This window comes from Erythranthe guttata, chromosome 5, assembly GCF_056151865.1.
Source record: "Erythranthe guttata isolate IM_541 chromosome 5, IM_541, whole genome shotgun sequence".
Lineage (NCBI taxonomy): Eukaryota > Viridiplantae > Streptophyta > Magnoliopsida > Lamiales > Phrymaceae > Erythranthe > Erythranthe guttata.
The window spans coordinates 4,166,597-4,237,575 of NC_142537.1; the positions used below are offsets into that span (position 1 = coordinate 4,166,597).

The 70,979-nt window shown below is 34.0% G+C and overlaps 8 protein-coding genes across 9 annotated transcripts; 6 read left to right on the top strand and 2 right to left on the bottom strand.

Moving 5' to 3' along the window:
• The first annotated feature begins 4,568 nt into the window (after positions 1–4,568).
• On the top strand, positions 4,569–14,180 carry LOC105962336 (uncharacterized). Of its 2 annotated transcripts, XM_088818662.1 has the most exons (23): positions 4,588–5,008; positions 7,237–7,491; positions 7,612–7,736; positions 7,860–7,904; positions 8,394–8,475; positions 8,561–8,629; positions 8,728–8,898; positions 8,987–9,052; positions 9,740–9,808; positions 9,904–9,975; positions 10,123–10,175; positions 10,346–10,627; positions 11,467–11,600; positions 11,698–11,792; positions 11,863–11,901; positions 11,992–12,051; positions 12,402–12,503; positions 12,626–12,677; positions 12,765–12,820; positions 13,059–13,123; positions 13,257–13,308; positions 13,452–13,571; positions 13,662–14,180. In XM_088818662.1, the coding sequence occupies exons 1-22, from the start codon at positions 4,844–4,846 to the stop codon at positions 13,512–13,514; spliced, it is 2,172 nt and encodes a 723-aa protein (XP_088674788.1). In that variant the 5' UTR covers positions 4,588–4,843; the 3' UTR covers positions 13,515–13,571; positions 13,662–14,180. The 2 variants fall into 2 exon arrangements, with proteins under 2 accessions (XP_088674790.1, XP_088674788.1); XM_088818664.1 differs by lacking the exon at positions 11,863–11,901 and having other exon boundaries at positions 4,569–5,008.
• A 635-nt stretch (positions 14,181–14,815) lies between these two features.
• Positions 14,816–16,954, top strand: LOC105963625 (zinc finger matrin-type protein). Its single transcript, XM_012988043.2, has 6 exons — positions 14,816–15,115; positions 15,237–15,443; positions 15,563–15,642; positions 16,064–16,139; positions 16,230–16,334; positions 16,443–16,954. Exons 1-6 carry the CDS (start codon positions 14,996–14,998, stop codon positions 16,581–16,583), a joined length of 729 nt encoding a protein of 242 aa, XP_012843497.2. The 5' UTR covers positions 14,816–14,995; the 3' UTR covers positions 16,584–16,954.
• Positions 16,955–17,200: 246 nt separating this feature from the next.
• LOC105963626 (uncharacterized) lies at positions 17,201–18,862 on the top strand. Its single transcript, XM_012988044.2, has one exon. The coding sequence runs from the start codon at positions 17,737–17,739 to the stop codon at positions 18,802–18,804; it is 1,068 nt and encodes a 355-aa protein (XP_012843498.2). The 5' UTR covers positions 17,201–17,736; the 3' UTR covers positions 18,805–18,862.
• Positions 18,863–22,710: 3,848 nt separating this feature from the next.
• On the top strand, positions 22,711–23,703 carry ENODL8 (early nodulin-like protein 8). The gene is made up of 2 exons (XM_012986645.2): positions 22,711–23,075; positions 23,166–23,703. The coding sequence occupies exons 1-2, from the start codon at positions 22,874–22,876 to the stop codon at positions 23,546–23,548; spliced, it is 585 nt and encodes a 194-aa protein (XP_012842099.2). The 5' UTR covers positions 22,711–22,873; the 3' UTR covers positions 23,549–23,703.
• Positions 23,704–30,895: 7,192 nt separating this feature from the next.
• Positions 30,896–35,746, bottom strand: LOC105949829 (oligopeptide transporter 7). The gene is made up of 7 exons (XM_088818661.1): positions 35,406–35,746; positions 34,834–35,330; positions 34,039–34,136; positions 32,940–33,509; positions 32,493–32,748; positions 32,182–32,364; positions 30,896–31,724 (listed from the first exon to the last, which is right to left on the bottom strand). The coding sequence occupies exons 1-7, from the start codon at positions 35,443–35,445 to the stop codon at positions 31,116–31,118; spliced, it is 2,253 nt and encodes a 750-aa protein (XP_088674787.1). The 5' UTR covers positions 35,446–35,746; the 3' UTR covers positions 30,896–31,115.
• Positions 35,747–40,966: 5,220 nt separating this feature from the next.
• Positions 40,967–42,320, top strand: LOC105962338 (protein LEAD-SENSITIVE 1). The gene is made up of 2 exons (XM_088818665.1): positions 40,967–41,061; positions 41,564–42,320. Exons 1-2 carry the CDS (start codon positions 40,968–40,970, stop codon positions 42,187–42,189), a joined length of 720 nt encoding a protein of 239 aa, XP_088674791.1. The 5' UTR covers position 40,967; the 3' UTR covers positions 42,190–42,320.
• A 230-nt stretch (positions 42,321–42,550) lies between these two features.
• LOC105962356 (transcription factor bHLH157) lies at positions 42,551–46,820 on the bottom strand. Its single transcript, XM_012986654.2, has 9 exons — positions 46,185–46,820; positions 45,603–45,692; positions 45,278–45,386; positions 45,120–45,164; positions 44,939–44,998; positions 43,730–44,818; positions 43,439–43,648; positions 43,219–43,353; positions 42,551–43,124 (listed from the first exon to the last, which is right to left on the bottom strand). Exons 1-9 carry the CDS (start codon positions 46,292–46,294, stop codon positions 42,927–42,929), a joined length of 2,046 nt encoding a protein of 681 aa, XP_012842108.2. The 5' UTR covers positions 46,295–46,820; the 3' UTR covers positions 42,551–42,926.
• Positions 46,821–60,714: 13,894 nt separating this feature from the next.
• Positions 60,715–63,420, top strand: LOC105962339 (uncharacterized). The gene is made up of 2 exons (XM_088818666.1): positions 60,715–62,830; positions 62,933–63,420. Exons 1-2 carry the CDS (start codon positions 60,754–60,756, stop codon positions 63,295–63,297), a joined length of 2,442 nt encoding a protein of 813 aa, XP_088674792.1. The 5' UTR covers positions 60,715–60,753; the 3' UTR covers positions 63,298–63,420.
• Positions 63,421–70,979: the final 7,559 nt, after the last annotated feature.

The following is a 70,979-nucleotide window of genomic DNA, read 5'->3' on the forward strand; positions in this document are numbered from 1 at the left end:
TCGGTAAATAACCGAATTACATAAATTTTACGTAAAAATATTTAAAAGGAGGGGGGTTGGCTGTCATTACCTAAACAAAAGGGTTTTTTCGTAATTTGACCATACATCAGGGGGCTGGCCGTAATTTGCCCAAGAAAATAATATTGCGTCGATTTTTTTAATGTTGGATGATATTCTTCGTTTCGTATAATTTACTAACCAAGATCAAAATAAATAAAAGCAAAAATCTACTTCATAATCGAGTGGATTCGAAACTATTGATGTTACGTGCAACATTATGATAAAATACAAGTTATAACACAAATTCAAATGAAATTTCAATGTGTTGAGCTAAATTGTGATTTATCTAAACACTTACCCACTCATTTAAGCAGTGTTCTGAAATTCGAACCGGACGACCAATTAAACCGTGAACTATTATCTTGTCCTATTTGGTTTGACCGGTTAAACTTGTTAACCACAAATTTTTGTATTCTGCAAAATATAAATAAAAGACATAAAAAATAGGGAACAAATAATTTATTTATCAAAACAAAAGTGGATTACAGTCTTCGTGAATTCCCCTTATTGTTCTCTCATATTCTAAAATTGATTCAAGACCTTCAAAACTTTTTCTTGAATCGAATAAGTATAAACACCTCTATTCAAATATGTTATGAATTCGCGGCAGATCCAATTAGATAATCTGTAAAATAAGAATTTATTAATTATTTAAGGATTAATCCATTTGTAAAGTCTAAATATGCTATGGACTTAGATTAATCCATTTGTAAAGCCTAAATACGCTATGGACTTAGATTGGAGAGCCAATTAATAACATATTTATTTTGCCATTAATTGATGATTTTTTACCAAAATTTCGTTGTCAACCTAACCGTAATATCGGAACCCGACAAAATTGTTATTTTTTTTTTAATAAATATAAACAAATATAATGGCCAAAACGACGTATTTTTACTGCCTAGTTGAAAAAAACATTATGTCAGTTTTTTTTTTTTTTTTAAATTGGAAGATATGTTATTTTTTTATTATAATTTCAATAATATTCGAAATGATTCAGTAGTATGATATGTTGTGTGTAAAAGTAAAATAAGTTTGATTTACATTTTAATTGGAAATGAGTAATGAATTAATGTGTGAAAGAAAATATGCCTTATTTACTTAAAATTATGTATGAATAATTATAAAATAAAAAATGAAAAATGAAAAATGAAAAATCAACTGGACCCCGATTGAACTGGTTCAACTGTGATCCAGTAGCTTGTCCGAGTCAATATCTGGTTCGATTTGCAAAACATTTCATTTTAGTGGTATGTGAACTATATCGACATTAAAATATGATCTTACTTGAATTTTAAATTAAAATTTTGGATTTATCTTTTATATGATACTAAAGAATCTCATTTGTAACTTTGAATCTTACTTTTGTTCTTAATGCTGGCGAAGCCAAGGGGAAACGATGAAGGGGGGCAGCCACCCCCACAAAAGAATTGAATTTTTCTTTGTATTATTTATTTGGAATATTTTGTTAAATGGTTTTTGGCCCCCCAACAAAAATTGTAAATATATGTCTTAGTTCCTCCATTTTCTTTTTCTTCTCGAAATCTTATCTAAATTATGCTATCATTTTTTTGTTTACTTAATATTACATTAATAAAATGGTTAAAATTTATATATTTTAAATTTATCAATTAGTATTAACTTATTTTTAACTTTATTTATTGATTTCTCTTAAAAAAATCGGGGTGATCCCCCAAAGCTCCGAATGGTAAGTGCAATATATTATTATAACGATTAGAATTAATTAGATTATTTTTGCATGCGAGATACTTTATTTTATTGTTACTCGCTCAAAATATTTATAAATATAATCAATTTTAAATTGGGGCGTGCTAAACCCCACACTAAATTTTACTAAATCCCACATATAAATAAAAAAAAAACTCTCTACTCATATTCTCTCTAAGATAATTTTATCTAAGTCACTCAAAAATTCATTAATTTTCACGTGAATAATAATAAAAAAGGAGTTCAATTTTATTTAATATTTATTCAATTTCATTAAGCCTTTTTAATTATTCAAATTCATATCAATTCTATTTTTTTCCTCAAATTCCAACTTTATTTTAGTTTGAACACATGAAGTTGTTCTCAAATTCGAACTTGAAGTGCTAGGAACGTTTTTGGTGTGTGATTTTGTGAAAAAATTAAGGGAAAAGAAGAAAGGGTGAAAAAGGAAAATACAAGATTTTAAAGAGAATTTTTTTAAGTTGTGTGTAGGATTTAGTAAATTTAGTGTGAGATTTAACATTTCAGTTTTAAATTATATACATTTAATTAATTCACTCACGTCGACAAATATAGGCAAATTAGTACAAATATCGGAATATAACATAGATCTTGCTCAAGCCAAATTCGGCTTGTTTAGAGATTTGAAATTATAAATTATGATATCCATGTATGAACTCGCACGATCGAAATATATATGATACGATTATTATTTACTTTTTTTCATTAAATTTTATGAATATTTATCAATTTTTGCTATTTATTGTGAACACCTAAAAAAATACTGGAGCACTAGCCCGACCCTCAAAATTTAACTCGCCACACAACTATGTAGTCCCTCGCTACAATCTCCTGTCAATCGTCGAAAATCTCGCTACACAACTATGTAGTCCTAGGTTGTCCCTCGCTACAATCTCCTGTCAATCGTCGAAAATCTCGTATTTTGTATATATATATATATTTGTTATTTTTCTAGTCTCCTAGAAATATTTTAGCTTATATTTCCGACCCCATTAAACAAAGCCCTAGCTATGGTTCCTACAATTAAAATATCAATTAATACTATCCAAAAAATAAAAACAAGGAATAAAATCTTATTATTCATATATATTGTTAATAATAATACAACAGAAAACTTTAATGGTTAACGTAGTATTTATTTAGCTAATATAGGCAAAAACAAAAGCCATTGGGAGTAACTACAAGATGCCAATTCCTTTATTTAATAATTAATTAATAACGAAAACGTCATACAGGGCATTATTAGTAAGAAGAAATTCACATAATAACTTAATAAGCACCAAAAAATCGACGAATATTCCCATATTAATCAATTGCACGTGGCGTAGGCCCCAGCCGTTCTTATCATATGTCATCCACGTGGCATCATCCCCTACACCCAGCCCTTTTAGCGTTAGAAAGTTAGGATTCCCTGTATCCATTTTCCGTGCAACTGGCTTGTGAAAGTAGTACCTCGTGATTTTTTATTGCCTTGCGCTAGGGGTGAAAGTTAGAATGTAAATTTCAATTTTTGCCGGTTCCAATCTGAAAAGTTTCGATTTTGGAACAAAAATTTTCATTTTATTTCCGTAAGTTCCGATTTTTAAAAATTTCCGATTTTTGGATTGGAATTGAAATTATATAAAATAAAATTGGAATTTTCAATTTTCAACCCTATTTAATTTCCGAAAATTTTCATTTTTTTCCGGGAAATACACCTATAAATAATATATATTATATATTAATATTACTTATTACTAAAATAAATTAAAAATATTTAATTATATTTGTACCTTACAGGCCAAATACTTTCATTTGATCTATTTGTACTTATGGGTCATGCCCACCTGCAAAAACTTGGTTTCTTATGTTTGTTATTTGGATTATACAAAAAAATATACACTTTTATCAAAGTGGGTGTCCTTATTTTTGTAAAATTATGGAAAAAGGCTTAATTTCATTTTGCACCCTTGAAATGCACTATTTTGGCAGTTTGCACCATCGAATCTTTTTTATGGCACTTTGCACCCTCAAAACACGTTTAATCAATCAAAACGCATCTCGCTCTATTTGCCGGTCATATTTTCCGGTGTTAACTAATTTTATGATTGTCAATAGGGGTACATTTACACTTTGCACCCCAAAGAAAAAGTCGATGAAGAGACAAAAGTATCCCTGTTAACAATTAGAAAATTAGTCAACATCGGAAAATATGACCGGAAAATAGAGCGGGGTGCAATTTGAACAATCAAATGTGTTTTGAGGATGCAAAGTGCTATAAATTGTTTTCAGGGGAGCAAAGTGCCAAAATGGTGAATTTCGGGGGTGCAAAGTGGAATTAAGCCAAAAAATTAAAAAATTTCCGCTAAGTTTTGAAAGTTTAAATTTGTATTATTTCCGAAATTCGAAATTTTCGAGAGTATTGGAATTGGAATAAGATTTTAGACTCCAAAATTTTTGGAATTAGATTGGAATTAATCTTGTACTTTCGAAAACAAACTAGATTTTCCGAACAGACTAGTTCCGATCGGCTTCATCCGACTTTCACCCATACATTGCATTGCGCAAGCCGCAAAGTAGAGGTCGGCGTAAAGTGCACCATGTGATGAAATGGGTTGCATGAAATCAGATACATGGCAGTTGTAGACAATAATTTCCTCCTATCATCTCTCTTGCAGTCAACGGATAGATAGTTTCCATTTCACAATATTCCGCAAAAATAAAACTAACCAAATATATATATATATAAATAAAAAAAATAAAATAAAAAATTAAAAAATAAAATGGAGTCGAAAAAACAAATAAAAAATCTAAAATATATCGCTATAATTCAGAGTATTGTTTCAGAGAGAGAGAGAGAGAGGAAAAGTGAAGAACTTCAGAAGACTTCAACAGAGTCCATATCTGTAGACTCTCACTCTCTGCAAGTAATTCAGTTAACAACGAAGACGGAAGCAAGGAGAATTTTGAGATAGGGCTTGGTGTTTCATTTTGTTTGGGGGGGAGAAAATCGAAGTGGCGAGGATTTCAGATTGATGTTTCCGTCAAAGGCTTGATGAAGAAAATGGGGAAGAATTACTCGGCGAATTCGGACGATTACAAGCTATTGGAAGAGGTAGGGTACGGTGCCAGCGCAACTGTTTACAGAGCGATCTACTTGCCTTCCAATGAAGTCGTGGCGGTCAAGTGCTTGGATCTCGATCGGTGCAACAGCAATCTGGTGTGTTTAATTTTTGCACTTGCTCCGTGTTTTTGTTTGCGATTTTAGTGTTTGTTTGTTTGTTTGATTGATTCAGCTTCTGTTTTGAGTTTAATTTCACCTTTGCTTTTTTTTTTTTTTTTGATTGAGGTGGTGTTTTGATCTAGTTGGAGTGTGTTTCTTATAGTTCTTCTTTGAATGTTGATGGTTCCTCTTTTTATTTGCAATTTGAGATCTTGGAGTTTGGAGGAATCATTGTGAAATTAATCAAGGGAAAGTTGGATAGTGTTTGGAGGGTAAATCTTTGAAATTTCAAAGCCTTTGGATTGGTTTTAAGATGGTGATTTTCTACAGACTGTTGAATTGCTCTATATTGATTTCTTTATTATTGTAGTTTGTTCTGGATTTGCCTTCTGTTTGCGCCTAAATCAGGTTTGAAGTTCATTTATCTGTTCATAGTCAACATAATGTTGGCGAAGCCGTAACTTGTAGTGCGCTCGGAATAGTTATATCATGCATGCAAGTGGCACGGGCTGTATATTGAGATCCGAACTAAAATACGCTAGCAGCAGTTACCAACTGTTTTAGTTTAATTTCCATTATTTGTGTGTTTTTTTTTTAATTTGAAGAGTACCATTTTAGGGAGTTAAGTTAGTGATGATATGAATATGCAAAGTTCTCAAGAAGGCTGCTTGATAAAGAATGCTTTTGCGACCATAAGTTGGAGCTTCTTAATGAGTGATTACTGTTAACGAAAATGTTGAATGCAACAAAAATTTGGAGTAATTGATTCCTTCAAAATTATATCTTTTTGCGACCTTGATGAGTAATTGATCCTAAGATCATAAGTTATGCCACAGCAATTAATTTAGTGCTGTTTGTTCACCCAACGGACAACCTAAACTGCTTTTTGTGCTATTATTTGTTCAAATCTGAGCTCTAATTGTCTCGTTTCAATATAATGCTTGGTGTGATGGTAAATAGTAGAATCACAGATTGCATTTCTCTTGGATATACTAAACATCTTAAAGACTAAATGACTAGCACTTGTGTTTCGTTTTCTTTTTTATACTAAATTGCAATTAACTATGTAAAATAGATTTGCGGCTGGTATAAGTTTATTGTCACTTGAATTGAGAGGAAGGTGCAAAAAAAATTTGAACAAGATTTACGTCAAATGAAGATAGGGGCAGAATGAGATAGATGAGGTTGTAAGAAGTTCGAAAACATCGGCAGTACGTCAGTTTCTAAACATTTAATCTCTTAGATCATGAAGTGTTGACATATTCTGCTGAAAATATAAAAGGTTTACAGAGAAGTCGCTAGCTGCATGATTCTCAGTTTACTATAAGCCATACATTTTGCATATGATAGACCTTAACCAATCTGATCATTGAATCTGAAGAATCTTCGATTAGTAGAGGGATATCCTGATTTAGTATATAATATTAATATTTATGACACTCCCCAAAAACATAACCTACGCAAATACATAACTTTCATCTCTGCACCTCTGATTAGTTGTCTGGATTCTTACCATTTATGAAGTATTTTAACTTTCTAAAATCTGATAATGTATGAATTCACCTGCAAACTTTTGAATGTCTAAATCTTCAGTTGGACATCTGCCACTTGCCTTACTCGTATATTCTCAGTAGTTAGGCATGGTTGACCTTAGGTAATTATATAAGACCTTTTATTATATATTACATATTGTTATCATTAGCTCCTTATGAGTTTCATTACATAATTTGAATCTACTACCAGCAAAGCACTAGAGGTAACTATGATTTATCCTTATTATCTCGGTTGCTCATAAATCATATCAGAAAAGTCACATTTGCATCAGGAAGTTCTTTTATATCATTGGTCTGCGAGATTGCAGTGACTCTAAAACTTCCATGTTCATCAACTTGCACTATTTGGAATATCATAAGTCGAACCCTCTTAGAAAACTTGCATGTTGAAAGGAAAATTATGGAAAACCAATTGGTTTGTAGCAGTTTCTTTTCCTGTCGGAATTGTTAATGTTGCTAGCTGGTGTTATCACAGTTGAATGCTAACTTGCTCTGCTTGATGAAGTATTGTTACTGAGCCTTTTCCTGGAAACTGAATAGTTCTTATGCTCAATATCTGAGGTCATAAAGTAAACAAATATTCTATTTGACAGACATGGATTCTTTTTCATATATATAAGTGGATGCAGTTAGGCTAAATTTTAATTGAATAAATGCATCCTCTCTTTGCAGGATGATATTCGCAGGGAAGCTCAGACAATGAGCTTAATTGATCATCCTAATGTCATAAGAGCATTTTGTTCATTTGTTGTTGACCGCAATCTTTGGGTGATAATGCCATTTATGGCTGAGGGTTCTTGCCTACATCTTATGAAGATAGCATATCCAGAAGGATTCGAAGAATCTGCCATTGGTTCTATCTTGAAAGAAACTTTAAAGGCTTTGGAGTACCTTCATCAACATGGTCATATCCATCGTGACGTGAAGGTTAGACAATCTGCAATTCCTGACTCATACTGAACATGTTTCTAGATTTGACATACTCTTTGTGTCGTCAACATTAAGTCAATTTAATTCATTTCTCATTTGTTTGATATCTTCTTATAGGCAGGAAATATTTTAATGGATACTAACGGTGAGGTGAAGCTTGCTGATTTTGGTGTTTCAGCATGCTTATTTGATAGAGGTGATAGACAACGTTCAAGAAATACCTTTGTCGGTACTCCATGCTGGTATTTCTGCCTTTTCCATCTCTGTCTCTGTGTTGTGTAGTGTCTGTATTTGTAGTTCTCTGAGGATGTTCGTCTCTTCTTGGTGATACTAAATGCCATCATGTGTTTCATCATGTCTTTCAGGATGGCACCCGAAGTATTGCAGCCCGGAACTGGATATGATTTCAAGTGGGTTATACTTCATAATCTCTAACTATATCGTGGTTTTATTATAAGAAGTATTTTATTCTCCAGAAGTGATGCATAGGCATCGCAACTGTTTTTGTGCGGGCATGCATATGAAATTAATGAACTTTCGTCTCTTCGATTGAATTGGTCATTCTTCAGTTCTGATGTAATATAAGATGCATGTAACCGAACTATTTGCGAAGAAGTTTCTTTTTATTACAGAAGCTAACCTGCAAAAAAAAACTAATGAACCCTTTCATTCTCCGTTCTAGACATCTACACATGAAATATCAGACAGAATATCCTAGAACTAAGTGTATCCTTTTTCCGTGGTGTACACGAGTTATCAGGGATATTTGTCCATCAATTTCTTGTTGGATCAATGATGTCGTGTTGGCCCTTTCCCAATGTTCTATCATAATTGCTGGCAATAATAAGGGGTCATTGTGTTGGTTTATAAATTTATAGAACTTCTTTTCAAATTCACAGGGCTGACATCTGGTCTTTTGGAATAACTGCATTGGAGTTGGCTCATGGGCACGCACCATTTTCAAAATATCCTCCAATGAAGGTAGTCGAAATTTACTTAATACCTTGGCTATGTTCTTGGAGGCTACTTAATGCATCCTTAATAGTTGCACTTCACCTTTCAATAGGTTCTGCTGATGACCATACAAAATGCCCCGCCTGGACTTGATTATGACCGTGATAAGAGGTTCTCTAAGGTATTCATGATGTTTTGTGGTGCAGATGTTCACTAAACACTTTACCTGCTTATAAATTAATTTCCAGTCTTTATTAAGCAATCATCCATTTTGACCAGTCTTTTAAAGAAATGGTTGCAATGTGCTTGGTGAAAGATCAAACGAAGAGACCTACTGCAGAAAAGTTGCTAAAACATTCATTTTTCAAGAATGCCAAGCCCCCAGAACTTTCTGTGAAAAAACTATTTGTTGACCTGCCACCACTGGGGAAGCGTGTGAAAGATCTCCAGGTATACCATGGATATGGTAATTAGCATGGTTCTGATGTCAAATTATCTAAACTTTTTTTTATTCACTTTGTTGTAAAATTTGATGTAGCTCAAAGATGCTGCACAACTTGCTTTGAAAAGAATGCCTTCGGCAGAACAAGAAGCTATATCTCAGGTTTGAATCAGTAGCAAAAGTTATTAATTTGTTTTCCTATTTTGTGGTTCTGGAAACGTATATGAAGCCGGATTATTTGTTTGGTATAAAATAAATTTGCAGCATCTCATTGTTTTTTTTTTTTTGCAAAAGTTTTTTTATAATATCCATTGACATTGTTTCTTGATATATATACCTGATTGCTTGGAATTTATTTGTTATATAAGTGATATTTCTTCTTTGAATGGTCATAAGGACTTTAGCTTTCAACGTTTGCTTTTGTCATTTTGAGTGCGAGCAGCTAGTTTATAATGCTAAGCAATATCAAGTGCAAACTAGTCAACACTATTGCCTAACCCCTTTTACCATTTATTAGCCAAGTTGATCTAAATAATTTCCGTACATTTAGGATCAATAACAACCCAATTTTGCTTGATTAACCTTGTTTGGATTCTTCAACCTTTTGGGGCTGAATAGGTTTCTAGCTGTGGGACCTGTACCTTTTCTTTTATGGTTATTTCTGAATTGAGGAAATCGAGTAATCATTCGGTGAGTGGAAAATAAGGAGTCTGCCATTCACTGGAGTGATGGCAGTTAAATTTCTAGCTAGAAAATGTGGAGAACTAGTACATTGTACTCTCTCTTTTTATGTGGAATCTCTATGCTTTGACTTTATCTCGGTCTACAAGTTTTACTGTTCTCTTGTAGAGTGAGTACCAGAGAGGAGTAAGTGCGTGGAACTTTGATGTTGAGGATTTGAAGCTCCAAGCATCTATGGTATGTCAACTGGAAATTCTTTTATGTTCAAAAGTCATTGTTTAATAATCACAAACACCGTAAATCGAGTTTATGAATTGTCTTGTTCCTGGTAGCTGCTAGACGAGGATGAAATAAGACAAATCAAGGAAGAAGAAGACAGCCACAAAATTACCACGAGCGAGAAGGTCATTGGAGTTTTATTTTTTTTTTCTTTTTGAGAAACCATTTACTTCTTATGGAGCTATTTCTTTTTATCTACATCTCTATTAGTTTTAATTATGTATGAACTGGCTAGAGAAGTATAAAAATAATTGTTTTTTGTTGGTTCATAGGTTGCATCTAGTTCTAGGTTGAAACCAGCGGCTACAAGCAATAACGTTGGCAGGTAATAGAGACGTTTTATTCCATCTCTAATTTGAATACAGTTTCTACTTAATGTAGAATTATGGTACTCTAAAGCGTTATTTGAGATTTGTGCATGATGGGCATGCATTTTTCTTAATGCTCCTCTCATGGCCGACTTATTCAAATGCTTTGTCTCCTTATTATCTGCAGGGAAAAGACAAATGGTAATGACGTGCCTGTGGTTGAAAGTCCCATGAATAAAGGAAATGTATCTAAAAGTGATTTAACAGAGTACGACAATGAGGAAAAGAAGGAACTTAAGAAGAGCGAATCAAAAGCAGAGCTGCCACCTATGGTAGATAAAGATAAAGAAGCAGCACTAGCCAAGACTAGAAATCAGACAGGCAGACCTCGTGAAACTCAAAGTGGACCAATCATGCCTGGGGCCATGCTAAGTCATTCGATGTCAGATAGAGTGCGCAACACAGAAAGGTTAATCAATAAAAAAATATTGCCTTATCTGTTATTTATCAATAATATTTTTATTTGAAATTGAGGAATATTCTTTCTTTAGTTACGACTTACGAGCTGTTAAGTATATTTGAGTGCATAACTGGATAGTATTTCTGAGAATAGTATAACCTTGACCAGCGTATAGCTCTTGTTTCCTTTAATTTTTAATTGTCTCAACAAGATTGGTATCTACAGGCTTGATTCAGATACCCATGCCTAATTTTGTTTACTACAATTTAAAGTCCTACTTATAGTTGTGGAGCTGATATTTAGTGAAAGTGGAAAGTTGGGGTGTGACCAAGTAAGGATTGTTTTGATGACATTCCCAGCGCTTTCAGTATGATGTCAGCATGGTTATTTTATTAGCTTTCTTGCATCTCATACGATCTCAACTATTGTAACTAGTTGTCTATGAGAGAAATATGATGCTCTGTGTGTATTTATGTATATTGTAATACCATATTTCTCCAGTCAATCGTTGAACCATTATTAATCAGAGTTCTTATCTTATGCTCCAATAGATAATACTGAACCATTTTCTTATGTTCAACTATTTTAGACTAATGTAAAGGGCATGTTTGCTTTCTAACGTTGGGCCGTATGCATTTCTTGATGAGTGGCCATCATTTTCATTTTCAGCCCCTTAATCTAGATTCTATTATCTATAGATCAAAGTTCTGCATCTCTACAAGATTCTGCATCTCTTATGAGCCGCAAAAGCTTTGTTATATGGTCATTTACAAACTTTTGCAAGTTAGCAGGAGCGTCCATGTAACTTGTTAAATTCATTCGAAATAAAAGTAACAAGTGTTCATCAGGTGTGAGATTGAAAACTACCAAGTGGCTGACAAGGTTCCGCAAGTACGGAAAGCTCCCAGTTTTAGTGGTCCTCTAAACCTTCCCAACCGAGCTTCAGCAAACAGTTTATCAGCTCCAATCAAATCATCAGGAGGTAATTACTTTTATTTAAGTTTTTATGCAATCCCTAAAATACGGGTATGCATGGAAAATTTCGGAATCGCATTGAATGTTCTCTTTTCATTTTCAAGGCTTCAAAGATTCATTGGAGGACAAATCAAAAACAAATTTGGTACAAATAAAAGGGAGGTTCTCTGTCACATCGGAGAATGTGGATCTTGTAAAGGTATATAACTACATTGTTATGGTATTCAATTCCTTTTAATAACTGTGGCTGACATAAGCAATATTACTAGGATATTCCGTTATCCGCAGTTTCTCGACGAAATTCTCAGGTAAGAGGGGGAGGAATTAGGGTGAACTGTTCGAAGAAGATGGTGAAGCTGTGTAGTTCTATATTTACTTTTTGTTAATGTGGTTTTCAGGGATCACCACTCAGAAAGTCTGCTAGTGTTGGAAGCTGGATATTTGATTCTAAACAAGCGGTACGTGTACTCCTCTTTGTATTAATTGGCATTCAAACTAGTGAACTTGGACTGTTAAATGTCGTTCATCTTTAAGTTCTTTAAATTCTTTAACCGAAACCGAAAACTTGTACCAGAGAATAGAAACCAGACGGAAATTGGAAATGACATATTTGTAACCACCTATAATATAAGTACATAATAATATTGATACTATAAGTATAATTTTCAAAATAAAATTAGAATTTCTGGAAATTAAAATTGTTTCAGAAATCGAAATCACATATATATTCCAATTCCGATTAAAATCAATTCGAAAAAATTGGAAATTTTGCTCTTGCTCTGGTGATGTAACATCTCTTGCTTTTCAGCCACCCAGCCAGTCACCGAAGGAAATCGGAAACAGTAATGTTCTTCCCTCAGTTCTGATGCCTCACCTTCAGAATCTGTTCCAGCAAACATCAATTCAGCAAGTAAGAATTTCTGTAATATTATCCACATATTGGAAGGTGTACAGTTTATGCATTACTCAAGAAAGTCTGACTTGCCATTCTGCTTCGATCCTGTTCTCATTCCTTTCCATATCAACTAACAGGATCTTATCATGAATTTGTTGGGTAGCTTGCAAACATTGGAGGTTGAAAATGGTGCGTTCGGAATTTGATGTATGATTTTATGCATAATAACTAAAATGATTTTGGATTTGTTTAACTGAAATTTATGTCTAATTTCAGCTCCTCAAAATGGAAAATTACCTCCTTTACCTCGTGGTTCAGAAAATAATGGCAGTGTAAGCATATTTTGTTGTGCTAGGATTCTTAATTTAATTCTCTATCATCTGACACTGGATTGTAATTGTTGCTTAGCTCAAGCCTCTTAGGTTTTATTACTGTTCGGTTCTCCAGTTTACATAGTTTTCAAGTATATGAGTATCTTGGCTTGTTCGCATCTATAATTTATTTCAACACCTGATATCACCATTAATCTTCGAGCACTGCATGTCATTTAAATATTCGATGCATGCGCAGGTTGAATCAATTGTTTCTGAAAGGGAACGGATGCTGCTTATGAAGATCTCCGAACTTCAAGCAAGGTTTGGTTCTGGGACCTTGATTCAGAAAGAAGTGGACAAAATAAACTCAATTAGCCATATTTTTCTAATTATATAATATATTTTTCCTTTTAATTTCCAAGTGAAGCTCAACTCTCTTTCTCAATACATGCAGGATGAATAGCTTGACTGATGAATTAACCGCAGAAAAAATGAAGTACATGCACGTGAGTTTTTGTTGCCATATATATATATATATATATATATATATATATATATATATATATATATATATATATATATATATATATCTTTCATTTCTTGTTGCAATTATTTTGGGCTAAATTATTTTTTTTACTGCTGCTGGCAGTTACAACAACGACTAAACTCTGTGCCTTCAGAGGATGGAGACAAAAGAGGAGAAGATTCATGACATACGAAAAATTAGTTTTCGTATTGTAAAATGATAGCACCTTGTAAAAAGAATCAGGTGAGTAACTTCACATGATATAATATACGATATTAATTCATTATTATTCTAATGTAATTTTTATGCCTCCAATACTGTTTCAATTTGCAGGGTGAGAAATGCAGGAGCAAGTGTAGGATATTGTTCGTGTATCTGGGATTGTGCATTTAAGTTAAGCTGTTGAATAAGAACCCTTCTGAAGATTCCAGCCTTTGTTCAACCACAAATAAGAAAAATAATCAGCCGAAGAAGGTATTCAGTTCGTTCATTTATTTCGTCGGTGCAAATTGGAGAATTAGGTCCTTTGTGTAGAAGGTGCTGTGATCTCGATTCATGTGAATTATTTCTTTTTTTGCCTGAACCCCCATCTCTGCGAGAGAGAAAACCACCCGGGAACTTTTTTTTTTTTTTTTTTTTTTTATATATTGTATTATTGTGTAGATTATATATATATGTATGTTGTAGCCTGAATACTATAAATATGATTTGTAATTCTGTGAATATGTAACATTATATTGCTGGTATGGCTGTCGATATGGTCTGCTGACCTGCTGGACATTGCGTGGTGGGGTGTTCTTGTACCATTTTAATTGCCTGATATATATTGTTTGTCGCACTTGGGCAATAAAACATCGTCGTTATATATGTTTTGAGGAAGGAAAATGAGATACGAGGGTAAGAAGAAAAACCAGGAGGTTTATTCTAGTATTTGCCTAGAATAACTGTGTGTGTGTGTGTGTGTCTTCATTTTTATTTCCTAATAAAGCCCGGGATGAAGGGTTTTGTAGATACTACATCCGGTGAAATACACCGGGTGATCCTGCACCGTATTACGAGTTAGTTTTACTTCACGTCTTATGATTTATCATCGTCTTATCAATCATCATTCGTTCAAAACTAGTTTTATCGTAGTCTATCTCTATCCTCTTAGAAACATTTTCATTTCCAATTTAAGTTGCTGTGATGAATTTAAAATCCTTTCTTTAGATCATGAAAATGTTTTGATCTACATCAAAATGATTTAAGTGTAGAAAATCAACATCATTCTTCTCAATACTCACCACTAAAATCAATTTTAAAACAATAGTGTAATTGGAAAGGAGTGAAAAGCCACAAATTATTATTCCCTCGTTGTGATTTTATTTTTCTCAACTATATACCTATTAATTAATTATGTTATTAAATGGCAAATGGTGGGCAGAGAACCAAACCTAAACAAAATTATGCAATTTTTTATTTATAATGTTAAAAAAAATCTAAAACCTAAAACCAAAAGCATCTCTTTCACATGGGCACTCTTTCCAAACCTCCTAAGTCCCAATCCTCGAGAGTTAAGAGAAAAATAATAAGTTGTTGAAAAGTAATTAGCAAGCGCAAAGTAGCTAGAGACCTCCGATCACTACCTCCGGCGCAAGTTAGATGCCACCACCGTTCAACTATTTTCAATGATCCCTCTCAGCCTCACTTCTTCACCATCATCATCTTCACTCTCACTAAAACCCTCTTATTTACCCTCCCTCAGACCTATACGTACAAGATATAACCAACTCAAAAAACTCAAACAGGTATTTTCACACACCCACGCGCACATGAAATTTATATATATATAAATATAGGTTGTGGAATTTATTTTTGAAAATCTCGTGATTCCTTTTTTTGTGTTTTTGTGTTTGGTTTGAATTACAGAGGAAGTTCAGGGATGGCAAGTGCAGGGCGGAATTCTCGGCCGACGCGCCGGTGGCTGTGGCAATCGGCGCGTGCATACTCAACTCGCTGATTTTTCCGATGGCTCCTTCGCCGGAGGACATGGAGGCTGAATCCTTGATTGATTCCGCCGACGCGAGGTTTGCCGTTATGGGAATCATCAGCTTCATTCCTTATTTCAATTGGATGGTAATCTATTCAAATACCTTTTCATTTCATTTTAGGGATTTAATTTAGGTTTTTTCGATTTTTCCAATTACAATTTATTTATTCAGTTTTTAAGCATATATATCTTTGTTTTCGTGTAGAGTTGGGTGTTTGCTTGGATGGATACTGGAAGGCAGCGTTATGCTGTCTATGCTATTGTCTACTTAGCTCCTTACTTGAGGTTTGATCCTCCATAGTTTCACTCTCTGTTTTTTTTTTTTTTTTTTCATTTTAAAATTTAATGGGGCTATTGTCAAGATGAGAATCAGAATTAGTACGAGCAGTAGTACAGCACTCGAAAGAAATCCCTCTTCGGCGAAGTTTTGTAAAATTGAAGTTATATTGATTAAGCTATAGTATAAAGTAGTGATCGATTACCGAGTATTGGGATTAGAGATAGTTGCTGCTTTTTATTGTCTTTATCCTACATGATTATTATTTTTAACTTGCTTAAACGAGACTGTTTATGTAATTAAAATTTGTAATTGTTGTTTATGATGCGTATTATGACTTAAGTTATAGTCCCGTGGATATTGTTTTTATCACTTTTCGATTTATTCATACACGGGCTGAAGTAGGAATCAACTTTTGTCGTATATTAGGACAAATCTATCGATATCTCCCGAGGAGAGTTGGCTGCCGGTTGCTAGCATTCTCCTTTGCATCGCTCACATTCAGGTGGGGAGAAGTTTTTTTAATTCTTGGATAATATTAATTTCTCAGTATTAGTGTTAGAAATCGTGATTTAATTTTATCTTCCTTTGGCAGATAGAAGCAAGTATAAAAAACGGAGATATTCAGGGCTTCCAAGTATTTAGCAGTTTTGCAAATCTTCTGTCATTGAAGAAGAAGAATACTAGGGTTTCCAAAGAGGTACTTCACCATCCGAAACGATGACTGAAATAAATATATAAAATGTAAATATATATATACATAAGCCCGTTGAAGATTTAATTTAGTTGGGAAAATAATATTTGACAGAGCGAGGAAAGAAAAGATTACGAGAATTTGCCATCTGGGCGCGAACATTACAGAAATGAAATACGGGATTGGGCTGCTCCTGAACAAGATGGTGAAATCTTGAACGAAGATGTAGAGAAAAACGGAGGTGCTAAGCATTAACAGAGACTCTAAAAGGGATTGCAATGCAAAGGGTGTTGATCAGAAATATGCGCATTTGATCGATTGATCGAAAATCGTTCGTATACTGGGCGAACACGCATTGCACAAGTAATGGTATGTATGTATCGGAAAATATTTTGCTTTGATATGTGAACGATGAGTTATGAGATTGACTATTCGCCTCCCATTTGAATGTCGATTATAGCGCAAATTTTAGTTTCAATCTCTAATGTGTTGTTGGTGAAGTGATTTTTCTATTTTTCGTGTTTACAAAAGAAATAAACCCAACAGGAGAAGGAAAAATGAAGTCCATCTGATCTCATTTAGTTCGACCTCGCGAAATTTGTTGCAAGTTATGATATTTTTATACATGTCCAGACGATCTTCGTTTATTTTTTATTTATTTTATTTTATATTTTTCTTCAACAAAATAACTATTCAAGGTTACCATTTTAAAAAGGAACTCCACCCCCAAAATCAAAAGGGTCAGCAAAAGCGACTGGGGGTAGATGATTTGAGAGCTCCAATGGAGTTATGTTTGGGTATCTATTCTTTGTGACATGGGTTCAACTAATCTTGATTTAAATTTTGTTTGTGTTAATTTTGTAATATTTTTATTTATTTTGGAGCTACTTGTTTTTAGTATGATGAGTAATATTTTAGTAGAAACATTTTGTTAAATATGGGGTTGGAAATCGGACGGATTTGATAAAAACTTATGAATAACTCCTCCAATGTTTTAGTCCATAATGTTTTTTGGAAAAAATGGAAATTAGAATTTCGTAAATCAAAATGATAAAATCGGAATAGATAAAATTTGGAATTTCCATTTTTCAACCTATAATATAAAGTGTATAATAAAACTGACGTTATAAGTGTAATTTCCACAAATTAAAATCGAAACTAAAATCGGAATCTAATATATATTCCAAATACGTCCTTAAAAATTTAAAAAATAAATCAAGGTACGAACTTTCAAAAAGAATATTATTACCAAAAAAAAAAAAAAATCGAAAATTTCGTTTGAATTTCCGGCACGTGTCCAACAATCGCCACTCTAATTCACCTGGCTAATTTTAGTGTTAGCTCTCCTACTAAAAAAAAAGTTTATCCCCATTTCGTTTCAAAGAAGAAGCTCACAACAGTTTCAGCAATGGCGTCCTTCTCTATCTCCTCTTCTTCATTCTCCACTCTCAGAAAATCTCTTCACCCTCTTAATCTCAATCCCATCTCCGAAACCCCTTTCTCTTCTTCTTCATCCTCAATCCTCCGATCCAAAACCCTAACCCTACCCCCACCCATATCCCCAAATCTCAAAACCCTAAAGTATACACCCCCTCACTCCACCACCTCCACCGCCGTCGCCGCCGCCACCTCCTCTCCGCAATCGCTCAAATCCCGCCTCAAGAGCGGCGAAACCCTCTACGGCATCTTCCTCCTCACCTTCTCACCAACAATCGCCGAGATAGCCGGCCTCGCCGGCTACGACTTCGCCGTGGTGGACATGGAGCACGGCCACGGCGGGATATCCGACGCCCTCCACTGCCTCCACGCCCTCGCCGCCACCAACACCGCCGCCATCCTCCGCCTCCCGGAGTCCTCCGCCACCTGGGCCAAAAAAGCCCTAGATCTCGGCCCGCAGGGAATCATGTTCCCCATGATCGACAGCACCAAATCCGCGAAGAAAGCCGTCTCCTACTGCCGGTTCCCTCCCGCCGGCGTCCGCGGCTCCGCCCACACGATCGTCCGCGCGTCGGGATACGGCACCGACGAGGGGTATTTGAGTCATTACGAAGAGGAGCTCCTGATCATGTGCCAGGTGGAGTCCGAAGAAGGCGTGAAAAAAATTGACGAGATCTCCGCCGTCGATGGGGTCGACTGCATACAAATGGGGCCGTTGGATCTGAGCGCCAGCATGGGGTACTTGTGGGACCCAGGGAATAAAAAGGTGAGGGAGATGATGAGGTCGGCGGAGAAGGCCGTACTGAAGAAAAGTGGGTCGGCGTATTTGTCCGGGTTCGTGATGCCACACGACGGGGCGGAGCAGCTGCGGCGGAGAGGGTACCACATGGTGGCGGGGGCGACGGACTTGGGGCTGTTCAGAAGCGCGGCGGTGGAGGATGTGAGGAGATTCAAGATGAGTTCGCCGGAGCAAGAATCCGACGAGGACAAGGGTAAGAATGGTAAAGAAGTTGCTGATGAGAAATACTGGAGTGAGTGAATGAGGTTAGTTTTGTACATTCACATTGTTGGAAGAATAATATCTGCCTTTTCTTCAATTTGAGTTCTTCATTCTTGCAGCTATATCAATGGTAATTTCGTAGTCGATTTTTAGCTCGTTTTCCGAAGTCTCGAGTGCACTGTTTTGTGTTGTAGAATGAGCATTAGTCTTCTTCTCCATTGTAGTGATAGTTCGTAGCTTAAAAGAGAATTAAGAATAGAAATATGTTGATGATTTTGGCCTCAAGGAGAGTTGGATCTTGAGCAATATATTGATACATACATTGGCGAATTCAGAATTTTCGAAAAAATTCATCGAAACTAACATTTGTTTGATATATATTTTCAATGTACGACACCAAAACATCATTCAAGATTTGACATCCCATTCGATTGCGTAGCTCTGATGATTTAACAATCTTCATTGCTAGGATATTCTACTGCTACGGCTGCAACCGACAAAATTAATGATAATTTCAATAACAAGTACACCAATAGGTAAGTCACATTCTTTCTCTTGACAACCAACTTCTCAACAAGCTTACAACCAACTTCTCAACAAGCTTACTGGTCCCATCCATATTTGAAAAGTTTCGATCACTTCTAACATTCTTGATATAATTCGTAAGTTGATTCTCTAGGGCGATGTCAAAACGATCATTTTGAAAGTTGAAGATCTATCAATGTATAAAGGATTCAACATGATAATAATTCAATTTGGAAATTTGCGTACCTCTGCATGAGACTCTACCATCTCTCGAGTAAAATACAAAATCATCGTCCGTATTTAGAATGAGAAGGTTATTTTGAACACAAAAGGATGAAGTTTCTTGCAACAAATTATCTCATCCACCTTATCTCAATTCATGTAGTTGATCTTTGACAAAAATAACATATTTCATGTCATTTGAGATGAATGTTTTTTCCCCATCCTCTAATCTTGGCCCATCGACAATCTTGAAGAAAGCTGGATATTTCTTTCCATGATTTCCTCAAAGAGACTGGCATCCCCAAATATTTGTCACGATGGTCAAGTAACTCACGAGCTTATTCTGTCGAGCTTGAGCCCAAATTTATTTTGGGGTTTTTTTTTTATAGATTATTTCTATAATATTTTATATTATTATACATTATATAAATACAAAATAATATATAAAAAAAAAAGTAATGCTCGCGAATCGGCTCGTGAGCTCACGAACAACTAAAACAAAATCTTGAGCTGGACTCGTCAGAAAACTCGAACTCGAAAAACATGAGTTCGAGTTTGAACTTTTTTTGAGCGACTCATCGAGATCACGAGTCGGTTGAGCTCGCTTACAACCCCTAACCTAATATGTGGTAATATATATTTGTGGTTAACGCACGAGACATTCCCAAAACTAAAAATAAAATAACTCTAGAAAAGAGATGAGCCATGCTACCCCAAGTACCATTGTCCATCAATTGCATGTGCTTTATTGGAGAAGTGACATAATACAAATTATACAATTAATATTGTCCCCAATATATATAAGGGGATCACTATTTCAAATCCCAAATTTTGCTTACTTGAATACCAAAAAAATAAAAAATAAATAATTAATTGTAAATTACTTTAATACCCTTAATGAAATTAAAACCAAAAAAATATTACAAATATTATTTTTCTTTCTTAAATACCAAATAATCAAAAACTCAAAAAAACCATTTCCCTCCTCCACCTCCTTCTTCTCCCTCCCCAAAAACCCTTCTAAAAAATCTTCCTCACAACAAACCCTTCTAAAAAATCTCACAACAAACCCTTCTAAAAAATCTCAAAACTAAAGAAATTAAAACCTCACAAAACGTATAAAATTGAGTTATAAGACAATAATATGGTAGTATATATGAAAGGAGAACACATTAAGGTAAGTATCGATGTCTTTTTTGAGCTTCGAAGTCGATTTTGAAGTTTTTTTTTTTGAAACCCGCCGGCAATTTTCGACACATACAGGTCGATTTTTTGGTCAATTTTCGACACCAACGTGTCGAAAAAAAAAAAAAAAAAAAAAAAAAACAAATTTCGACACCTACCTGTCGAAAATTCTCCAAATTTCGACAGGTATGTGTCGAAAAAATACTGTTGGTAAAAAAAAAAAAAAAAAAAAAATTCTTTTTTTTTTTTTTTTTTTTTTTTTTTTTTTACCAATAGTGTTTTTCGACACATACCTGTCGAAAATTCTCCGAATTTTCGACAGGTAGGTGTCGAAATTTGTTTTTTTTTTTTTTTTTTTTTTTTTTTTTTTCTTTTTTCGACACGTTGGTGTCGAAAATTGACCAAAAAATCGACCTGTATGTGTCGAAAATTGCCGACGGGTTTCAGAAAAAAAAACTTCAAAATCGACTTCGAAGCTCAAAAAAGACATCGATACTTACCTTAATGGCTTCTCTTTCCACATATACTACCATATTATTGTCTTATAACTCCATTTTATAATTTTTGTGAGGTTTTGATTTTTTGAATTTGGAGATGTTTTGGAGGATTTAGGAAGATGAAAAAGATAGGGTTTAATTGGGTTGTCGCGGCAGTTACGAGCACGTGCGGTGGCGTTCGGCGGCGGCGACGGCGGTGGCGGCGGCGGTGAGGGTTGGAGAGGAGAAGAAATGGTGGAGGTTTTTTTTTTTTTTACAACAAAGGGTTTTTTTTTTTTTTTTTATTTGGTTTTTGAATAGGTAATTTCTAAAAAAATTTGATATAATTGATATTTTGTATGAAAGGGTGTTTTTGTACTTTTCTTTTTATTTTGGTATTAAAGTAAGAAAAAACTGATAAATATGTACTCAATTTTGATTTTAAACTTGGTAGTATTCAAGTAAGCAAAAATTGGGATTTAAAATAGTTGCCCCCTATATATAAAGCTCCCATGTTGAGATGCACACAACTTCTTGAAACTCCAACTGTACCACGTGATATTCTTCTTATTCAAATAATTGGCTTATTTTTCCATTCAAATATTAACACCATTTTTATTTATTTATTTATTCCATTAAGAATAACACCCACTTACTTTTACTCATCTTCATTGGGCTCTATTCAGACAGACAGTTCACCAAGATTCGTACAACGGACCACCATACCTCGTTTGAGCCCTGTGCCAATGTTATAAATATATTTTTGGTCCCTTTTCATTTCTACTATTTCAATTTCAGTCCAATTTCAATGGAATTTCATTTGTTCAAGAGTGAATTTGGATTTGACGGTAGATTTCAAACTGAGTCCAAAACAATAACTTGAAAAGCACTTACCACCTATGGTTTGAACTTCCTAATGAGCATGACTATTTACTACAAGGGATTATTTGCACAAAACTCAAACTACAAGGGAGTTAAGTGCTATTTACTCATAAATATTTGCTAAAATCATAAATCGATGCTTCGACTTCAACAAATTTCCCGCTACAATATGTAGACGAACTCAGTTGTCGTTTCAAGGTCTAGTAGCAGCAAATATTAGGTACTCCCTCCGTTCCATAATATCTGACACTTTGGAGAATTTTTTTTGTTTCATATTATCTGTCACTTTAGATTTCCAACACTTCATTAATTACTTAAGTTCCAATTTATACCCTTATTAAAACTTTCCAACACTCTTTTTTTTTTAACTCATTTCTCTCTCTTATTAATTATAAGACAAGGTCATTTTAGTCTAAAAACATACACATTTAATGAAATTCTTAATCTTTGTGTAAAGCAAAAAAACGACACTTAAAATGGAACGAAGGGACAAGGGAGTATGTTCAAGAGAATTAAAAGGCTATGGACTGATTCTTCCGAATGTTCGAATCACAGATGCAAAAGCAGAATTACCATAAAAACAAGGGACCACAAAATGTATTAATGATAAGTTTCTAGTGGGGGGTTATTTAATGATTTTCACAATAGTAACATTATGTCCCTTTGGCTACTTTTATCAAACAGTTGGTGTGCAGTACCCAAACTCCATCTGGCCAACCACACTTATATACATACCACCTCCTCCCAAACTAACTCCCTCTTCAGATTTGGCCACATTTCTCAAAAAGGGCATCAAATAGTTGCAGAGATTTCAAAAAATGGCAATTCCCAAATCACCAAAACACCAAATTTGGTGCACAGTAATTCTCTTTCTTCTGTCAATCCAAACCAAATTAGCTATGTGCAGCAGCATTTACAAAGTAGGAGATTTAGATGGCTGGGGCATACCACCATCTTCAAATCCACAAGTCTACACCAAATGGTCAAAGAATCACAAGTTCAAGATCGGAGATTCCCTCTGTAAGTAGCTGTGTAATTTTTTTTTTCTTCAATTTTCTCTCACACACACTGAGTGTGTAATGTGTGTGTTTTTTTTTTGTGGGTGTGCAGTTTTTTTGTACCCACCGAGTCAGGACTCGGTGATCCAGGTGACGGCGGAATCGTACGGCAGCTGTGATATAAAAGATCCGATCTTGTACATGAACAATGGCAACTCTCTGTTTAATATTACAAAGGGTTCGGATTTGTACTTCACTAGTGGAGCTGTGGGGAACTGTGAGAAATCGCAGAAACTTCACATTTCTTTGGGCGGAAATGGGTCGTCCGCGGCGGATTCGCCGCCGGCTGATGGACCGGCGGCTGCTTCTGCGCCGTCTTACCCGACCGTTTTCGGCTCGATTCCGGTTCAGGCTTCTTCGGACTCTCCGATGCTGGAAATTCCGGTTTTCTTGTCTGCGGTTGCTGGATTTTTTGTATCTCTATTTGTGATGTGAAAATAGTTTTTTTTTTTTTTTTTTTTTTTTTTTTTTTTTTTTTATATATAGGGCATTATTATAATTTATTGGTATCTATTTAAGTTATTTATTTTGATATTAATATTCTTTGTAATATTATATTATATGAATTGGATCAAGGTTTTGCCACGAAATTCCATCACAATTTGGACATTTTTCCAGAGCATTTGATATGCATGGAAAATAAATTGATATTTAGGAGCACCAAAAGCCCCTAAATATCAATATGGATGTAACACTTATGGTCTCTTTGGCTAAATTTAGTTTAAATAGTTGAGAAGTTTTTAGATTTGATAAGTTGTTTTAAGAGTTGATAAATTTGTTACGTCTTATTTTTAAATTATTTTTTGGGCAAATTACGAAAACCTCTTTGAACTTAGGCTAAATAATAAAAAAAACACCCCACCTACCCGTAATAATCAAAATCCCCATCTGATTAACTGTTGATTGAGTTTTTTAGAAGAAAATGTGTACGGTCTATTATACATTATGTTGAAGAGGTGAGAAATAAATGAAAGTATTTGAGATTGTGTAAAGTCTATCCCATAAATAAATAAATAAAACCGTGAAAAGTCACACCGTAAGGGGTTTGTGTAGGATGGAAACAAACCTCAGGGGGTTTTGGTAGGTACGAATAGGTGATGGTGTTTTACGTAATTTACCCATAATTTTTAAAGTGTTAGGGTGATGAGCTTATAAGCTATTTTTACTCATTATAAGATTTTAAATAAAAATGTGGTACACGTATTTTTTTAAAGAAGATCTTATTTGTTTACTAGCAGCTTATTTGTTGATTTTCTAAATCTTTTTTTCAAAAACCATTAACGAACACTTTGAAATAACTTATAAGTCTATAAACATTTTATAATTTTTTTTTTTAACAACTTATTAGATTAGCTTAAAAACACCATCTAAAGGTATAGCAAATAATGTCTACTTTTGAGCATTAAAATGACTAAATGAAAAAAAAAAATCACATCAAGCATTACAAGTTATTTTTAATTTCTCAATGATTAACAATTAAATAGCTGTCATGCAATTTTGGCTGGCAGGCTAAAAAATACATTAGAAATTAACAGTAACATGGCTTCTTCTATATTGCATGTGATTATTCAATTCATATATATAAAGCTTTAATCATGCCAAGTACAGCTAACTCGGCCGTGCCTTTATTATTTACGGTGGCACCGACATTGAATTTAGCAGGGAGAGTTTGCAATTTCATCCTTGTAGATGATAAATTATTCAAATTTCAACCTTCTTATTTTTCAAAGGAACAAATTTCATCCTTAAATTATAAATACAAAAGTTGGTTTAATTTTGTTGTTTTTATTTTTACATTTTTATCATGCCTTTATTTTTTATCGTTACGTTGGATAAAAGACTCAATTTAGTTAATTGGTGTTTGCAAAAGCTTTTGTAGAAGTAGAAGTTGCTGATTATGGTTTAAGTTTCAAATAATTAATAATTTATGAAAGTTGTGGATATTAGCAAATAATATAGTACAACGAAAATAAACTTCAATAATTATTTAGGTGATGTTTGTAAAAGTTTATTCAAAAGTAGAAGTTAGTGATTGTGAGTAGGTATCAAATATTTATATGTAAAAGTTGAGGATGTTTGCAAATATTTTGGAAAATCAATTTAAATAGAAAAGGTAGGTCTGGCGGTGCTTTTAAGAAATAGCTTAAAACGGCTCATTTTAAGAGAAGAAAAAAGCAAAAAATGGTTTTGCAAACACTTACAAACAGATTCAGAAGTTGTTTCTAAAAGCTTTTACAAACACTGCCTTAGAAGTTGACGTGTTTGCAAATAGTGAAATGCCTAAATTGTCCTAATAAATAATATTTGGAAAAAAATAAATATGGATAAAAATGTCAAATGCATTCATTAGTTCATTACAAAAGTGCTTTTAAATTGGAGAAACAAACTCCAATGCGTTTCTCAATTATGATTTAAAGCAGCATATTTTTTAAAAATAATCATTTGCAAAAGTTTTTTCAAAAACACGACCTTAATTAACAAATTAAAAATAATTTGAGAGCAAAGGATGACCTAGTGCAATTAATATGAAATATTGAAAGAATGCCTTTCAGAAAAATAAATAATTTTTTTTTTTTTTTTTTGAGAATTGATGACCAAAAGAATAATTAATGTTGATTACTTTAAAGTAGAGTTTGACGCAATTAAAATGTACCATGGATGTGGATGCTCTAACTAAGGGAACATGAGTTTTTTTAGGGGGTAATTTGCTATAGGTCCTCCTATAAGAGATTATATGTGTAAAAATCCATCTAATAAATTTTAATTTCCTGCAGATTTTATTATTTGTAATGTGTCAAAAGTACCCCTATGAATATATGGTAAAATAAATTATCAACATAAAATCCCATATTTTTCTCCCATCTTCGTTTGACCTAACAGTTACTAAACCATTACTGCAAATCGGAGAAATAGAATTCCACATCTCTGGAAATCGATTTCTTTACCCATTCTTCAATACCAAAATCTCTCCACAAACTACGATATCTTCCATAGGTTACGTTTTCTGAGCGTTTGCAATTAACAGGGTCGTTTGCTGTTTGGTTTGCTGAACCAGTTTGCCCCCTTTTCGTTTGCGATTTCCCAATTGTTTATTGTTCATAAACGATGGCTGGTGTATAACGTTTGCTGTTTGGAATTCATAAGATGGTCAAAGCACGATTAAGTCTTGGTAAGTAATGATCATGTAAATTGTTTGTGTGATTGGTGTGTGCATTAAGAATTTTTTTGTTATGCGTTTGTATGTTGGGTTTTCGATTTTGACTTTTCTTCTTTTATTAATTTTGTGTTCTGTTCCTTTTATAATTTTGTATGATTGGTGTGTGCATTATACATTGTTTTCAGTAAGTGTTTAGCGTTTGAATTTCTACATCTTAACAATTTTGTTCAAAGACTAAATTTTTTATTTTAATTTTTCTTGGTACTTTGAAGAACTCATTTATGGTTTTTCATTTTCAAAAAATCATTTACTGAAAATTTTGATTTGCACTTAGTTGTGTTAAATTTCATAAGGCAAACCTATTTTGAATTGCATAAGCCAGCCTTTTGTTTGTATATAATCAAAAAGAACAAAAAAGAATGTAAATTGAATTTAAAATAAACAAAAAGCGGGCTGCATTTTATTGTGCGTTATTGAACCATCGGGTTTTTGTTTTTTGTTGTTCTTGTGGTCTGCATTTTGTTGTTCTTGTTTTCTTTATTTTGTTGATGTTTAAGTGGCCTGCTATTTGTTTGCAGTTTGTTACTTGTTGCAATCGAACCATCATGTTCTTGTTTGCAGTTGCTTGTTACACGTTGAATTTCTTAATTGCAATTTTCTATTTGAAATTTTCTTGTTTGTTGTTCCTTGTTTACACTTTGAATTCCTTGTTTGTAATTGCAGTTATTGTTTGCAATTTGCTATTTTTTGTTCATTTTTGCAATTTATTGTTTGCAATTGAAAGTCTTATTTAGTTTTATTTTGTGTGTGCTCAAACAGCCACGTCAACGAAAAAAAGGAACAAGATATTAAATGGCTCTTCAACATCTTCTGAAGGGAGAAAATAAGAGCAAATCAGACTGCAAACAAAGTCCTTACGGAACAAGTTATTACAGAAGATCATTCAATCCCACAATATTCACTTAAACCTCGTTTCACTTGTTCACATCTTCAACCGACATAAATTCGAAGAACACCACATTAAATGTGTTCAAAGAAGTTGTATGTTGAAGTATTTTGTACTTAACATACTAATTTGCTACTAGACAAAAAATATGTTTTTGGTGTCTGTTATAACATCTTTTATTTTGTATTTCGTATTTTGAAACTATTTCATATTGCACGAGTAAAAAATACGCTAGGGGCAGTGTTGTTTTTTATTTGTTGTTTATTGTTTGTGTTTGCCGTTTACTATTTGATGTTTATTCTTTTCATTGATGTTTATTCTTTGTGTAATTTGAAGTTATAAATAGCAATATGCAGTTTTATATTATATATTGCAATTTCTTTTTGGTTTGTTATTTTTTTTATGATTCGTTGAAGTAAAACCAGTTAGAAAATGAAAAACATTAAAAAAAATGCAATACTGTCGAAAACATACGAAATAACAATTTATATTCAAAATAAATGGAAATAAAATTAATTTTTTTAAGAAGAAATGAAAAATTAAATTTCACCAAAACTAGAGACTTGAGAGAGAAAGAGCTATTAGAGAATACAAATGGAGAAAAAGACGCTGATGTGTGCGGTGGGGCGTGGGCATGGGGAGAGAAGTAGATACCGTGTGTGTGTGTGTGAGAGAGAGAATGAGAGATTTGTGGGATTTGTTCCCTCAATTTTCAAAATAACTATTTACATATAAATATTAATTGAGGGTTATTTATGTCTATACACTAATAATTTTATTTTATTTTATTAGTCAAAGGACCTACACCTATATTCATCTAATACAATGGACCTCCACCTATATAAGTCCAAAATAAGGGGTGTCTAGCCAATTTCCCCGTTTTTTTAGTTCCGTAAGTTTGGTAGTTGAGAGTTTTAGTCCACTATGTTTCAAAATCAGAATTTTAGTCCTGTAAGTTATAAAAGTTGAGTTTGGTCATTGACGCATATAACAGGTAATGTGATGGTTGGTTGAATGAGTTGATATTTAAAATATAAAAATAAATTAGGTGATGTTGCTGAGTTGAAAAAAATTGGAGGGAAATAAAATATACCATCAAATTATTTTTATTTGATGAATGAAATAAGCATTCTTGCAATAACTATTTTTTAATTAATATTTCATAGTTTTCAATTGATAAAAATAGTAATTAACTATATTTTATTACTTGTTATGGATATTTGTTACTCTTGGTTTGATAATGTATTTTATGTTTGAAGGCTCTATAATACTTTTTTGGTACATTTAATTTAATAGAGTTTTGAATATATTTTATTATTTTTTTGGTTAAGTCGTAAATGTGTATTTGATTTATTATACTAATTATGATTGTGCATGTCATTTAACTTTACAACAAGGTTTATTAAAAGGTTTTTTTTCGGTTTTATGTTGAATTTAATTGTTGGTTCAATTTCATTGTAATCACTAAGTATAGATTTGTAAAAAAAATGAAATATTTAGATAAATATTAATTTAATTAATATTTTTATCAAATAAAAACTAAGAAATATTAATTAAACATCAGTTAGTCTTATTTCATTCATAAAAAATAGTTGTAGATTTTATTCATTGGGTTTATTGTGGTTCTTTATTGCAAATATAACAAAAAAAATTAAATATATAAATTTAATATGTTAAAATTTCCTCATTATTATGGTGAATTTGACATTGAGGATTAATTTTTTTTCTCCAAAACCATCCAACTCATTAGCCACATCACCTAATTTATTTTTAATCTATTTATTTTTATATTTTACATGCCAACTTGTTAGAATCCCATGGATTCTAATTGTACGAGAATTAATAAAACTTGTGCCACAAGTTTTCATATACCGTGAGCTAAAGAAGGGAAGAGTCCTTGTAGCTTTTAATTCTTTTAATTTGTCATTAATTGATTTATAATAGGAATTATTCTTCTAAAGAGTTTCCTTGTATTGAAAATATTATTTCCTACGTAATTAAGAGTTTCCTAACCCTAATGGACTCTATTTCCTTGTAGGATTCTTATAACATGTAGAAGTATAAATACAGCAACACGGCGCCTCAGATCTCACGCCTTTTGTTGGAGAGAAAAAATCATAGTTTTCTGCTCTTTTTATTTGCTGCGCTTGGAACATATTTTTATCGAGAGAAGATTTCAGAGAAATATTTTTTTTTTCCTCTCGTTTTTATTGCTCCATCGTGATACATGATTTTCATAGAAAATATACCGGCTTCAAGGCTTTGTGGTGAAGACACCAAGATCCAAGGAGTATCACAAGTTTGCTTCTTCTATATAAAAACAAGATCGGTTCTTCGGGAGAGGGGCTTAAACAGATCTCGGGAGGAGATCGATCCGTCGACTGAGGGATTCAGCGTTGAAGGGAGTTCAACCGTGCGGAGCAAGGGACGTGCTGCAAATTGAAGATTTATAATTCAGCGTAGTATACAAGAACGGCGTCAACAAAGAGGGAGTCTTTGTATTTTGATTAAGTCCTATTATTGTATTCGTAAAACTAAAAATTAGTAAATTTTATTTGCAGGTCCCCGTGGATGTAGGGTACAGTTGTATCCGAACCACATTAAAATTTGTGTCTCGTTTATTTCTTTTTTTACGAACTGCTTCACAAACTGTTGCAACACTTCACGCAATAGTAACGAAAAACTGAATCTGACACAAATAATTTAAATCTGCACGAAATAAATTCTAACACAACTCATTCAACCAACCATCACATTATCTGTTATAGCAGGTCATAGGACCAAAATTCTCAACTTTTGTAACTTACAGGACTAATATTCTGATTTTGAAACATGATGGACTAAAACTCTCAACTAGCAAACTTACAGGACTAAAAAACTCATTTTGCGCTCTAGCTAATTAACAAGTTTTAATACTTGAAAGTATAGTTCCTTAAATATTTAGAAGAAATAAATTCAATATTTTTAATTGTCTAATTTGCACTAGGGGTGTAAATGAGCCGAGTGTGCCAGATTTTTCGAGCTTGAGCTCAAAGCTCGGCTCATCTTATATTTTTTGTTTTGTTTTTATAATTTTTACATATAATTAATTTTAGTTGTTCATTATAAATAATTATATGAAAAGTGAAAAAAATACAGAATAAAACATTAATCTGTAATTTTTTTTAATACTCCATCCGTTCCTAAATAAGTGTCTCTTTTCACTTTTCACAAAAATTAAAAAACTCAATAAATATATCTTAATTTTAGAAAATTCATATAGAAATGACTAAAATAACCTTTATTATTTAATGATTTATAAGAGAAAAATAATGATTAGAGTTTCATTAATAAGGTTAAAACAGGAAAAATGCATTTAATGCAGTATTGGAAATCTAAAGCGACAGATAAAATATGGAACAAAAATAATTTCAAAAAGAGACAGTTATTATGGAATAGAGAGGGTATATATGTATATATATTTATGATTACATATTTTATTGTTATATATTAGTTATTTTTATATTAATAATATATACACAAAAGCTAGTGAGCTTATGAACAGTTAAAGATGGACTTAAGCTTGAGCGCAAGCTTTTGTCGAGCCAGTTCATCGAGCTCATTTACATCCCTAATTTGTACGACTGTATAAACTAATTCTCTATGCAAATAAAAACAGACTTAAAAGATAAAAAACTACAATAACAGAATATGTGTTCAAATTTCTAATTTTCCGCTGCCTTCCCGAGAGTGAAATCTGTAAACACAATTTTGCAACCATGATCAAATATTCAAATCTGCTAAAAATACATGTACAATAATGAATTATGCACAGTATCATAATTATATATTTTTTTTGTTTCTTGAGAAACCACAAATCCAGCACAAATAATTCTTGATTGAATTTTCTTTCGGCGCAACTAAGACACGACGGGGCATCCTTCAAACACCACCCCTTTAGCCGTAGGGCAAGAAGCATAAGTGCAGCCATCAAGATTATTCCCCCACCAATCCACACCAATATTCTCCACCCCCAAACACATGTACAAAACCACCCCCATGAACGCAAGCCCCGCATCCAACGCCCCCGACAACACGTAGTTATACCGCCCCCACAAATCGGGCCTATATCTATACACAACAAACCCCGACAAAAACCCCACGATAATCCACGTCGTGTAATTCACGGCGGTTGCGGGCGGCATCGAGCCGGTAGCCCCTATCAAGACCGGCATGTTGATCAGTCGGATCCACTCCTGGTTCGGGAAGGCCTTCGTGGCCAACCATACTAGTAGGGGGGCCACGGCCCCCCCAAGGAAGAACCAATTGACCATTCCGTAAGTTCCTTGGTCCCCGAAAATCTTTCGCGGGCCGATCAAGCCCCAAATCACTGACGCATCGTAGAAGACGTGGTCGCCCGGGCAAGTCCACACGGTATCGGAGGATGTGTCGCAAATGTTGGGGATTGTTTCCATTAGCCACCATGCGGTTCCCAAGTATACGAAAGCGGCTATAAGAGTTCCCACCACCTTCACACACACACAAAAGAAAAAAGTGTGTCACTCTCGCAGGTCTTGCTTGGTTGATCCGATGAGATTAGCGAAGATAAGATATTGCAGTGTTGTTAGATTTGAATAATCAAACAACAAATATGAACCGATTATTTGATCAATCATGACTAGGGGTAAAAGTCGGACGCTCGTACTAGAAATAGGAATTTTTGGTTATAATCGGATCAGAAATCGAAAATTGTGTTTCTTTTATATATAATTCTGATTCCAATCCGGAAAAGAAAAAAATAGAATTTTGGGAAATCATCGAAAATAAAATTATTCCCAAATTAGAACTTTTCGGATCGTCACTGACGAAAACTGGAAATCCGGCTCCAATTTTCAACCCTAATCATGACATATTTGCGCAACCAAGCAAGTTAAAAAAAAAAAGCAGGAAAACCGACTTCAATTGAGTTTGGATTCGAATACCGACCTGTGCCATGAACATTGTTCTTGGAGGAATTTTCATGTAATGCCCGAGTTTGAAGTCTTGAAGGAACGTAATCGCCTGCGTCATACTTATGTATCCATATACCTTGAAGCACATGTTCGCCACCGGATATCCGGGATAAATGTATCCGATTATATACTCCGTGATGATGTTCAATCCCGGTGACTGTCCTTTTCAATAAATCAATTCATTCGCGCCAAAAAAAAATGTTAACATGTTTGATAGACACACATTGTATTAATATGGTCGCAAAAGGATATATATATACGATACGGACGAGTTGATTATATTACCTGGTTAGTAATGGCAGTAATGATTCCGATCGGGAGGGTAAAGAATATGGCGATTACGCATGCTAACACGACACCCCACCACGGCAATTGAAGTTGCTCCTTGTAATACTCGCATGCAAAGATAGTTAGTGCAATATTTACCACGAGAATCGCCCAAAACCACCACTCGGGTACTTGTCTATACTTGCTCATCAGTTTCGTGTGTATGTCCATTTTCTTTTCACTAAAACTCGATTTGCTCTGCTCCCATATTTCTCTGCACATGAATTAATTGTATGATCATTTGCTATATGCAATATCTTAATCCTTCGTTTGGTTCGATTAACCGATATAAAATTATATCTAATTTTAAAATGGCTCGATTGATTACTTAATCATGGTTTATCTTGCCAAACAAACAAGATCTAAGTATCGTAACTTTTTACAAGGTTGTAATGTGTTAATTACCTTCCGTGAAAGAGAAGCACATGCATTATCGTGGCGCTCAACGCGGCGAATCCCACCCCATATGTCATAGCGAAAAACGTGCTAAGATGAAGAGGCCCTTCACGCTCATAGGCCGCGTTGTCAAGGTGGAAATTCGAATCAACGATGCTAGAAATATCGTATATTTGCCCCGAGCTAGTGAATAAATCATCGGAAAATATAGGGAAAGTTTTGGCGTCATAGATGTTGAACCAATAGCTAAGTGGAGTCACAACGTACATAACAAAGAAAAATCCGACCGCCACATTGGCGGTTGCGAACCACGGGCTGGCTAACGGGCTTCCTAGGTAGGACGAAATGGTTGACCAATCGAGCCCGATGGCTCCTATGCCAAGCCCGCTTAGGCCCGAACCGAGTTGTTGGGCTAGAACCGATTTGGGAAAGACCCAACATATCCATGAGAGTGAGGTCAACATTTCGAAAAGATAGCCCGGGAATATGTAGTATGCAAAGCTAGTAATGAAGGCGATGATGAAGAACTGCGTTCGCGTCACACCGCCTTTCGCCCGTTCGTCTTTCTCGTGGAGAGCCCTGTTTAGAATATCCGTGGCAGATTGAATTAGATACAAATTCGATCGAATTTACTAGGGAAAATAAAAGTTACATTGTTCGACATGATCTATAATTTTAAATTTCATAAGATATGTCGCATTCTTCTACGTATACGACAATGTTTGATCAGTGGTAGAGCCAGTATAAGGCCACGAGGGGGCTGTACCCTCCAATTAATTTTCGAAAATCTCTTAGTTTATATAAGAATTCTCATGATTTTTTCCCGAATGGTGTACCATATATAAATACCACAACCACTACAAAAATTTAATGTGTATTTTGCCCGAAGATACAAAAATCTTGGCTCCGCTACTGGAACGATATCGATTACAAGATTGAACGAAAAATTAAATCCAACGGCATGTAATCACTAATCACAAGAAAAGAACAAGAATTCAATATGGGATTGAAGTAATTTATTTTCTTGATCATATACACTATATTTTAATTTTATTTTCTCTCAATGAAAATAAATAAATAAAAGTAAAAAAAGAAGAAAAAAACTAGCCTGAAGAGTGAGACTTGTACTAAATTGGCAGGCCACCACATAGCAGCTGGCTCCACAAGATACCTTCTGTATATACCAGCCCATCCAAACCCCAACACCTACCATTCAATTTTTTCATCACACTTTCATTTTTTACACACAGTCACACCTCCCACTGCGTGTGATTAAAAAAATAAGGGTAAATTATGAAAAACCCCCTAAACTTAGGTTAAATTAAAAAAACCACCTCCACCTATTCGTAATTATCAAAAACTTCATGAGAATTGTTTCCGTCTTACACTTGTTTGGTTGGGGAGATTAGCCACTATTAACTAAATAATTGGACTTTGTTTGATGTTTGGTATCCCTAATAACTTGGCAAGTCGACCTGCAAATATTATGTTGTCATGGTTCATCTTGCCTAATAAGCATGTTCTTTATTGGATATTCCAAGGTCTAATAATACAGTTGGATCTTATTAGATTATTTAATCTTATCTTGATTAATCTTATCCTAACAACCAAACGAGGCCTTACATATAACTTTTCACGGATTTTTTTTAATTCCAAGAATAGACTTTACACAATTTCAAGATATTTTCTTTTATTTCTCATCTATTTAATAGAAGGTAAAATAGACAGTACACATTTTCGGTTAAAAAAACTCAATCAACTGTTAATCAGAGGGAGATTTTGGTTATTACGGATAGGTGAGGGTGTTTTTCATTATTTAACCTAAGTTCAGGGGGTTATTCGTAATTCACCCAAAAAATAATTAGCTAATTATTATTATTAATAGTATTATATATGTATATACCTGTGTGGTGATAACGACAATGAGGGAAACGAAGAAGCTGATGTGCTGCTTGTAGAAGATCTTGACAGCTGTCACCACGTGAATGGCGTAGACCGTGCCGGCGCCGGAGTTGGCGAAGATGGTGATGAGCACGTGCTCCTTCACGTTGAACGGCCCTGGATTGAGCGTGAACTCGAATCTCGACCCTCGGAAGAACGAGCGGTCGGTGATCCTCGCCGCCATGAGCTGGCCGAGGGGGACGACGGCGATCTGGGCGGAGATGGCGGTGATGGAGAGCGGCTCCGTACGGTACCAGAAGAACTGGTTGAGGAAGGAGAGGAGTACGCACGACAGCGTGCCCAGGAACCACATTCTGAATGTCAGCACTGGGAGGCTCGGATCGTCTGCGGTCGATACCGTGAGGGCCACCTGCTCGATCGGTGAATTCTCGCCGTTGATTTCATTTGAGCTGCTGCTGCTGCTGCTCGATTCACCGCTGCGATCTTCCTCCTTTGATACTGCAAATTCAAAAAAAAAAAGATTAATATATTGTTTTGTTATACGTACAAAGATTAAGGAAAATTAAAACTTACTTAGAGGGGCTGTGATTTGATCTGAGGATTCTTCTTCCATTTTTTCCCCTTTTTTTTCTTTTTTATTTATTTATTTATTTTTTTCTTACATGGAAATATTGTGTTAGAAGAAAATGTGTGTGGGGGATTTTGATGTAATGAATCTTTTGTAAGACAATTTGAAAGGAATCTTTTATGTTATAATTTTAATAGTGATGGGAGTGGTAGATAGCGTAAAAATAATTGGTAGTAATAAATTTGGGATGAGTTGTTTATGTAATAATAGATGCATGTGCTGCATTAATGACTGCTAATTTTTATTTTATTTATTTATTTATATATTGTATAGTTGAATTAGTGATGAATAAATTAATGAATTGGATGAAAATGAAGATGGGGTATAGTCAAAAACTTGTACCACATAACTTCTATCAGAATAGTGTAACTAAAATCCAAAGTGGACCTATCTCTCATAATTGTCTATATATGCCTTAGTTTTCTCCTCGTCCAATAATGAATGTTCTAGCGGTTGAATCAAGTGAGATTGTATTAATTGAATTCTAGATCTCTTTGTCAGTGGTCGCTAGATATATCGAGTTTATCATACATTATTGGTTTAATGTGTTTTACATTTCTCGTATGATTTATTAGTTTATCCAATACATATACATAATTGACTGTGAGTTATTTCATTATAAAAACATATATGCAGTTTTCTTTCCACAGCTGGTATTAATATTTGGATGTTGACTATTAAAAAACAGGTAATATCGATGGTTATCTATCGTTTAATATGTACTCAATGTAAATGAAGTCGTGAACGTGGTCTATATGTGTGGATATATAAATAGTAAAAATATTTTATTGATTTAATTAAACATATAATTAGGTATTAGATCGCAGCCTTTCTACCTAATCTTACAAGAACAAGTAATGAAGAAGGTGAGGTCTACGCTCCACGTGATTGGATAGTTGGGAAAAGAAGGAAAATAGTAACAACTTTGGTTTGAAATAGAGTTTTTTTTTTTTTTGAATGAAGAAAAGCTCGTTCACTTTTCAATGATTCAGATTCTTCAATAGAGAATAACCCCATGCACGACATGAGGGACCAATAGCAACACATTATTTTCTCTCTCATTATTTTATTGTTGAATTATATTATAACCACTACCTTCTTTTATTAATTAGGTATAATTAATAATTAAGAGGTCTTAACATATACACATCCTTCATAATTTTTCGGAATACGCACCTCAAAACTAAACTCAATTGACTTGAAAGACTTTTACGCTTTCCAAATTTCTCTTTCAACGAGTGAGACTTCTCTTGAAATTGTTATATTCGTATTTCACCATTTCATTACAAACCCTAGTTCACCTATACCTTTTTTACTCACGATTATTTTATATCTCGTATATTTTTATCTTTACCACTATTTTCTCTTCCATATTCTACAACCATCAACTCGCAGTCTGAGTGTTTAGGTCACTTTTCATACGGTTGTCCAAGCTCTATTTGTGCACTTTGGCCAGTTCATGTGGATTCATTTTCGGCCGTGTTAGAGTCTGAGTTTGTGCAAATTTTATGAGATAAGAGTTGTAATCTTTTGACATAGCTTTTTCAATGCCATTGAAATCATGATATATGGAGCTCGGATAAGAGAGATATATGATAGAAATAGTGGACAATGTCAAAGTTGTTGCGGATTCCATCTTTAAATTTGATTTTATTTCCTTACTTGCAACTTTTTTTTTATATCATTTTTCCTTCATAAAAACTTAATTCTCGATTGAATTCATCTTTTCAATTTGATTTTGTTTCTTTAGTTGCAACTTTTTTCTTTTTCTTTTTTATTATTTTTCTTTCATGAAAATCTAAGTCTCGACTTCCAAGTAAAAGTTAATGTATATTGAGTGTGATTTATACACTCAATAAAAAGTCCAAATAGATGTATATATATGTGTAATTTAAACAATATTTTGTCAAGGGTAAGAATAGATCAGAGTTTTAAAAAGTCTATCGTCAAATGGGTGAAGTGTTTAGTTAATATAAAATCCAAATCGATGTATGTGTAATTTTCCAATTCATAAGGGGTCTAACAGTAATTACACATAACCTCAGGGGTGGTAAGTGTCATTTACTCTTCTTCTATATACGTTTTATGATTAAATTTTTTTTACAAAAACCTGTTTGATAAGGTTAAATTGCAAAAGAACTCCTCTTATAAATGAAATAACATTTAACCCCTCAAAGTAACGATAACTAAAAAATTGGAGTTGTAAAATATCGAAATGGCCCCTTGACGAAAAAAGGAAAAAATAAAAACAGAAAATTCAAATTTCAAATAACCCTTGGAAGTATTTCTAAATACTAATAAAAGTTCCTCTCTCGTTTATTAACATACATTTATCCCCCATTCTATCTGGAACTGGAAGGCACAAAAAACAAAGAAAAATCGTTAAATATCTAAACCTTTTCCAAATTGGAAAAGGGGAATAAAAGTAAAGGGGACGTTTGGTTATATTTTCAATGGAAATTTCTAATTTTCAAAATTTTTGATGGAAAAAAGTAGATGTATTGGTTTTTGTGTAGAAACGAAAATATGTTTGGACGAAGTGGTATTTTTAGTTTTATGTAGGTGTAGAAATGAGAATATGTTTGGTTGTGATGAATTTTTTCTACGAAAGTACGTGCAAAAGTAGAATATAATGATTGAGGATGATGATTATTATTATTATTATTATTATTATTATTATTATTATTATTAGAGAGGAAAACTGGGAGGAGAGAGAGTGTAGATATTAATGATAAGAAAGAAATGAGAGGAGAGCGTGTAAATATTAATGATGAGTGATGAATAGAATGAGAGAGAAATGAGTTGGTGGAATAAAATATATATATGTTAGTAAGTTTTAGTAGATTTGAAAATTAAAAAAAGTATGAATAGTGTATTTTCAATAAAAAATTGATAAGAAAAAATGGGGTTTTCTGGATAAAATTATCAACCAAACATGATCTCGGTTTTATGAATAGTATAAACCTGGAAATTGAGTTTGAAAATAAAAACAAACATCCCAAAATTATTAAAATATCTTCTAAGCATTCGTGTGACAAGTATCTACATTGGTTAGAATAAACCCGAGTTTATAGTATATTACATCGGGTAAATTACATTTGATAGATATTTATCATTCATATACACACAAACTCACATGTATCTATGTTGGTGTGTGTAGATCAGCGGTAAAAAGCAATCTAATGTAATTTTCATCGGGTGTAGCATAAAAATAACTATAAACTTGTACATCGATTGAGAAAGTATATTTATTTCAGGAGGTTAGAATAAACCTATACATTAGGTTTTAAAATTCTCTTTACTTCAATTGTATTTTTTTACAAATTTGAAATTAGCATGGATGATAGTTTTATCATACGAGTTGAGAAGTCTTACAAATACACAATTAATTGATGGTTCTATATTATTTCCCTTTATTTCTCATTGATCAAAATAAGTTGGTTTAATTCCACTTTGCACATCTGAAATGTAGTATTTGGACACTTTGTACTCTTGAAGAAAATTAATAACACTTTGTACCCTCAAAATATAATTAATCATTATTCACAATGCTCCCTGGATTGAATATTTAAAAGTCGATGAGGATAATTTCAATTTTTATTGGTTCTTTTTTTCTCGGTGTGCAAAATAACAACTTAAATTGTTATCTTCTATCTCCAACGTAAATTCGAGCGTACAAAAAAAAAATTCTCACTATGAATTTAATCTGGAAAAAAAATCATAATCTCAAAAAGAAAAACAAACTTTTCTCACTAAATTATTCGATTGATGGATCTTTATTGTAAGAGCAACTCCAACGAGGTTATTAAACGAGTTATCAAACACATTAACCTCCATTTGACTCCCCAAATCTAAAAACTCTTTCCTACAATGGGGTTATTAAAATAGAGTTCTATTTCGATAACTCATCAATCGGAAGTAAAAATACTTCCCAAATAAATAATTATCAAATATTCTTCTAAAAAATAGGAGCACATGAAAAAAGAAAAACCTCAACAAAATTGAGTTTTCTTTTCTTTACGTAAAAATCTCAACGGGATAAAATTAAATTATCTACCCTATTCAACAAACTTCCTCTAGAAAAAAAAATCTCTGAAAAATCTCAACACAATTTTTTTTTCTCTAGAGCTTCAATAAAGTTCCAAGGAAAAAAAAAAGTCTCTATGTATATATAATTTTTTTTTTCTATTTTCAAAAGGTAAAAACGTGATTAATATTGATTTTGAGGATAGTTTACCAGAAAAATCAGTTTTGTGTGATTATTTAAAATGGATTAAAAAATAAATAATATATAAAATAATCATAAATTTGTTTGATAATTATTTTTTGATACTTGTGGTTGGAGTTCACTAGTTGTATAGAGATATCAAAGTATAATACTGGTTATCAAATGAGTATTAGATAACCCATTTGATAACAATGGATTGGAGTTGCTCTAATTAGTGAAAATATTTGGAAGAAAATATAAATTTTAAATAACTTGATAACAAAATAGTTGAAGGATTTATGATTTTTGTAAAAAAGAAAATTAGAATTTTAATACATGGATGAGATTTATTTTTATTTTTGCATTTTGTAGTTTGAAAATGATTGATAATTATAAAAAAAAAAATTTGACATTTGACATCTTAAAAAAATACGAGTAAATTATATTAAATTACCTTCATAAGAGCAACTCCAATGGTAGGTATTAAAATGAGACATCTAAACCATTAATTGATGCTTGAAATAATACTTTGGTACTTCGAAAAAACTTATATGCTCCAACCCGTAGGATCCAAATAAATTATTTTATTTTAAAAAATGTATTAAACATAAATTAAAAGATATATTTGGTCTTCCATAGGAATTTGTTAGAAAATTTATTCTTTTTACTTTGAAATTGTAGTTCCTAATTTCTAGGAATATTTGATACTTGGTTTTTTTGGTGCATTTTTGCACCTCTAGGAGATAAAGTATCAAAAAAACTATCCTTTTGGTGCTTCCGCTGGAGAAGAAATTTTGAGTTTTGGGAATCAAAATGGAAATTTTATCATTTAATACTCCATTTGATTCCCCCATTGGAGTTGCTCTAAGGTTTAAAAAATAATCCAAGATGCATTATGCATGATTTATTGTGTTTCGAGGATGCTAAGTGCTATTAATTTTGTTGAGGGTGCAAAGTGCCAAAACATTATATTTCAATGGTGCAAAATGGGATTAAGCCAATTATGTTGGGTAAAGAATTTATAATTATAATTTGATGGGCGAAATTATAATTATAAACGATCAGTTTCGCGCTCTCTTCATTAAAACTGAAATTTTTCCATTTTTATATTTCAGAAAAATCCTTTCTTCTTCCTCTCGACTGTTGAGTGGGAATATCTCTGTGCCTCCTCGATTTCTGCTTCCTTCTTTTCTTCTTCTTCTTCCAAGGAGAATGGTGAAGAATAAAAAGGTTCTATATATATATATATATATAGATACTCCTAATTTAAATTAAAAAAAAAAACTAAAAGAAGGAAAAGATGGGATTAATCTCACACAGAGTGAAGAGAAGCGATTTGAAAATCGGGGACCATATCTACACATGGAGGAATCTCTTCATCTACACTCATCACGGTTTCTTTCTTTCTTTCTTTATTCTTCTTTCCCTTTTCTCCATTTCTGTAATCATTTTCGTTAATGCATTCCTATTTTTCGGGCACATTTTCTTTAAAATTTGTCTTTTGTATGGATTGGAAATGAGGGTTTTGTGTACAAGATTTTCAAACCCTTCAATTCAAATGCACCCCCCAAGTGTTTGTGAAAATGATTCTTCCATAATTTTAGGGTCTATTTGGATGGAGGGATTTGATTTCGGGAATGGATTTGAAATGAATCCAATTTTGGAGTCATTTGAAATCCACCACTATTGCTCCAAAAAACAACTAAAAAAGAGGGGTGGGGATTTGAAATCCATCTCCAAATCCCTCAATCCAAACAAGTCCGGGGGATTTGTTATTATGGATCTGAAATCCCTCCATCCAAATGCACCCTAAGTGTTTTCTTGGAGAGAGAGAACAAAAAATAGCTCCCGAAGGAAAATGAAGCTGATGGTTTTTCATTCTACATTGTATTTCAGGCATCTACGTCGGTGACAACAAAGTGGTGCACTTCACTCTTGACCAGGGTTCGAGTTTCTCATCGTCCTCCGTTTCGACTGTACCGATTGCCTGTCTGAATTTTCCAGACAGCTGTTGCTCAACGAGTGGAGTCATTATCTCTTGCCTGAATTGCTTCCTTCAAAATGGATCTTTGCACCGTTTTGAGTACGGAGTTAGTTTCCTAGCTTATAGCGCTAAAATCCGAGGCGGCTGCACTGCTGCAAAATCCGACTCGATGGATGTGGTGTTTTACAGAGCTATGTATTTGCTTTGGAATGGATTATTTGGGGACTATGATTTGTTCAGTAATAACTGTGAGGACTTTGCTCTCTACTGTAAAACGGGATTGCTTGTCCTTGCCAGAACAGATTCTTCTTCGGGAGGCAGCAGCGGTCAAGTGATATCTGCTGTAGCGGGCCCCACTTCTGTGATTCTTTCTTTGCCCCTTCGAATATTCTTCTCGAATCCAGTTGTTCTTACAGCAGCAAGTGGGGGTTATTTGTTTAGGTATGCTTTTGACATTGGTGTGCGCGGTGATGCAATTAAGGTTAAGGTAGAGGACTTAGCATCGATCCGTGGTGATCAAACTTCGGCGAGGCGATGAAGATTCCGGCTCTAATTTAAAGTGATCGATTGACTTTAATGATAGGAGTTCGATCTTTATTTCCTTCAATCTTTTTTTGTATTTGTTTTTCGGTTCATTGTATTGGGAGTTTTCAAATTACTCAATCCAAACGGGCCCTCTATGGATTTATTATGACGGATTTAATTTGAAATCGCTCCTTCAAATCCATCCCCATCCAAATGCACCCGAAATGTTTAATGCAAATTAGTATGCGTTCTGAGTTTATGGTGTATTATTATGTTTGTCGATCAAATATATGTTTTTCTCTCGAAACATGTATTTGAATGTAAGGAATGACAATACATTTGCTTGGAAAAAAAAAAACGAAGTTTGGCCTCCGTTTTCTCGGAAGAAATATTTATACTGGTAAATCACACAATCAATAAAAGTATTTTTATACACAACCAAGAAACTCAAAAGGGAAGAACTAAAACAAATTCAGAAGTTAACCTATAACTACTCGACACGTCAGCTTCAATATTGAATGAGCCTACCCTATTATCAACTATGAAGAAAACATATAAGGTAACAATTGTTCTCCTGTTACAAATACGATACACACCGAAAAAACCCTAATTGAAAAAACATATATATATATAGATTCTACCTACCACACAATTTAAGCAAATCGTTATCAGCTTCGAAATGAGCATTTTGGCTCCAATGCACTATTCTTTTTCGTATTCATTTTACTTTTTATTGACCGTCGTTAGTCGTCACAAATTTGCACATTGAATAGCATCGGCAAAGTTGACGGGAAACGAAGGTTGGTAGTTGTTTGAAGAAGGCATGGCTGAGCTAATAACGTTACTGAATCCGTCGCTACTTGTATTCGTCGCTGAAGTTTGTCCGCTCATTTGCAATAGCTGAATTAGCGACGAAAATATTTCGTGACGTGTCACAAGCCGATTTCCCTGCAGAACAAAAATATTTAAAAACTTCGGTCAAATATATATACAACACCTAAAGATTTTTATTTTATTTTTTAAAATGTTCAGTAATTTCTACCTCAGCCTCTACCATGAAGTGAGCCCATATCTTGTTCGTTTCGCGAACTTCCATCACTCCCTTTAGGACAATCAATCCGAAACCTCGTATTACATCAACAATCTCTAAAAAGAAACCTTGTTCTTCACAAAGCATCTGCACGGAAAAAAAAAAAGATATTTAAAAAAAACGGTTATACGAGACCAGGATTGAAAAAACTACGACGCGATTCATGTCTTACCTCGATAAGCATTTGACCAGGGGTAGTTAAGTCCTCGACTATAAGCGGACAAACCATGGTTTGGTCACCAACTTCACATGCCCACGTAACTTCGTTACTCTGTTTCGCCTTCGTCTTATCGAGTTGTTTCAAACTCACCGTATGCCTTTGAAGACTCTGCATGAAGTTCATATGCTTAATGGTCCGCTCCAACAAACGGTCGATGCTCATCTGCCACGTCAGCAATTTACCATGTCACGAAACTATTATAATTATTCTTAACATATTAATTTACGTAAGAATTGTACTCACCTTTTCACCGTTCGGAATGAGCTCCCTCAGTTCAGCAAGCCTATCTTGGATCATTTGACGATCTTTAGGCCTCGGTTTTGAACCTGCTTTAGCCTTTTTCTTCGAGTGTTTTGCTTGTTCGTCAAGCTTCCTCGACGAACTAGAGGGTCCCGCATCTGTACAGCTGTTACTATTACGCGAGCCTTCACAGTTGACTTCTTCAATGCTGCTCATTCTTCCATCAAAACTATGAACAACGCCTTCGATCTTCACTCCATTGTCGATTTTTCTTCTTTTAGCAATAGAAGAATACGAAGATCTATCCTCGTATCTATTGTCACTAGCAATACCGTCCAGAATCCGGTCCAGGCCTATTTTGGTAAATAAGCTGTTCGAGGGGCGGTTTTTCGGCCCGACAAATTTCAAATCATCGACGGGAATCAAAGTCTCGTTCCAACCGAGCGGCTTATTGAAAAGCTTGCCAATCTCAGACGGGCCCGCACTTTTATTAGCGTCGGTATTAGTTCTCAAGGCGTCTGTCACCGAACTCTGCATTGAATTAGTCGGAATATTCTCTTCAATGAAAACCGGGGAGCTATTTCTCGATAATGGAACAAGCCCGTTTGCATGTGGTTGAGGAGAAAACCATTGAAAAGGGTCGTCATCGTTTTTCAGGCCGTGTTTGGGGATGACATCAGCGAAATCGCTTTCTTGAAAAAAGTCGTCCAACGTTGATAATAAGCCATTTGACGACGATGGTCTTTGAGCGTTGTTATTACAATCATTTGTCTCGAGCCCGTATGTCGTAAAATGAGGCCAAGAAGATGTTAGAACAGAGCAATCGCTGTTATTGCTAAGCGTTTGATTCGCCGAACAGTCGAAGAAATTTTCAGAATCTAAAAGGAACTTTTCTATTGGATTCTCGGTAAGTAAATTATCTGAAGTGGAGGAAGGAAATGGTGGTAACGAACAAAACGCCATTTCCGAATCAAGAAAACGGCTATCGAACAAAGGAGAAGGTTCGCTTGGTAAGAGCCTCGTTTCTTGAATTTCGTCTGTTCCTCCGAAAACCCTTTTCACTTGACTGACAAATTCTTTCGTCTCGGGATTCTGTTGAGCATTTGGCAGATGGGAACTAAAAAATGTAAGAAAAATGACAATGTGTGCTTATATATATATATATATATATATATATATATATATATACTTATGATGTTCACAAAAGAGTACCTTGTGAGTTGATCCAAATTGTACAACGCCCCAAGGTTCGATTGAGATTAGAGCGATAGTCTGCAAAAAACAAAATTTCGATAATAAATACTACGAACAAATGTGGTTAAAAAATTAAAGATTGTCGAAAAAACGAACACACGAAATGAAACTAAAACGAATGCGTAAATTAAATAGGCACCTTTATCCCCATAGAGAATTGGGAATTGAACTCCGAATCATCATCCTGTTGAAAGACGTATATATAAACGGTTTTTTCGATATTAGACGCAGTTTTTACTAAGTAAAATTTCTAAATTTAACTCGGGCGATAATTAGTCGAAAATTTATTATATATACCTGCAAAAACTCGAGACTTTCGAATGATACTAAAGAATTTAGGCTTTGATTATATGCATCTGAATGGATCCATTGGTGGTTTTTCGCAAACGCAACTTGTCCGATTACCCTGCCACAAAAATTCAAAACTTGTCGATTTAGAAATTCGTTACTTTCCTATTTTTCGCAGATAAACGAATATTATGGATTTCGACGAAAAAAAATAAATAAGATTATATATATATATATATATATATATATATATATATATATATATATATATATATATATATATATATATATATATATATATATATATATATATATATATATATATATGGCTTACCCTCCTCCCACAACATGTACTTGAAGAAGCAAGTTATCAATGAGAAGAGCCATTTGTTCTTCATAGTAGGTGTCTTTTACTGTCAATAATCTGCATGCACAAAAGTTTAAATTTTTATTACAAATAAATAAAAAAATTCAAGAACTTATAATCAAAGATTAAATTAGGCCATAAATTAAATCCAGGAAAAAAGAAAAAGAAAAATGGAATATGCTTTTCTAGACATCAATCATCATCACACAGAAAAGGGAAAAGAAAAAGGAAAACTCTTTATACATAATTTCTGATTTAATCACAAGAAAACTTACATCTGGATGAAAAAGTAACTGTTTTTAAGACAGTGGGTTTTTTTTGCAAGAAAAAAAAATTAAGAGATTGAACACAGTTGACAAACCAACAGATATTTGAAGACACTCAAATCTTACTATGAACAAGGAATGATTTAGAAAAAAAATAGAAAACCCTATACCTTGAAAACCCATGAAAACAATTAAAACATGGAGAGAGAGAGAGAGAGAGAGAGAGAGAGAGAGAGAGAGAGAGAGAGAGAGAGAGAGAGAGAGAGAGAGAGAGAGAACTCACAAAGAATTAGTCTGATGAAAACCCCAGAAAATTCCATAACACCATCCATTACTGCAACAAAGAATCTTGAGGGCTTCCTTTATAATTGAATCACACTTTTCTGCAGACATTTTTTTTTTGTTTTTTTTGCAAAAAGAAAGAAGCAAGAATGCAGCACAAAATCTCTTCTCAAGTGAGGTGAATGAAATGAATTCTCTCTCCTCTATTTCTCTTTCTAAGTTGTCATCAAAACCCAGAACTCATAATCATCATCAAACAGCTGAGATCACAGCCCAAGAAAAACACACACACACACACACAGAGAAAGAGATAAAAATGCAGTCTTTACCACACAAGGCAAAAAAGAAAACAAGGCAAACCTTGGTGGAAGTGAAAGTTTTTTTGGCTAGGTTTGAAGCTAAGGTGCTTGCTGCAGCAAAAGCAAAAAAAAAAAAAGATAAGACAGAGAGAGATGTAGAGAGAGAAAACACACAGTGTGTGTGTTTTGGGGGTAAGGGAAAAAACAAAGAATGATTCTGGGAGAGAAAGTTTATCAACTTGTAAGAAGAAAATAGGAACACTAGTAAAAATAGCACTGTGACCTAAAAGGATGACGTTTTGGATGTTGCTTCTGAACCAAAAGCTTAAAAACAACTCATCATATATCATATATATATATATATATTTTATATGTATATGTGTATGTATATGTATATATAAAAGTACAACAACAAAATTACAGAAAATTGGGAAAAACTATAAAGGGGTCAGGTGAGAGAGAAGACAAGAAAATATAGCAGACGAGTTTAAAGTGGATTTAATATATAGATACAATATTGATACTACTTTGTATATATGTGTATGTATATATTGGCGAGAGAGAGAGAGAGAGAGAGAGAGAGAGAGAGAGAGGGAGGGGAGTAAAAGTTTTAACCAAAGAGAATTTCCTCATTTATGCAAATGCATTTATGGATTCTTTATCTGTCTTTATTGCCAAGAATATCTCTGTGGGGAGATTTTCAGCTGTGAGGGATCTTATTTTGCAATTCTTGGTCATTTCTGACTTTCTGTTTTTAGGGTGTAATTAAAAAAATATTTATTTTTTTATTTATTTTTCGGTGAGAAATGATGATGGGTTGTCCTAATATTTGAGGTAGGTGTGGAGCACATAATTAATTAATTAATTAATTATATTATCTGAAATTTTATTTGTTATTATATATATGTATATATATATATATATTAATATTGTAGTACTATATTAATTAACACAATAAAAATGTGAAAATAAAATAAAAATTGAAGTACTAAATCTTACTTTGTTTGACTAATTACTATTGATTGTTGACTATGGTAAAAATAAAATATATATTTTCTTAATTGATGTATTAAATTGTTTATTTGACAATAATAAATAAACCCTAATAATTGAGAAATGCTAAAAGAAAATGAGTTCGAACTTCTAACGTCAACATAAAACGAGACCGTAAGATATATATCGAGAGAGATGGTGTTTCATCTGGTCAAGTCTATGCTATACCCGGTAAAAGTATAACCGAATAAAGACTTACTGTTTTTATTTAAATAAATGGCGATGATTAAATTGTTTATTTAACGATAAATAAATCCTACTAGATGAGAAATGCTAAAAGAAAATGAGTTTGAACCCCTAGCCGCGAGAGTAAAACGAGACGATAAAATATCAAGTAAGAGGTGTTCTGGTCAAATCTATACTACACTCAGAAAAAAGTATAACCGAATAAAGACTCGTCGTTTTTATTTAAATAAATGAAAATTATATATCATGAATATGGTGTATGTTATTGTGTTGTCACAAAAGTAGATAATCATTTTGAAATTAGAATTAGTTTTAATAAACTATATTAAAAATATATGGTCAAAACTTTTAAATCAAAACTTATTATGTACTTAAGGTTTGACTTTGAAGAAATTGGAGGTGTAAAGAAAAGAAGGCAAGAATGATGGAAGTGTCAATCTTGTTTTAAATTTAAAAAGCAACTCCAACATCTCAGCACAAATATTATGATTGTCCCTTTCAAAAGTTTTCAAACAAGAAGCCTGCAATTTTTATTAGTGCTCAAAATATTATTGCATATGTCTATTTCTACATTATGACAACTAAATAATATAATATACAAATTATAAATATTAAAATAAAAAGTCTCCATTTTAATTTGTCTGTGCCAGCAAATTATAATACCTTTTTCTAAGCATAATAAAAATTAAAGACATTTAATAATAATAATAATAATAATAATAATAATAATAATAATAATAATAATAATAATAATAATAATAATAATAATAATAATAATAATAATAATAATAATAATATATTATTATTATTATTATTATTATTATTATTATTATTATTATTATTATTATTATTATTATTATTATTATTATTATTATTATTTGAGGGAAAAAATTAAAATGACTAGTTAATTAACGTCCAAAATCAATTAAACTTTAATTGTTGGATTCTTGAATCATTAAAAATTAATACTCGTCAATGATTGATATTATGAGCGATATCTTCCTTTTCTTCAAGAAATTAATGTTGAATATTCATTATTAAAAAGATGAATACTGGCTTTATTATATTCAATCTATGTTTTACAAATAAACTTTAAAGTCAAATATAATATTTCTAGCCTTGAAACCCTAATTAAGAAATTTATTTGTTGCTCTAATATATAAGTATTCTTCTTTTTCTACGTCGTGTTATGTTTATGTTTGATACGTTGTGTTAACAAACCAAGCTCAAATAAAGTTTTAACGAACAATGACAAATTGATCGAAGAATTGGGTTTGATTAACAAACATACGTGTAGATAATAAAATGAACACAAACGAGGGCCTTTTGTGTGTAAAGTCTAGGGCTGGACATGGTTCGGTTTTATCGGACGATAATTTTGTAGTCGGGCCGATGATCGATCTTCATTTTACTCAAAAATCGGTTGATCGTGTAATATCGGCCAACCAACTTTTTAATAATAAAAATGCATTATAAATATTTAATAAATAGAAAAAAAGCTCTTATTTTTAAAGTTAAGAATTTTTGCAATAAAAGTTTTCTCAAAATTTTAAATATCTTGTAAATAAACTTTTAAAAACATCTTACATTATTATTAAAAAAATGAACGATAATCCTCAAACCGACCCATTATTTATCCGACAAATCGGTTGCCAATCATTATCCGACTTATAACGATCAGGCCAGTAATAATTTTCAATATTCAACAAAATCGGGCGATCCACTCGGGTCAAATAGGTAATTCACCTGATCAATCCCTGCCCAGTCCTAGAAAATTCTGTTAAACCACAACAATGAACAACATATTTAAGAGGAAAACCCAAAAATCAAGAAGAAACAAATTAAATAAATAAATAATTATCCTTCCAAATTTATTATTATGCGTGATAGCTGGTGGAAGGCGGGGGGTTTGAGACAATAATTGGCCGGAGAATAAAAGAGGAGAATATTCCGAGAGAAACACGAGGCAAGCCTATTGTATATCGAGCAGTCCACAGTCCCCACCTCGGGAACTGAGAATGTTTTCACTTTTACACCAATCCATCCGGTGGGCCCCGCCCCCCACCACCCCCGCCCCCCGGCCCCCCGCCCCCCCCTCTGTAAAAATGTGGGGTTTGAAGGGATCATTTTCTGGGCATTTTTCTGCAAATGCCCCCCTCTAAATTAAAGTTACCCCCTTCCCCATTTTCTCTGTGTTTCAATTTCTATAGAAATCCTCAATTCACATTCACCATCATTGGATTCCATTATTATTTATTTTATTTAATAAATAAAACATATCTATATTCCTTTCATCATACACTATAATCCTACTCAATTATCACAAATTTATAAAATTATATTATCTAACAAAATAAATATTTTCGATATATATATATATATATATATATATATATATATATATATATATATATATATATATATATATATATATATATATATATTTGCTGTTTTAATGATACAAAATCATTTAATACTACTTTAAATTTTAACACTCTCTTTCTCTTGTCGTTGGATAAAGAAATACTCCCTCCGTTCCTAAATAGGTGTCGTTTTTCACCTTGGCACAAATCTTAAGAATCTCAATAAATATGTCTTGATTTTAGGAAAATAGATAGTGATGGACCAAAATACCCTTGTTTATTAATTAATGCATGAAGAGTGCTATAGATTTAATAAGGGTAAAATTGAAAAATAAGCAATTAATGCAGCATTGGAATTGTAAAGTGACAGATAATATGGAACAAAAAAAATTCTCAAAAGAGACAGATATTATGGAACAGAGGGAGTATTTGAGAAAATGTAAAAAATATGGATATAATTATATGTAAAAATAAATAAATAAAAAATCATATGATTTATATACTAATACTACAGTAGAACATCGATAATTAATACTCGATAAATTAACAATCTTACTTAAATAATAATTTTTTTCTGTTCAGATTTGGCAAAACATAATGAATTATTAATTCTATAATTTAACTAGCATTTTTCCCCGTGCGATGCACGGGATATTATTTCAATAGTGAAAAAATATCAATTTAATTATCTCTTAAGATTTGAGATATATTGATGAAAAATAAGAAGATTAATGATTGTTGAAAATTATAATTAGAAAATTAGTAGAGAAAAATATTAAAAATAAATAATTACAGAAGTACCATCATGATAGGATTTTTCACGGGTTAGTTTCATTTTTGATAATTGTTAAAAAATATAGTTAAAACTTAGTAGTATTAAAAATATTAAAAATAAATAATTACAAAAATACTATTAAGATTTTTCTAGGGTTGCCCAGCGTTTCTTTCTTTTATATATAAGATATTTAGCTAAATTAATAAATTTGGCTATTTCCGACTGTATTAATTTAACTGTATATATATTATAGACATACATTTATATTTTTTTGATGAAAATAATTAATGAATTATCCGGTAATTATATTTTATTGGCCCATATTCAGCATAGATTAAGCACTGACTGTAAACAACATTTTCGTGCAACCTTTTTTATTTTGTCACACAAACATTGGACTACACAATGATAAATGATTTGATATATGATATAATTTTGACTTCGAGACATAAATAAGACATCATTAATTCATGTTTTTTACAATGTCCTAATACAAATCATAGGTTCACAACAAGAACTAAATGCTATACTATAGTACATTCAAAATGCAAATAAATAAGCTCGAATAAATTCATACGAGCTTAAGTTCAAAATCAAGAGTCTGCATTTTTTGAGTTGAAGCGCGTCGGAAAATTTCACTAATCAACTTCAAAACTTTAAAACATCTAGATTAAGTTAAAATTATAATAATATTTTCCAGGCCAATTTATAAACTTTTGAAATCAATCCCAATCAAATCATGTCCAAAAATAATAGAAAAAGAAAATATTTTAGAAGATTTGATTAGATTTTATAATATAATTATATATAAAACTATTGAAAAATACTTACATATGAAGGAAAACAGGCATATTATTGTCCTTTCGACTACTTTGATTTCAGATTTAGTAGAATTGTTGCATTCTTTGAAATAATTCATTTGAACTTAAATGAAACAATATATCGAATTACAATAATTGGTGAATTGTGTGTCCTTCAAATATTCGATGTAAGAATTTAGGCGATGTTTGGAAGTTTTCTATTTTCTCCAGAACAATTCCGAAAAAATTATCTTCCCATCATATTTGATTTTGACTAGTACACCAAAAAATAAATAAAAATTATTTTATTTTTTCAATTAAATCTGTTAAATTTTGATATTATATATGATTTGTCTATAAAATATTTTATATAATAAAACTAACATGTAGTTTGAAAAATAAAATAACCTTTTAAAGTATTTAACCAAATGTCACAAAGTTACTACTCATAAAATTATCACACATTTGTCACACAAAAATTGCATAAAGTGGAAAGAAATTATCCCCACCCAACAAGAATAGCTAAAAAAGAAAAGAAATAAAAGCTGAAATATCATGCTTTGTGGGTATCCAAGGTCCATTGTCTACATAGGTGAGGAACATCCATAATTTCTCATGATATTTCATATATTAGCTGTATTATTATTATTAATTTATTATTTTTATTATTATTATTTTATTATTATTATTATTAATTTATTATATGTATTGTTATTTATTTTCGGTGGGGTCCACATGATATCTAGTGTGACAATCTTGACTTAGCCACTTCCCTTTTAAGGTTTTTTGCCTGCCCAAATAATCTACCTATTTTTAATTAGGGTCTATTAGATATAACCCCCTTAAACATTCAAATAATAGGAATAGACCCAAATTTATATTTGCCATTTTGATAACAGCCCAAACTTTTTCTAATTACATAATTACCCTCAATCAAATCCCACAAAACCCGTTACTTTACCTTTTGAAATAAAATCAAATCCCTTCCTATTTTCCCGTTGAATCACTATCATCCCAAACCCACTATCGAATAAACTGCAAAACCTCCCAGAACAACTTCCCGGTATGGCCGATTGAAAGGGGAAGACGTCTGCCCTGCCGTGAAACGACGATTTTCGTGCACTCCGAGCAAGCTGTCGTAGGTACGTCGTCGCCACTCGCTGAATCGCTATCATCCATCGATTTATTGATATGTTTTGGCTAAATCGACTATCACGTTTGTGTAATTGCAGATCTGTTATAATCGCATACCGAATTCGAGCACTAAATCAGTGATATTGCAACAATTGATGAGCAGGACATCCACCAGAAGTGATATCGTCGTTGGCCGTCGCCGTCGCCGTCACTGCTCCAATCTAGGGTTACTCAAATGTAGGATTACTCAAATCTAGGGTTTTGATAATTCTTCGGCCCATAGTTGATTAACGAGATGCATAGTCGAATTACATCTGTATTAATATACTATCCCATATCATTTAATAGACTATCCCACTGGTATAATTTTACTATGGATCTCGTTAATCCACTATGGGCCGAAGAATCATCAAAACCCTAGATTTGAGAAGTGACGGCGGCGGATTTGTGTTTTAAAATTAATAGACTATCTCATATCTTTTAATAGACTATCCCATGTATCTAATTCGACTATGAGTTTAGTTAATTGACGATTGGAAAAATAATAATATATATGGAAACTGAATAATATGTTTGTTTGAAATACTAATCAATTAGGGTAATTTTCCTTATTATATGAAAACGATTAAGGTAAATAATAATATATATGAAAAAATAATAATATATATGGAAACTGAATAATATGTTTGTTTGAAATACTAATCAATTAGGGTAATTTTCCTTATATCATGTAATAGACTATCTTATTGATCTAATTCGACTATAGATCTCGTTAATCGACTATGGATCCCGTATTATTCAAACACATAGTATATTAATAATTTCAATATAGTACATTGATCTGCTATGATAGTATATTACTGTTATAGTAGTGATATGAATTGTGTTACAAACAATATACCACTAAAATGACAAGAACATTGAGAACAACACCAACGTAAAGTATTCCAACATAACCAATAAAATAGTACATTAATAATCTCATAATTTCAATCTAGGGTTTTGATAAAATACATAAAACACATCATAACACAATCAAACCAATATGTCGAGTTAAAAAACTCTAGTACATTAATAATCTCATAATAGTATAATAAAATGATAATGGTAGTATCATACGGTATTCATAATAGTATACTACTGTATTACAACGGTTTAAAACTTAACCGAAGTTACCGCGCCATTACATCGTAAACACCTCTTTATAGCAACCAACCCACCAAACCTCAACAAAATCCGTACGAAATTCGCCATCGAAAAAACCTAAAATCATGAAACAAAATAAAAAATGCAGAATACTAAAAAATAATTAAATAGACTGCAAATACATTTGAATGACAATACATTAATATCATCAAAAATAAACTTAAAATGCAAAATCTCAACAAGATCCGTACAAAATTCGCCATCGATAAAAACCTTGAATCATGATACGACATTAAAAATGCAGAATACTAAAAAATATATTAATATGATCAAAAATAAACTTAAAATGCAAAATTCATATGATATCCCAAAAAATACTACGAAATATATTTTAATGTACTACCCAGCGTCCTAAAATCCGCTGTTATACACAAATAAACCAACTATCGACCGGGATCAGACTCATGAACTCCACGACAGCGGACAGTTATTTCAATTAATGCGTAAACCAACTACGATGTTCATATAAAACAACTCTGGTTCGATATGCGTGAACCATCCTTATCTAACTCTGTCAATCCTCTTCCAAACAAACATCATCCGCCAAAAATAACGATGTATATATGACGGAATAATTGTGTTAAAAAACGTTCTACTTAATAGAATCAAGTATCAACACAACTCTTAAAAATTTCTAATCACTGTAATCGACAATCCTAGACATTGAGCGAAAAATAAAAACGAATAACGCATTCATACCCGGTTAACAACGTCCAACAACGAACGCTCAAACTCGATCCTATTTCAACGACGGTGCATAAATCTTCAAAGACAATAAAAAACCGCTGGAACGCTGAAGAGAACCTTCGAAAAATATTGTACACGATTTGATATAACGGCCAATGATCTCACGTAATTTTATTCCGTGATTTTAGGCAACGTATCAGCAAATCTCAAATCACGTAGTAAAGGAAATAAATGCCGTTTAAAAATAAAACAGGGGTATTAAAGGAAAATTATATAATATATTTTGCCAAGTTGGCAAAATTGGGTCTATCTCAAAAAGGGGAAAAAAAATTGGATCTACCTCATTAGAAAATATGAACAAGGGGGTTATCCCTAATAAACCCTTTTAATTATTAATCACCCAATTTAATTAAATTTTTTTTTTGTTTTCCCATTATAACTTAAACATGAAATAATTGACTTGTGTTTTATATCAGCCTATATATCTCAATCAATCTTTTGCCAATGCCCTTCTTTTTCTTCAATTGTATACATAGCTTTAGCAATGGAATCCTAATCAGGGACCACTTCACATTCAACTATAAATTTATATTTATATATACATGTTTATATATAGAAATATAAATTTATTTTTGTAAATAGAAAATTAGAGGGAGGGGCGTAATTTTGTACCGGGTCGATTCAAGTTTTTACTTTGAAATTTGAGTCGGTTCCTACTAAGAAAGATTGCGACCGAACTATTTTTGGCGCAATAATCTTGTCTCACGCTCTGCAAATATTTGGTCACAATATAATGTGGCGTACGTCGCCATTTTATTCATTTTTTTCTCATATATATTGGGACTACATAAAAAGTGAAAAAAAATAAAAAAATAAAATCCTATATAGAGATTGGGGTCATTGAGATGCTACATCCAGTGAAATATACCATGTAATTTTTAACCATTAATGTGGTGATTGGTGAAATAACTTTCCAGTAAACACATATACATATGGATGTGTGATTATGTGCAGATCAACGGTTAATAATCACCCGATGCATTTCATGAGGTGTAGTATGAAATAAACCGAGGATCGGAGACGCGTTTTCAGGGAGCTTGATTACCGTTCTCTTATGCAATGCAAATACTTTCAGTTTATAATTTAGTCGCCTTTTCAAGAACACACTCCTAATCATAACCGTTGAGAATTAAGTCAACGGAATCCTAGAGGTTTTCTTTTTCTTTTTTGCTCTTTCAACTTTTACCTCTCTTGATCAAATAAGATATATTACTAAGTTAGCATAATTATAAAAGAAAAAAAAAAAAAAAAAGAAAAAAAAAGAAAAAAAGGAACCCAATCTTTTCATTTATATTGGATTCTTCAACTTTTGGAGGCCTAGTTAATTTAGTAGTTGGGATTATGTTTGATTTACAATATAATTAAACTTTGATCAAATGTTTGAACTTTAAGTCTCAAAACTATGATGGTAATTTAAGCCCGATCAGTCGAGAACTCACTTCGGCCGCCTGCCTGCACGGCCCGATTTTTAATAGGGCTGGTAAGGTTTTTGAATTTTGTATATGTAGGTTGTAGCTGATGCAGAGGTGGCGAATGTGGAATTGTGTGGGGCCAAGTTTTTTCGAACCGGAACGACGAGGGGAGCTAAACACACAGCTCTGTGATGTGCGATGAATTTTGGCGTTTCGAGGTCGTTTATGCCTTCAAAACGACGTTTTTGCTATTTTAGGAAAATTTTAAATAATTTATAATTAATTCTAGAAAATCCGGATTTGAAATCCGCAAGTTGGGATGTTTCCAATTTTCAATATTCTACTAGGTTTTGGAGTTATTTCGTTTTTGCCTTTTTTCGGTAATTTTCTCGTTTTCCTAGTTTGATTAGGGGTTTTCGTTTTCTTTAGTATGAATAGTTGCTCTAGGGTTTATTTTTCATCATCTTTAATTATCAATATAATTTTTGAATTTTCTCTCAATTATCTGGTAGATTTCAGAGTTATCGTGTCCTATAGGATTAATTCGTAGAAATTAATTCGTTTTTGTGCTTCAGTTCTGCGTCAGTAGCAGCTACGAATTTCGGAAAACATGCTGCCCATCCAAACCTCATATATTTGTATATTTACTTTTACCAATTTTTATACACTATTTATATTATTGAAATACTAATTTTTAGATTTAAAAAAAAATTAAAATATAGTTTTAACGGAATTTTTAGATCTAAACGACAGTTTTCTTATTGATAAAAATAAAATAAAAATCATGATAGTTTTTCCTCTAATTAATTTGATATGTTTGTTTTGACCACAGACAAAAATGATTGAGAGTCCAATCGATGCCTTGATATGATTATAACAAAATAAAACATGAATACAAATTGATGATGATGATGATTTAGATTCGTATCGTCGAAATACTTAAAGGACCTTAATTGATGATGATTTATTGATACATGATATTCACTTTCTCTATATCTTTTTCACTTTGCAAACGCATTTATATAGACCTTGTGATCACGACAACGATAATGGAAATATTAAATAAAAGTAGTAACAACAGAACAATGTAATTACTATCACTAACCCAATTCTTAGTCGATGACCCGTGTCATGAATAGCGATATATATATCTTGCTCGTTTGAGCATTTAGTGTATGTAGACATTGAGTTTCATCAACGTTTGCGTAGAGACAATAGCATACTTGAGCAGGGCGCATATTCAACGAGTTTCAATGACCAAGTCTCAGGACTTGTCGCCGATTCCTAAGGAGTGATGCAGGTGCCAAGGAGAATCCCTAACAGGAGTGTGTATTGATGTTAGGGATTAACTTGCTCTTTTCAGACGAGGACATACAATATTTTCTACACGTATGTAGTCTACTATTGGATTCGAATCAATTTACATATGTTTCTAATTCGATGGAGATATGTGAGTTGAAGGAAATGTACTTAAGTTAAATATAGAATTAGAAGGTTCTTATAGGCATTACATTATCTAATATAAATTGATAATTTGAAGGGAGTCAAGTGTGCTGCAAATGCAATATATCAGACCAAAAATTATGTAAGAAAGAGAAAAAAAAAAGATTGAGACAATCCGAAGACAAAATTTAGGCAAATCAGTTGAGTTGCATTTATTAACAAAAGCAGGTATAAAACTAACTAATCATTCAATGATGTAAATCGCGAGTTTCAAGGAGGTCAATTCTCAGGCCCATTATATATCATAGGGTGCCCCATCAATCAAACATATGGACCCCCACCCACAAATAAATTAAATAAAATATATATAAATAAATAAATAAACAAAATAATTAAATAAATAAAGAAGAAGAAGAAGCTTGAATGGATTTTGAAATGTTTGAATTTTGTTTTGAGCATTTATTTTACTCATTCTAAAAGCTCAATGTCTTTTCATTTTTAACAATTGTTTCTTTTTAATGCGTCAAATAAAGTTAGTTTAGTTTAAGAGGCAATTATAATTTAAACCTTTAATCAACTAACTATATCACATTATCTTTGTCTATTTGGAGGAGTATCACTTTTGGTTCAAACGATAATTTTGAGCTCTCTAGCTTGTTCGAGTTTTATATGGGTTGTCAACGCGATTATTTCAGAGATTAACATTTTATTTAAAATTACAATAAGTGGACTGTGTTTTAAAACACAACTTTTAACATGTTCGCTCGAACATTATTGTTTGTAGTTCAAGGCATTACATTTTATAATGTGCTAACAATTGTGTTATATGCTGCCGTCTGGATTATCTTGTTGGTGGATCTAGAGTGCGGAGTCAAGTGGCGTGACTTTAAATTATTTTGTCAATGTTTTCTAAATCGAGTTTGTCACTATGATTTTTATGTCCGGTGTTGTTTAATTTGCATCTCTCTTTGATTTGGGCGTGCTAAATCCCACACTAAAATTTACTAAATTCCTCAGATAAATCAAAAAAAATTCTCTCTCTGCTTATATTGTTTCTAACTTCTCTCTTCAAATTTTATCAAAGTCACCCAAAATTCATTAATTTTTCACGTGAATAATCATAAAAAATGAGTTCAATTTTATTAATATTTATTCAATTTCATTAAACTTTTTTAATTATTCAAATTTATATCAATTCGATTTATTTTTTCTCAAATTCCAACTTTATTTTAGTTTGGACACGTGAAGATTCTTCTCAAATTCGAACTTGGAATGCTAGAGACTTTATTAGTATGTAATTTTGTGAAAAGGTTAGAGAAAAAGAAGAAACATACAAAAGAAGAAGAGAAGATTCTAGAGAGATAAAGTATTTTCATTTGTGTTCAGGATTTGGTAAAATTAGTGTGATATTTTAGCATTTCAGTTTTGATTTTGAAGTTTAATGAGTTCGAGCTCGAGCTCGAGCCGACCAAAACAGCAGAGCTCGGCTCGTTCACACCTCTAATCGAAGTAATATATCCAATGCATTATCTCATTAGAATTTCTAACTATGTTTTAGGGGTGATTATAATCATCTATACCACAGAAAACTTTAAAGTTATTTAAGCAAACATGTGGGATTTTGATGTAATTTACCCTAAATTTATCCCCTAAACATATAATAATTTATGAATATGATAACTCAGAAGGAATAATATAGCAACCTGATTTTCTCATTATTCCGCGCAACAGCGGTCACTGTACCCAACGGACAGTACAACACAGAGCCGTCGATAGTCAAATCGACGGTTGTGATTCCGAGGGGGCACAGTGTCGGTGAATAAGGCGGCATATTGCTGCACTATACAGAGTGGCGGTTAGCTTTATCGTACCTGCAGGGCCCACAGGATAATGCGGTCCCCTTGTAAACTCTAATTCTGCCACGTCATCGATTTTCTTTTCTTTATCTGATGGGCTTTGCATTTTGTGAGTATTTATTCATGGGCTTAAATCAGTCCAATTTTGCATGGGCCGGGCCTACTCTATAGAACTAGCATTTTCATTTTTCTTTTTTGAGAGAATAGAACTAACATTTCAATGTATAAATAAATCTCGTTCGAATTTATCACTGCTCCAAAACGATGGTAATTTAATTTTATGTTTTTGAAGAGCTTATAAGAAGAAAAAAAATATATTATTTTCAAACTTTTTACACCAATTTCAAATTAAAAAAATGTACATTCGGAGGTATTTTGTTAAATGAACGAACAAGAGACTTTTACCGAAACCAAAAAATGTCGGGTCGTTATCGCTAATGAAATTAAATTTGAGGCCCTTTTCTAAAATTTGAGGGATTTATATTTTAATTATATAATTTATGTATAAACTTATTTAACTAATAAGTTAAATAAGACTTTTTAGTATTGGCGCGTTTTTTGACTTCCAAGTGGACCAAATACATTAAAGTATTAAAGTTGGTATTTCAATCTAGAACAAAACAAAGAATACCTATATCTAATTTGATCTAATATAACAACTATTATTAAAGTATGAATGTTTTTCTTGACTTATAATTGGACTAAAAGCTCAACATATTTTATTTTATTTTGAATTTTTTAAAATATAAATTGGTCTACAATTGAATCCAAACTGCATAGAACTCTTAACTAATACTATCATTCACATCCTCAATACCCTCAAATTTAATTGAAATAACTACCAATAAACAAAAATATAATTTATTATTTTTATAAATGATAAAGATTAAAATTAAAATGTAATCAAAATAGGTGTTGGGTAGATGGGCATCTTTTTTTTTTTCTTTCTCAAATGAATGATTCATACTTGAAAGTCATGGTTATACAACTATGAGACTAGCATAAAAAAAAAAAAAAAAAAAAAAAAAAAAAAAAAAAAAAACTATGAGACTAGATCAAATTAATTTCACAAGATCATTCAACTAGGAAACTAGTCAAATTAATATTTGTTGTTAGACTAAAATAAGACATATATATATATATATATATATATATATATATATATATATATATATATATATATATATATATATATATATATATATATATATATATATATATATATATATATATATATATATACACACATATGTTCACAATCTATACACATAACCTTCTCCTACTAGCTAAATTTTAATGGATTCCAGTAGTAGTAGTGTTGCTCTTTGCTTCGCCATTATTTTAGCGGCAACGACGAGTTGTACCGCCGCCTACGACAGAGAATTGAAGGCATTGGTCGCGAGCGGTTGGTGGCCAAACAATAATGCGTCCGACGATTATTGCAAGTGGAATGGCATAACTTGTGACGATGCGGGCCATGTTGCGGAGATATACATGCATGGATATTACGGCGATCATACGTTTGAGGAGTTGGATCTACTTGCTCTTCGACAAATTGCTAGACTCGATCTCGGGGGATTGAGGTTCTCTGGCGGCATCCCGCCACAAATTGGTGCTCTATCCAAACTAACTTATCTCAATTTGTCATGTAATCGTTTCACCGGCGATTTGCCTCTTTCACTGGCGAATCTCAACAAATTAGAGTCGGTCGACATTTCTCGTAACCATATCGGTGGTGCCATTCCACCTGGAATCGGAAATCTTACGAGCTTGGTTACTCTTGATTTGAGCCGCAATTACAATCTCCAAGGTAATCTGCCTCTTTCACTAGCAAATCTCACCAAATTAGAGTCACTCGACATTTCTAATAACCGTATCGGTGGTGCCATTCCACCCGAAATAGGAGATCTTACGAGCTTGGTTTCTCTTGATTTGAGCAACAACTTTTTTATCAACGGCTCTTTGCCTTTCACCTTGGGTCGACTAACGAGATTGAAATCTTTACGGTTGAGCGGTAACAAACTGGAAGGTAATTTTCCCATCTCACTCACAAATCTCACCAAATTAGAGACGCTCGACATTTCTCATAACTCCATCCGCGGTGCCATCCCAGCGTCAATAGGAGATCTTACGAGCTTGGTTGCTCTTGATTTGAGCAATAACCAACTCGAAGGTATTCTGCCTCTTTCACTCTCAAATCTCACCCAACTAGAGTCGATCGACGTTTCGTATAACTATATTAATGGCTCTTTGCCTCTTACCATGGTCGGGTTAGCAAGATTGAGATCTTTTCAGTTGAGCAATAACCGTCTCGACGGTTTTTTTGGCGCGAGGATTGTGGAGCTTCCTTCAATCGAGACGATCGACATAAGTAGAAACTCCATTTATGAACAAATACCCGTCGGGTTCGGATATCGTGTTAGTAAGTATATATCGATTGTCGACCTTTCCTACAACAATCTATACGGTGGAGTCCCGGAATCTATTTCTTTTCTATATGGAATAAATGTATCATATAATAATTTACAAGGTCCAATTCCATACAGAGTTTGGGAGAGGTTAGGAGAAAACAATTTTCTTGGTAACCACCAATTAGTTATCCCTCATTATTCCACAATCCCTATTGATCATTATTCCACAACCCCCAGATATCATTCCTACAAAAAAGTTTTACTTCCACTTGCTATATTCTTCATCTGCTTATTTTTTTCCGGATTATTCCGATTCATCTACCACGTTAAGGGAAAGAAGACAACCCCAGTGAAGCCCGATCTGAATCACGGAGACATTTTCAAAATATGGAATTATGACGGTAAGATCGCATACGAAGACATCATCGAAGCAACACAAGATTTCGACTTTACACACTGCATCGGAACCGGAGGCTACGGCAGTGTCTACAGAGCACAATTACCAACGGGAAAAGTCGTTGCGGTAAAAAAGCTCCACAGATTCGAAGGTGAGAATCCAACTTTCGACGCGTGTTTTAAGAATGAGGCCAAAGTTCTGTCCGAAATACGACACCGGAACATAGTGAAGCTTTTCGGGTTTTGCCTACACAAGCGCTGCATGTTTCTCATCTACGAGTACATGGAAATGGGCAGCCTATTTTACGTCTTGAGGGACTCAAACGAAGCAGTGGATTTAAATTGGGCAAAGAGAGTAAATATCGTGGAGGGAATTGCACGCGCTCTTTCTTACATGCATCACCATTGTAGCCCACCAATTTTGCATAGGGACATCTCCACAAGCAACGTACTTCTCAATTCGAAGCTCGAAGCTTTTGTGTCTGATTTCGGCACCGCTAGGTTGTTGGATCCCGATTCTTCCAATCATACTCTAATTGCGGGCACTCACGGCTACATTGCACCTGGTCTACAAATATATATACCTAAGAAAATTAATTTATTTATTTCTATTCGGAATTTGAAAAATTTAATCTTTTGATTTTTTTTTTTCTTTTTCATTTTGGTAGAATTGGCATATACCATGGCTGTTACGGAAAAATGCGATGTCTACAGCTTCGGAGTGGTGGCGCTGGAAACCATGTTTGGAAGTCATCCGGGGGAATTTCTTACATCCGTGTTCGTGTCCGAAAGAAATTCCGAAAACTTAATGCTCCAAGACTTGTTGGATAAGAGGCTACCGTCTCACGATGACGAAGATCTAAAAGCGGCAAGAGATGTGGTTCGTGTAGTGAGAATAGCACTAACATGTGTTAGTTCAGACCCAAAGTCTCGACCGTCGATGAGTCGAGTTTGTGACGAACTTGATGTTCGCGGACCACCACTTCCAATGCCTTTACGCAGCGTATCTATCTCGCACCTCATGCATATGTAATGAGTTATTAGTAAGTGTCAAGAAGTTATTTATGTTCCTAAGAAGTTCTGTATTAGCAAACTTAATCCGATCTTGTTCTTGAACAATTGTTCCCAATTTACATCTTCAAACAAATTGTGAAAATTAATAGCAGGCGCTAATTTATAACCCATAGACAATATTTATATACTCAAAAAAAAAAAAAAAAAAAAAAAAAAAACACTACAAAATATTGATGAAAACTAAGCGACAACGAGCATAGAGCTTATTGCATTTACTACCTCTATGAAAATCGCAATTGTTCGATTCCCCCGACATTAAAATGTTTAGCAAATACCTATTGTGCTTACTAGTCAAAAGCGAAAACGCCCGTTGGAGCAAATGGTACACCTCACTCGCGAGTTTGAATTTTTTTCATTTTTGTGTCAGAATTGCCCCCAAAAGTCCACACCATCATCTCTTCTCTCTCATATCTTCTTCATCTTGTTCGACTGCTTGTTTTTCTTTTTTTCTTTTTTAATAATTTAAGATGACTAGTAACTCTTTTGTAGACGTTGAGTCTAAAATAATAAATATATTATTTATTTAATTATTAACTTAATCGGTCGGGTCTTATTTGGATTTTAAGCTACAATAAAATTGGGTCGAACAATCGGATTTCAAATAGATCTAACTTAATTGCCAGTCCTAGGTATTGCTAATGCCCATATAAGGCCGTGTTAGTTAATTGTCCTTTCTAGAAAAATCGAAAATTTATATTTCAATAATAAATTGATATTTAAAAATATATAACTACATAGTCTACATTTAGAAACAAGATACGAGGCTGGAGCTATATGTTGGTGTAAAATAACATTCTGCATAAATAATTGATTAAGAATTTCACTTAGTTGAAAGTAGAAATTAACTACAAAGAACGGCAAAATCGGCTGAGGTATACAAAAGCAATGTCATTGAGACAATATTTTCAGGTTGTCTACGATGCAACAGTCACTTTAGGCAGTCTCCGAAGATATCGCAATCGGATACTCTATATTTTCACAAATTCGAAGCCCACGGTGAACTCAAAACGTAGGAGTAAAATTTCGACACAAAAGTTTCAGGAATAAATTCTTAAATGTCTTATTAAATCGTATGCAAAGCTGGCCAACTTTTGTGGGATACTTATTCATAAAGAAGTCCAGACAAAAAACTTTTTTACAAAAAAATCCAGACATTATCTAGGGGTGTGTAAATGACTAAAATACCATCACATTTTAATATTCTTCAATTTCATCATTTAATTCAATTGTATGTCGCTTTGGGATCCCACGTTCCATTATTTCGGATAATGGAACCCAATTTTGCGGCGACAAAGTGAAGAATTGGTGCCTCGGCTTGGACATCAAACAGTTCTTCACATCCGTAGCCAATCCACAAGCTAACGTCCAGACGGAGGTCACGAATCGCACCATACTCCAACACCTTAAAACAAGGCTTGGAAGTGCCAAAGGGAAGTGGGTGGAAGAATTGGCTAGCGCCCTATGGGCTTATCGCACAACCCCACGAGCAGCAACCAGAGAGTCGCCTTTTAATCCGGCGTTCGGCACAGAGGCTATCGCACCCGTTGAAATTGGCGAACCATCTTGGAGAATCACCAATTATGATCCGGTAGCTAACGAAGAAGCTATGCGGGGAAGCCTGGACCTCGTAGATGAGCTACGAGAGGTCGCATGCATCCGGCAACAGATGTATAAAACGCGCATGGCCAAGGCCTATAATTCAAGGGTCCACCCTCGATCCTTCCAAGTGGGAGATTTAGTTCTCCGAAAAGCTGAAGCCTCGCGTCCCATTGGCAAGCTCGACCCAAAGTGGGAAGGACCATATAAAATCACACAAGTGGTCAACAGTGGAGCATATCGTCTCGAGAACATTGACGGACATCCTATACCCAGAACCTGGAATATAGGAAACCTGAAAAGATTCTATGCTTGAGGCTCCACAATCTTCCACGTCACTCGTCTCACAAAACTGTCTCTACATGCTTGGGAACTTTCTACTCCATAACGAGGTGCGTAAACGTCCCACCTAAGCTGGGGGGCTAGTAATCTTACTTACATCAACAATCCATAATCACATCTCATCATCTTCTTATAGATTGAGAACCAATTACGAGGGGATGCATATTACTCATCAATGGCCCAAAGAGCGAAGACACTCCATACCACATCGCCAAGGGTAACAATACTCCCACTAAAATATATCACACGCACGCTCTTGTATACTCTTACTAACGTGATAAAATCATTCCACTAACAGGCATGATCACACAGCAACTCACAACAATTCACGAGTTGGTTTCATATCTCGGAGTGCGAGGAAGAAAAACAATCCTCGTAATAGGGTACGTGAAATTGTAGTGCACATCACCCCAGCTTCAATTACCAAGTCCTCAGTACAAGTGTTTAAACCATTTTTTTTTCTCAACTAAACTTTCCAGGCAGAGAGACGCCAAAAGAATTCAATCTACCATCAGCACAGCGAAACGAACGAGTACAAGGAAGACGTGGAAGAAGAACAAGTGTAGTACAATCATTTAGAATAATTTTTATTGAATCAATTTATTTGCTTTTGCAGTAGTTATTTACCTTCGCCTCACGTAGGCCTATGACATTCGCAATTTATTTCCCTTCGCCTCACATAGACTTGTAACAATTCTCCTTTGCTATCATTGAATAAATCAAAATTTTTGCTTTACTCTCTGTGCCAGTACATCTATACCAATTACCTCTTATAATGAGTTCAATTCAGTACAACCCTACAAACACTTAGAGAGATTTAGATAATCCATATAGCCTGGCCAGCTGGATTGTCTAAGTCCCTTTATTTGTTTCACAAGGTGTTACTTTTAAAACGTGGCCACGGACAAAAATATTTAAGACCCGAGCGGTCCGAACAAAGGGCATGACCCTTAACAAAAACCTTGGGAGACTGATCCCCTCCTCAAGTACATCGCGTGCAACGCTAAATGTAAATACACATAAGCAACGCATTAAACTCTTGACAATGTCAAAATAAATACTTCAATATATAAAACTTCAAATGTCAAATAATGAAGAAATTCAAACGAAATAGTAGAGGACATACCCATCTACATCAGCGATAAAAATAAATTACGAAATCCATAGCAAAGAATAAATAAAGAAGAATTTAACTATCCTAGCAAATCAGTGTAAACTCCCCCACCACGGGCTGAAGACGCCCCCACAACGGGGTCATCAGCAAGCATGTCATCCACGAGCTCTGTGCCCGTCTCGTTGACATCTGCCTCATCCTCCTCTTCATCAGATATGCCAGCTTCCATCCCACGAATGACCTTCTCACTGATACCACCCGCCTAGCGAAGGTATTTGCGACATGCACGAACTAACGACTTATAGACCACAACCAAAGCATGTTCCTCAATCATAGCAGCACATTCAAAACTACCTCGGAAACCAAGCTTGGTTTCCTCCACGAGGGACTCCTTATAAGTAGCACCACCTGAAGTCGCGAGGAACCTCTTCCCCGTTGCTTTCTCAACTACTACTTCTCTTTGAGCTGGTCATAGCACTCGTTCAACTTCTGAACATCATCCTTATACGCCTTCGCCTCACCTCGGATAACCTCGAGCTCCTCTGTCATCTGAGCAAGCTCATCTGTCCTCTGAGCAAGCTCTTCCGTCCGTTGAGCAAGATCGGACCGCGCTATCTCCAACTGGCTTCGAAGTTCGTCCTCACGCGCCTGACTTCGCGCCCGCTCCTCTTCCTTCCTAGCTTCCACGTTCCCATCTTGCTCCATGAGATATCTCCAAGTCGCTACCAACTAAAAAAAAAATTAATTAAATTAATATTTTACACAAGAAAGAGAGGAAATAAACATAAAATCTTGTTTTAAAATAGACAAGTACTCACCCGACATATGTCCCCACCAGCCAACTCCAACATGTGTGAAGGACCCTTACCAGACATCCGAGCACGGTCGTACTCCCGAACGAATCCCTCGGTACTCAACATCGGCAAATGATGGTCCGACACATCCCAATACGACTCATTCCCTTCACGATTCACGCCAAAGGTAAACAACTGTTTCCCTGCCCCACCATGGAAAGCATAAGTCTCCTCTGGGTCTACCCGTGGACGCTTTGGCACAGCCACGTACTAAGTATCTACCCTCTTTCCATTGCCACGATCTCTCGTAAGTGTACGCTCATCCACTTCCATAGCTACGGTCATCTTCAATCACTCGAGGAGTCTCTACATGGACCTTCTCTCGACGCAAACCACCCGAAGAACCTCCCAACGTAGAGGGAACCTTTTTTGATGACTTCTTCGACGTCCCATTCGCCTTAGCTTGAAGTGCCGCAAAGGTGATGCACCCATCTACAAAAGAAAACACACACATTAGAAACATTAGATAAATACAACCAAAGAACAACACAAAAAAAAAACCAAGTCAATGCAACAAAAGGATGTATGGTGCTGACCATCCGGTATCAAACACTTCAGATCAAATTCCACATCACACAGCCTAGACTCTTCAATCTTCTTCACCATGTTCGCAGTAATCTTGAAACTCTCACACGTAGGTTTCAAAACTGGGGGGACGTCGAAAGTGGGAGCCCTCACATAAAAGAAATGGGACTTCCATTTCCCCAAGGATAACTTCACACTCTTCAAAAATTGGTAAGGAACGCGAGGATGAACGCAGAAGAATGGCAGCTTAGTCGGCCGATGCAAGGTAAATAAAGCCTTAAACAAACTCACAGTAGCAGGCAGACCTACTCGAGTCACTCTATGGTGAAATGCCTCGAACATCAACACCGCAGTCGGGGTAAGCTGACTATACCCTATCTTAAATTCCTCGCAAATCTTCAACAAGGTCGGATGCGGAGTAATTTGAGATGTACATGTCACGTACGCCAAGAAAACCGTATGAAACCCATCGGGTGGCGAATACAAACGGTCGCCCTTCTGAGGCAACATCAACTCGATATTTCTTGGCGCCCCAACTAGTCGACAAATAGACTGCAAATGCTCTTCCGTCAATACACTATCGACGTCAATTAAGTCAAAATTTATTGGAATATCATCTTCCTCATCCACTTCGACCATCGGATCAACTTCACTACTCGGCACCGCATGCCCACTCGCCGAATGTGAGTGATGTGACTCATCGCTATCACTCCCAAAATCCACAACTTGACGCCTATAACGACGTCTACTAGAACCCCCTTCGTCAACATAGAGCGAATATTAGTATTAGACTCCAAATCATCACTCCCAGAATCAATGATTTCTCGCCATCCAAAACTCCTCCGACTCACATCATCTTCGATGTCAACTGCCAACTCCGACCCCCCGACACGCCCGCGCGAATCGCGCCGAAAAAGGGCCCCGGACGCGCTCTCACGCGCGCGCGTCGCGTCCGGTGACGCCCTCCCACGCGCGCAACCCCTGCCATTAACTGTGCGTCCACGCGCATCCTCTTCTCCATGCGACGCGCGCGCACGCGCGCCCTTATTGGGCAGCACGCGCGCGTCACCAAATCCCCCCCCCCCATAGACACACCCGCACGCGCGCCCTTATTGGGCAGCGCGCGCGCGTCACCCATCAACCCTAACCCCACCCGTGCACGAGCGTCCACGCACGCACCACTCGAACGCGCGTGTGGCTCCAAGCTCGACGCGCCCTGCACACGGGGCCCCTTCCCATGTTTCTCTCTCCTAACCTCGGCCACTGCGCAAGCCTCCGAATCCGCGGCTCGGCTCGGCTCCAGAAAAACCTCGGGCCGCGCGCTCGCACACACATTACCATGGCCAGCGGCGCAGCTCAAGCCCACGGCTGCAGCCACCCTGCCAATTATTCCCCTCTCCACCTCGCTACGTTCCATAGCCGATGACGTTCTGATTTCCGCACCCGATACTACTATCTTCTCGCGTTCCATACCCACGATACCAAAAGGTTTCTCGCCCCTTCAACCGGATCTCGAAGTTTAATTCGAAAAGATTTCGACTTACCCGAGTTCGACATGATAAATAATTTTCCCCGGAGAAATAATCAACACTGGAAAAATTCCTACTCTACCACAATATAATAAAAGAAGAAGAGCACAGAGAAGATCAAAAAGTTACAGATACTGACCCATATTTATTCTTCACAAGGATTGGAATTTATTCTCCTCACCGCAAAAGGATTCTGTTTATTTGGCCCTGGTATATTATTTAACACCCTTAAATATATATCTTGTTGCCAAATAAATACAAATAAAAAAAAACGAGGCTCAAAAGCCAATTACATACAAATCCGATCCGGTCAATAACGACACTTTAAACTCTCGACACGATCCGGAACCCTCTCGACAAGTCTCCCATCTCGACTCAAGATTTGGGGGGCTTAATGATATAACTAATTGGGCCGACCCAATGGGCCCCCTAATTCGCCTAATAATTAGGCCCACTACACAAGAGCCCAAACACCTTCAAAATAAGGCTTGGGCCCAACAAAGGAAGCCCAACCCACTCAACGACATATAAATAGACGTTTTACTCATTTGTTAAGGTACGTTTTTATTATTAACTAACAATCTAGAGTGTTTATTCTCTCTACTATCTATACAATCCATACATCTGACTTGAGCGTCGGAGGGGTTTCCGCCGGATCAACCCCCGGCTTAGTTCACGTGTGCTTATTTCGCAGGGACCTCAGGATCATCAAGTTGTCAAGCTACTGATACGCTTTGCTCTCCCAACTCGTTTTCTATACTACCCTAGGTGATCTAAGTAATTAGCATCATCAGCGCCCTAGCCAAAAATCAAATTATGATCATAATTTGCTACACCCTCTGGGAAATTCTGATCAAAAATCGAAATCTGTATTTCTATGGATTTTTTTCCACCTCTTTGATTAGTTTGACTGGTTTTTTTTTTTTTTTTTTTTTTTTTTTTTTTTTTTTATCAAGCATCTTTGTGGTTGCGTTATTGGTTTTAGAAACTTATTGATTTAATTAAGTGTAATGAAAAAGTCAGAAATATTGAATATGATCTTTAAGAGAAGAGGGAGAAAAGATATGGTATTAATTTAATTATCTCAGTCGGTTTTTTGGTGTAAAATTTAGTTGCAGCGAAAAAAAAAAGTCGATGACGTTGAAGATGTTGGGCAAACAACAAGTCAATTGGAGAAAATCTGCTATGTAGTCTTATACAGTTATATGTATAACATATACAGACTATACATATGTTGTCATGTACAGTCATATGTAGTCATGTATGTTTTAGTTGAAGAATTTACACATGTGATTTTTTGGATATATATTGTAGGAATAAAAGTTGCCTAGTAATACCAAGTTCAAATTATGATTTTCTTTTTTGAGAATGTTAATTTGAGTTTTTTCATAAATAATAGTCTTTTATTTATATAATTTGTTAAATAAGACTGAGCTATATTATATAATTGAAAATATACAATTTTAGGTTGAAAATGTAACAAGACGCTAATATGAAGCAAGAATATTATTATAGTCATATATAATCATATATAGTCATATTCGAAATAGTAAAATTTTCAGGGAAAAAATTTCAAGAAAAAAAAAAGAAATAAAAAAAGTTATAGTTTATTGTTTAAAATAAATAAAACATTATTAAAAAATAAAAAATAAAAACAAAAAAAACGAAAATACTTAATGTA

Excerpts from the sequence above, each read along its gene's own strand:
- LOC105962336 (XM_088818662.1), top strand. The coding sequence starts at position 4,844 with ATGAAGAAAATGGGGAAGAATTACTCGGCGAATTCGGACGATTACAAG. Across the intron at positions 10,628-11,466 it reads AGAGTGCGCAACACAGAAAG|GTGTGAGATTGAAAACTACC; the intron begins GTTAATCAATAA and ends AGTGTTCATCAG. Across the intron at positions 12,821-13,058 it reads GTTCAGAAAATAATGGCAGT|GTTGAATCAATTGTTTCTGA; the intron begins GTAAGCATATTT and ends ATGCATGCGCAG.
- LOC105963625 (XM_012988043.2), top strand. The coding sequence starts at position 14,996 with ATGATCCCTCTCAGCCTCACTTCTTCACCATCATCATCTTCACTCTCA. Across the intron at positions 15,643-16,063 it reads TACTTAGCTCCTTACTTGAG|GACAAATCTATCGATATCTC; the intron begins GTTTGATCCTCC and ends GTCGTATATTAG. Across the intron at positions 16,140-16,229 it reads TTTGCATCGCTCACATTCAG|ATAGAAGCAAGTATAAAAAA; the intron begins GTGGGGAGAAGT and ends TTCCTTTGGCAG.
- LOC105963626 (XM_012988044.2), top strand. The coding sequence starts at position 17,737 with ATGGCGTCCTTCTCTATCTCCTCTTCTTCATTCTCCACTCTCAGAAAA.
- ENODL8 (XM_012986645.2), top strand. The coding sequence starts at position 22,874 with ATGGCAATTCCCAAATCACCAAAACACCAAATTTGGTGCACAGTAATT. Across the intron at positions 23,076-23,165 it reads CAAGATCGGAGATTCCCTCT|TTTTTTTGTACCCACCGAGT; the intron begins GTAAGTAGCTGT and ends GTGGGTGTGCAG.
- LOC105949829 (XM_088818661.1), bottom strand. The coding sequence starts at position 35,445 with ATGGAAGAAGAATCCTCAGATCAAATCACAGCCCCTCTAA. Across the intron at positions 32,749-32,939 it reads GTGCTTCTCTTTCACGGAAG|AGAAATATGGGAGCAGAGCA; the intron begins GTAATTAACACA and ends ATTCATGTGCAG. Across the intron at positions 32,365-32,492 it reads TTACTGCCATTACTAACCAG|TCACCGGGATTGAACATCAT; the intron begins GTAATATAATCA and ends TGAAAAGGACAG.
- LOC105962338 (XM_088818665.1), top strand. The coding sequence starts at position 40,968 with ATGGGATTAATCTCACACAGAGTGAAGAGAAGCGATTTGAAAATCGGG. Across the intron at positions 41,062-41,563 it reads CTTCATCTACACTCATCACG|GCATCTACGTCGGTGACAAC; the intron begins GTTTCTTTCTTT and ends ATTGTATTTCAG.
- LOC105962356 (XM_012986654.2), bottom strand. The coding sequence starts at position 46,294 with ATGTCTGCAGAAAAGTGTGATTCAATTATAAAGGAAGCCCTCAAGATT. Across the intron at positions 44,819-44,938 it reads AATTTGGATCAACTCACAAG|AATCCCGAGACGAAAGAATT; the intron begins GTACTCTTTTGT and ends AATGCTCAACAG. Across the intron at positions 43,649-43,729 it reads TCATTCCGAACGGTGAAAAG|ATGAGCATCGACCGTTTGTT; the intron begins GTGAGTACAATT and ends CTGACGTGGCAG.
- LOC105962339 (XM_088818666.1), top strand. The coding sequence starts at position 60,754 with ATGGATTCCAGTAGTAGTAGTGTTGCTCTTTGCTTCGCCATTATTTTA. Across the intron at positions 62,831-62,932 it reads TCACGGCTACATTGCACCTG|AATTGGCATATACCATGGCT; the intron begins GTCTACAAATAT and ends TCATTTTGGTAG.